At 35.5% G+C, this 72,089-nt stretch overlaps 3 protein-coding genes across 5 annotated transcripts in view; 2 read left to right on the plus strand and 1 right to left on the minus strand.

The window, feature by feature from the left end:
- Positions 1 to 19,267: 19,267 nt before the first annotated feature.
- On the minus strand, positions 19,268 to 45,691 carry socs5a (suppressor of cytokine signaling 5a). Of its 2 annotated transcripts, none has more exons than NM_001113758.2 (2): positions 45,312 to 45,691; positions 19,268 to 25,082 (listed from the first exon to the last, which is right to left on the minus strand). In NM_001113758.2, the coding sequence occupies exon 2, from the start codon at positions 25,061 to 25,063 to the stop codon at positions 23,477 to 23,479; it is 1,587 nt and encodes a 528-aa protein (NP_001107230.1). In that variant the 5' UTR covers positions 25,064 to 25,082; positions 45,312 to 45,691; the 3' UTR covers positions 19,268 to 23,476. The 2 variants fall into 2 exon arrangements, with proteins under 2 accessions (NP_001107230.1, XP_073774004.1); XM_073917903.1 differs by having other exon boundaries at positions 45,534 to 45,672.
- A 6,770-nt stretch (positions 45,692 to 52,461) lies between these two features.
- LOC137496867 (uncharacterized) lies at positions 52,462 to 55,741 on the plus strand. 2 transcript variants are annotated; one of them, XM_068224862.2, is made up of 4 exons: positions 52,462 to 52,803; positions 53,309 to 53,437; positions 53,603 to 53,694; positions 53,839 to 55,741. In XM_068224862.2, the coding sequence occupies exons 1-4, from the start codon at positions 52,638 to 52,640 to the stop codon at positions 54,475 to 54,477; spliced, it is 1,026 nt and encodes a 341-aa protein (XP_068080963.2). In that variant the 5' UTR covers positions 52,462 to 52,637; the 3' UTR covers positions 54,478 to 55,741. The 2 variants fall into 2 exon arrangements, with proteins under 2 accessions (XP_068080963.2, XP_073774590.1); XM_073918489.1 differs by having other exon boundaries at positions 52,485 to 52,803; positions 53,600 to 53,694; positions 53,839 to 55,728.
- A 9,880-nt stretch (positions 55,742 to 65,621) lies between these two features.
- The window catches only part of gch2 (GTP cyclohydrolase 2), a 6,798-nt gene continuing 330 nt past the window's right edge, over positions 65,622 to 72,089 (plus strand). Inside the window, 6 exon segments of the mRNA NM_131667.1 lie at positions 65,622 to 66,061; positions 67,239 to 67,348; positions 68,097 to 68,152; positions 68,699 to 68,730; positions 70,851 to 70,935; positions 71,307 to 72,089. The exon segment at positions 71,307 to 72,089 is cut by the window's right edge and continues 330 nt beyond it. Of these exon segments, the coding sequence (NP_571742.1) occupies positions 65,755 to 66,061; positions 67,239 to 67,348; positions 68,097 to 68,152; positions 68,699 to 68,730; positions 70,851 to 70,935; positions 71,307 to 71,439 (723 nt within the window). The 5' untranslated portion in view covers positions 65,622 to 65,754 and the 3' untranslated portion in view covers positions 71,440 to 72,089.

A 72,089-nucleotide genomic window follows, 5' to 3' on the forward strand; every position in this document is an offset into this window, starting at 1 on the left:
TCACATTTAGTGTTTTATAAGTAGGACCAGACAGAATCTGTGGACATTTTTTGCTACAGCTGCAGTCAGAATTATTAATCCCCTTTTGATTTTTGATTTTTGATTTCCCAAATGATGTTTAACAGAGCAAGGATTTTTTTACAGTGTGTCTGATAATATTTTGTCTTCTGGAGAAAGACTTATTTGTTTTATTTAGGCTAGAATAAAAGTTTTTAATGAAAAAAATAATAAATTTGCCCCTTTAAGCTACTGTATATTTTCGATTGTCTACACAAGAAACCATCGTTATACAAAACCTTGCCTAATTACCCTAACCTGCCTAGATAACCTAATTAACCTAGTTAAGAAGAGATAATCTTGAACATTTTTAATGAAAATCAATAATAATAGTAAGCAAAAATTATTAAAATATGCATAAACTAATTTTAAAAGCAGAGGGTAAAATAATCTAATACCTGCTTCTGTAACAGAACAACTTTCTCTTTCAATCTGAAAAACATCTTCACTTTTGCTATGAAAACACTGATGCACTGTGTGTGTGATCTCCATAGCACTCGTCAGAGCAAGTGAAGCTGCAAATCATCAGTTTTTCACTGTGGTGACGTTTTATGTGCATCATAATCATTGTTCTGTTAGTGTAAGTACACATCTTTTTGCAGTCTTTGCACAGTTTGTGTTTTGTCTGGCACACACTTGACCGTTGTCATTTCACTTGACCACTACCACCTCTTGCTCACCGCTGATGTGCAGGTAAAGCGAGTTTGCGCCAGTTAACACAGCGCCCCCCTGTTCAAAAAATGTAGCGCGATTCATTCAACATTCCTACCAGTTTGAATCGTTACATAATTGAATCGATTTTCAACCAATTCACGGTAAAGCATTACATGAACCAACAACTTATTGTTCATGTTCGCTCACAATATAATATACTAGAGAGAGAGAAATAGATATATATTTTTAACATTTGATTAGAAGTTGACAATACTTGTAGGGATATACTAAAAATCCCCAGATGAAGTTGAATGGATATTCACCCAATAATAAAAATGGACTTCAAATCATTAGGAGTTTCATTATTGTTGAACACAAAAGAAGACATTTTGAAGAAAGCTGAAAATCTGTAACCATTGACATCCATGGTAAGAAATATAAATACTATGGAGGTCAATTTTATTTTCTATTTATATAATTGATCTAACTTGTGACAGTGAAAATCTGACACAATCTGTATGCAGATGATATGGCGCTGGTGACATGTGTAAAAGATACTCAGTTATTGGATAATTATCAAGATTTTGTCAATTTTACCACAAGTTGGACAACAGAGAATTCCTTGAAGATTAACATTAGTAAGACAAAGAAATGTGTTGTGGGACAAACTAAATGTGAACATTTTGTGACCCTTTTCTAAATAATGGGGAGGAAGTCGAACAAATGAGTTATTTTAAATATTTAGGTGTGAATATTGATTTTCAGTTCTCTTTTGATAAACACTCAGAGAATGTTTTTAAAAAGGCTCAGCAGCGGTTGAATTTGTTAAGAAAGCTGTGAAGTTTTGATATTGAGAAGGACATTTTGATTGTCGTATATACTGTATTTATATAATCGCTTATTGAGTCTGTCCTTACTTCTAATATTGTAGCCTGGTTTAACTCCCTCTCTGTTAAAAGCAAAAATAAACTTTTAAGGTTAGTAAACGTAGCGAGTAAAATAATTGGTGAAAGTCAAACACCTCTTCACTATTGTGGAAGTCTCTTCCCATCCTCTACATAGTTCTTTTAGGTTATTTACATCTGGAAGATGGTATAAAGCCCCTTTAGCAAAAAAGGCTGAGTACAAGAAGACATTAGGCCCAATCCCAATTCTACTTTTGTACCCCTACCCCTTCCCTTGGCCCTTGAAACAGAGTGTAAAGGGGAAGAACTTCAAAATTTACCCCTAAGGAATGGGACACCACTACAACACCTGCACACATTATTATATGTCATCGTGAGCTCTTGCTTTATATGAGATCGACGATTGCCTTGTGTTATTTTGGGGTATTTATCTTCAGGAATTCACAGAAGGCATATATTATGTACATAACGATGTAATGTGGCAATAAGATCATAACTGTACAGTTGATTTACACTGTGGCCATATTAATCTATGTAAACACATAAAAACAACATACCAGACACTGTGAAAAGCTCAATCTCAGCCACTATACTTTTGTGACAGGGTATTCGAGTGTCATCGAGTGAAAGAGTGTGGGACTGCTATACAGAAGTTATTATTAGGATAAAAGATAGCAAAATTTTGCGTTTTTTTATATTCATGTTTTTTTTTTTAAAAGCATGACGGTAAAACACAAATGCCATCATGAATATATTAAAACATATGACGACGTTGCTTGTTTGTTGTAAAAATTTGAGATAAAAAATACTAATTTGTGCATCTCCTTACTTCCGTGTGCAGCCATTTTGCCGTTGTAGATTTTGCCCTTGTTTTCGAGTGTGGTCCTGCAAAATCTCAGTTTCAAGGGCCATTTAGCCCTTCCTCTTAGCCCTAGGCCTTCAAGCTAGAGAATTGGAACACCCTTACACCACATGAATGCGTAAAAAAAAACGGTAGGAGTAAGGGAAAGGGCTAGATTTGGGATTTAGCTTTATTCCCACTGCCATTGTTTTTTTTTTAAATAGGACTTTTTTTTAAATAATTGAGTAAGTGTTTTTATGTCTAAAGAATATTTTCTAACCCCTGTGGGATAGACAATAATGTTTATTGTATTGAATAGAATTAAATCAAAGTCAATGGTATTCAGCATTCTTCTAAAAGTGGAACAAAAATGTAAGTCAAACAATTTTGAAAACGGCGAGTTAATGATGACAGAATACAAATGTTTTGGTGAACTATTCATTTAATGCTGCTGAGTGTGATATTTAGATGAATACGTAATATATTCCTGCACACTTTCCTCTCAATAAACAACACACCAGAAAATGACAGCTGTGAAAAGAATCCATCTGATCTTAGTAATGTCCATATATTTGAACAAGCTCAGCAATTCACGGCATGTTGACAAATAGTAACAGATCGGTAGAAAATAGTATCAGCTAAATAAAAGCAATTACACTATTGTGGTAGTTTGATTATAAAGCACATTTCAGTCTAAATGCTATAGACTATGTAGGATATATGACTATTATTATGCTATGGGAGAGGGTAAGTTTGAATGATTACACTTTTTCTGCATTACCTTGAACATTTTAGAGCATTTGTTTATCATACCAGAATGACGGAAGGTCTTTCAAGAGGTTCAACAGGCTTTCATAAGCAAGCTAGAAAGGTCTCATTTTTACATTCTATTACAAGCTGTTTGCACATAGGATATTAAAAATTTACATATACTGTAAGTCTACAAAATATATGCTCTTACAATAATAAACTCTACAGATTTTTGCGACCATCATTCCTTTTTCCCTTTAGCTTAGTCTCTATTTCAGAGGTTGCAACAACAGAATGAACCGTCAACTATTTTGGCATATGTTTTATGCAGCAGATGCCCTTCCAGCTGCAATCCAGTATTGGGAAACCCCCATACACACTCATTCACACACATACATAACGACAATTTAGTTTACCTAATTCACCTATAGTGACTGTGAGGGAAACACGGAGGAAAACCAAACGAGAACACAGGGAGAACATGCAAACTCCACACAGCTGAGACTCGAACCAGCGATCTTCTTGCTGTGAGGTGAGCCACCGTGACATTCAATCTATTATTGTAATATTATTGAATAATATGCAAATGTTTAGATCATAAACGTACAATACAATTTGTAAAGTAATATTGTTTTTATTTTAGTGGATGTATTAAACGAGAGAGCTTCTGTAGGTTTATTCAATGAAGTGGCTCTATTTGGTTCTGCATTGTAAACTGTAAATAGTTGTAGCGATCATCAAATATGTTTTATTTTATTTTATTTTAGAATTCTTTCATATTCTTTCTGCATATCTACATAAAATTTGTAAATTCTGCACAGATAAAGTAAAAATAAAATGATTCTGTCTGGCGCTGCATATAACTCGGTCCATTACTGTTGTAAAATGTGGAAAACTAGTAGTTCTAGTGGTCTGTGACTCAAAAAAGGTTCACGATTTTGTTCTGATAGGGCATTGAATAGCTCAATGCAAATAATAAATCACAGCTACAAATATAACTTAATCAACATTTAAAAGTGTGGGGAAAACACCTTGCTGTGTTACTTTGCAAAAACAAATTCATGTCAGACTAGCCGAATTAGGCAAATGACTGTCTGATCTGCCCTTTTCGGCAAAAAAACATGCGTAGTGTGGAGAAAAACATCTCATGCCACATTTAGTATGAGTTTTGAACTCACTGAAAACACACTTTCTGATTATTTGATTAAAAACTCCTTCCTATTACCAGGCTTGACTCCCACTTGTCTTGAGAAATACCTGAATGTGCTTGTGTGGCATAGATTCCGCAAGATGTTGGAAATATGCCACTGAGATTTTGGTCTATTGACTGATTTGTTAGCGACACATCCATGATGCAAATCCCAAAGGTTGTCTAATAGAAATCTGGTGACTGCTGGGGCCATTTATGTTTGAAAAAACAAAACATTTCAAAATGACTTGAGCTTTGTTAAATAGCATGTTATCCTGCTAGAAATAGCTTTCACAAAATAGGTGATCATAGTGAGATGAACATGGCCAGAAACACTAGGTAGACAGTGATGTTTAAACAATGCTCATTTGGTATTAAAGGGCCAAAAGCATGATAAGAAAACTCCCTGCATACCATTACACTAATAATTACTAGACTGTTCATTTGATAAGGAACCCTCAGACCAGCCCATCTGGTACCAACATCCATGTCAAGTTCAAATACACATACAGAACAGTGTGTGGATTCATATAGAGATTGCAAATAATTGCTTCCCTTCCCCTCTTACTTCATTCCACCATTCCATCTGAGCATCTTAGGATGTGCTGTGTCGTAATTCCTTCTTCACTCGTTTCCTCTTTCTCACTCTTTCTTTCACTGTCTGCGCAGCTAATGGGGCAGCATGGGGGTTGGGAAGCAGCGAGACTGCTTTGCTTACATATTGAGTGGAGGAGGAAAGCAAAAGAGGTTAAAGATAATAAGGACATTAAAGATAATAAAGAGGCACTTTGAACAACAAACCTGCTGAGACAGGAACTAAGTACAGGCACACATAAAGAAGCATCGCACTACCTGTTCCCTGAAGAGCTCTTTCTCTGTCATGGAGCTCTTTAGTGCTCTCTGCTGGTTGAGATCCAAACAGCAGCAGCCCTCATACAGTAGATCTCTACACCTGCCACTGAGAATTTGAGAAATGTCCGACAGCTACACTACCTGACAAAAGTCTTACCTATCCATGTTTTAAGAACAACAAATAATAACTTGAGTTCTAGTTGATCATTTGGTATCAAAGTGGCTTATCTGAAAGGCAAAGGTCTCTAGATTGTGCTTCATTTACCAAAATATGATCATGCCTTGATTTTTAATTATTTAATTAGGACAGTTAGGTCTAACTATGCTTAGACAAAAAGTCTTGTCATTTAACAGAAATAATTTACAGTATAGAATAAAAAGTCATGGTGCAGTGGAAAAAGAATAATGTGTTTAAATCCCATGAGCTTGTATGACTGCATCCATACATCTCTGCAATGACTCAAATAACTTATTAATAAAATCATCTGGAATGGCAAAGAAAGCGTTCTTGCAGCATTCCCAGAGTCCATCAAGGTTCTTTGGATTCATCTTTTATGCCTTCTCCTTCATCTCACCCGAGACGTGCTCAATAATGTTCATTTCTGGTGACTGGGCTGGCCAATCCCGAAGCACCTTGCTTGTATGAGAAGGAGCGCTATCCTGCTGAAGAATTTGCCCTGTCCTGTGGTTTGTAATACTATGGGTAGCACAAATGTCTTGGTACCTTAGGCTGTTGATGTTGCCATCCATTCTGCAGATCTCTTACACGTTCCCATATTGAATGTAATCCCAAATTTTTCTTTCACAAAACTGATTTCTGTGTGATTCTTCAGTCCATGTGGGTTCCAATAGATCTTCTGCAGTATTCGTGATAATTAGGATGCAGTTTAACAAACGATTCATCTGAAAATCTACCTTATGCCACTTTTCCAAATGATCAACTGGAAGTCGTTATTATTTGTTGATCTTACAACTGGGATTGACGACAAGATTTTTGCCAGGTAGTGTATATGACAGGAAACCAACTTTGCTCAGGTAAGAGAATCTCTAATGTACTGTAACAAACAGAAATATTTGACATTTTATTTGGTGGTTAATGTACAATATTATGAAGAATATTGGTAACCAAACAGTTTCATTTTCTATTGACTCTATTGTATTTTTGTCCCTCAAGGTTTAAGATTCTCATTTCTGTAATTAAATGTGATGGGCAACATTGCTGCAGCAAGAAAAACTAAATATGCTTGAGCTTGTGTTATATTATAACATTATAATATAATGTTATATTTTACTACATTGTGCTCTATTCATTTAAAGGTCTTTGGTCCATGTTGCGGTTTCTGTTTAACATGACTAAATTTTGAAAGCGGACTGATGGTTCGTTCAAGTCATGTTGGATAATTTAATGGATAATTGAATGCACATGGACCCCACCACAAAGTTGTTCTTATAATTTCCAAGTATCCCAGAGTTTCTGAGTTGGGGGCCTGTCAATAAAAAGCGTGGAGGAGTCGATGGATGCAATGTTTTTAGTTGATCAAATGAGGGTACACTGCCATGCTATGCAGAAGAAAGTGACTTGATTTTTGTCATAATTATAACTTGTCAACTCACAAAACATCCCAGGAAGATGCATCATGAGACCCGTCTTTCCAAATATCCTTGCTATTAACCCAGTGAAGTGGACTGAGTGTACGTTGTCTTGTCAGATAAATTAAATTTAAGAGTTGAATGCACAGTCGTTAGTATAAGTGGGAAACTCACATTTTTTTTAATCTATGGTGCAAATCCCAAACGTTGTCTATTAGATAGAGATCTGGTGACTGTGGAGGTCATTGTGTTCAAGAAACCAGTTTATAATGGCTCGAGCTTCGTGAAAAAGCATGTTAATCTAGAAACACCCTTTAAAAACGCGTGGTTATAATAGGATGAACATAGAAACAATGTTTATGGTAGACGTTGACTTGACTTTCATCATAATTATGACTTGTCAACTCTCAAGTATGAAAGTCCCAGGGAGACCTTAGACCCCTCTCTTTTTACTTAGCACATTTTTTTAACTTAATGGAAGTGGGTTGATGCTGCAGTGGTTTTTATAAGTGGGGAAACTCATTTTTTTGTAACCAAGATGTAAATCCCAAAGGTGGTCTATTGGATAGAGATCTGGTGACAGTGGAGGTCATTTGTGTTCAAGAAACCAGTGTATAATGACTTGAGCTGCAATACCCTGAAATACCCTGCATAAAATGAGTGGTCATAATAAGATGAACATAGAAACAATACATAAAGAGGGTGACTTGAAAGTGACTTGACTTTTATTGCAATTATGACTTGTCAACTCACAAGTATGTATGTCCCAGGGAAACTTAAGACACCTCTCTTTTTAAAATGAATGGAAGGGGTCTGATGGTGCAGTGGTTTTTATAAGTGGGAAACTCAATATTTTCAGACTTTATGAGTTTCCAAGTTGGGAGTGTGTCAATAAAATCATTGTGAAATCAATAGACGCAACATTTGTTGTAGATCAAAAGAAAGTACACTGCCACCCACTCCCAATGAAAGTGACTTGAATCCCAGAAAGACCACAATGCACCATGAGACCCCACTTGTCACTAAACATTCTTGCTATTAAGCCAATTAAATTCTAGCATCTGTAAATAACATGTGGCAATTAAGTTTAGGTGACAACTTGGTAACATAAATGAGCACCAATGAACAATATGGTATAATTAGTATAATGCAGGCTGTGTAGCTGGACCAGCCAGGTAAGAGATGAATAAGAATACTAATGGATAGTTTTCTGCTCATACATTGCAGTCTTGTCTAACAGGGATTCATTCATTCATTTTCTTTTCAGCTTAGCCCCTTATAAATCAGTGGTTATCACAGCAGAATGTACCACAAACTATTCTGGCATGTTTTACGCAGCGGATGCCCTTCCAGCCACAACCCAGTACTGGGAAACACCCATACACTCTGGCATTCACACTTCTGCCAATTTAGTTTACCCAATTCACTTTTACCGCATATGTCTTTAGACTGTGGGGGAAACCGGAACACCCGGAGGAAACCCACATGAACACAGGGAGAACATGCAAACCCCACACAGAAATGCCAACTAACCCAGCCGGAACTCGAACCAGCAACCTATGAGGTGACAGTGCTGCCTCTAACAGGGATTCTAATCCTGAAACACAAGTAGCTGAAAACAACATTTCATGCAGATGCTTCTTAGGGGATTCGGGAAAAACAAGGTCTTGAAATCAGTAGGTTTATGTGTAAACGTGATTACACATGTCATTTAATTTCATAACAGCTTATTGTCGGCACAATACTTGCTGTGCTCTCCCTATTTCTCCCTTTTTTTTACTTTTTTCCATCAACATGCTATTGTATTAAAATGGACACTAATGCTCAACAGGAACATCAGCTGTGCACAAATGTTCTCTTGACTCCCCTGTGACCTCATAATCACAAGTTGAGCCGTTTTATTATCTGCCGTTCACCTATTTTAATTTGCATTGCTCACATGTAATGCGAATGTGTTCCTCTAAAGCTTGGCCCACAATGTTGCGCTAATGTAATCCAACTCGGCTGCACTCACTGACCCCCATTATGAAACTAAAAATGTGTGAAGAGCAGCGCTTCTTTCAAAGGAGGCCAATCTCGTCCCGTGTTTGTCTGCTCTAAGCTTCTTGTCCATCCGGCTTTTTCTCAATCTCCTTCCACCGTTTCCTTCTCCCCATTACCAGCTGTGCACACAATCCCCAGCTCTGTAGGCCCACTCGAAGGGGTCATAATCTTCCATCTTCTTAATCACACCCATCCACCGCAACCTCCTGCAGGGAGAGAGATGGATATACATTTTACTGTCACTGCTGTTCACACCGAAATGAGCAGCCTTGGCTCTCTTGCCCTTCCTCGAGGTAGAAAGAGCTGAGCGTTTTCAAAGTTCACGACAAAGTGACACGTCCAAGGCCACCTTTTCTCCCTCAACACTCCCTCACACATACATACACACCTCTCTCTGGTTTTAGCTCTAATTATACTGAGAAGTAGGCTGATGTTCTAGTTCAGAGCACCCAAGTGGGTGGCCTGATTCACCATCACTGGGCGTGGAGAGGACGGGAGGGGATGAAATAGAGGAAGGGAGAACTCAAGGCATAATGTGACAAAGTGATGATAAGCATAGTCCTGCATGATGCCCACAGAGCAGTGGGACATGCTGGAAATGGTCCTGTCTACTGCAGTGGTCTTCTGAGAGATGGGAAACTAGCAGAAACTCATCTTAAGACAAATTCACAAAATGCGGCACAGAGTATTGATTTGAGTTTAGTTTAGTACAACATTCTGGCTATGACTTCGCATCACAGTAGCAACAAAGACTATAGAATACACAAGACCAGTCACTTGTATAGTCTTGAGTAACGGTAAATATGGCGAATGAAGCTGCGCCTACTAGCACAGGAACCAATCATTGATTGGCTGACGTTTCTCCAAGGGGAAGCTCGGATCAGACTTGTGCCTTTACGACAGTTTGGTGGTCAACAAACACACTGGAATCTCAGCGAATACTTGCTTCACGGACATAAGAAATATATCCACATAAAGCTTGAAATCTGTACTTTTAAATGAATCAAGTGTTCTCAAAAACAAGTTTTCTGGTTTTGTAATCTGTATAAAATGAAAGCGAGGTACAGTCAGCCATGTCAAACGCACATTATATGACAGCTACTACTCAAAAACCCACAAACTTGTAAACAAAGTATGTCATTTTGGGAGGAGATTCACCATCAAGACCAAGTGGATTACTTCAGAAGAGCAGCGCGATCAGACAATCATTATCCAGAGGATGATAATATGTAGAACGGCCATGAATGAGGTTGGTGTCATGATCTCATTCCTTTTGAGTGGGCATTAGCTTGGACTACCTGAAAATATGCCCATTTTGTTGGATTCAGACATTTAGAAGTGAAACTTATGAGACAGCTGTTTAATTTAAAGGTGATTCCATATATGTAATGTAATCACAAGCTTGGCAAACAGTTTTGGAGAATTTGATGTTTCCCCATTCAGACAGAATCCCTGAGCATACTGCCGGAGAGGCATTTCAAAGACAGATGCTGAGTGAAATTACTTGCCTTAATAAGACTTTGGTAGCAATCATCACAACCCTAACAATTTATCTAGTCTACTATTAAACTGCCTCGAGGGACTTTCACACCAGAAAATTATACAAACTCATTAATAGGAACAAGCCATCAGGTTGGTCCTCACAGAAGAGGGACATTTCTCATAAAGAGTGGAGGTGTAACCCCAATGTCCTGGCCAGATTCCATCCATTGACTCTTACCTATCATGACCTCCCAAATATCCCAATCCACTTAATTGGCTCTATTACTTGGGGTCTCTCCACACCACCACCAGTGTGCAGCATCCACTTGGATGATGTAACAGGACAATAGCGCCAGTCAGCTCATCAAACATAGCTATTAGTGAAATGAAGAGACCCCTGCCCTCCACGTGATTGGGAAGCACTTTGGGTGTTTGGCCATACGCGATAAATGCGCTACTAAATACACATTACTTACTTGCTTGCTTGATGTGCACCAAAATTGAGACAACAGGATTCACACTTAACCAAATAAATATACAGTATATACATATACATTTTAACCGTTTGTTTTAATCAGACCAAACCAGCCAACTGAATACAACCTATTTAAAAGAAAAGACGCAAATGAAGATAGCTTACAGTTCAGAGAGAAAGTTCTGAGTGGTTGCAAGGCATTGCTAGGGTATAAGGGTGATGCTAGGCGGTTGCTAGGGTGTTGCTAGGATGCCCTAGGTAGTTGCTAAGGTGTTGTTAGGGGGTTACTAGGGTGTTCTAGGAGGTTACTAAGGTCTTGCTAGGCAGTTGCCAAGATGTTGCTAGACCATTTGGTTGATATGGTGCTCTAAATCATTGCTAAGGCATTGCTAGACCATTGCTAAGGTGTTCTAGGTGGTTACCAAGGTGTTGCTAGGCAGTTGCTAAGGTGTTCTGAGTGGTTGCTAGGCAGTTTCTAACATAAATTAGCATGTTTCTAGCATAAATCAGCATGTTAGCATTGTTTCAGTATGAATTACCACGTCACTAGTGTGTTTCTAGTATAAACTAGCATGCCATTAGCATGAATTTAGTATAAATCAGCATGTTCGCTAGTATAATTAGGATGTCGTTAGTAAGTTTCTAGATTGGTTTGTTGTTATAGTATGTTAGTCAATGAGTTTTTTTTTACAGTGGAAGTCCATGGGACAGTTCCTAGGGTGCCGTAAGCGGTTGCTAGGGTGTGGCTAGTAAGTTAAAAGGTCATCAGTGATTGGCAGATTGGTATTCTGAGTTGAATGAGCATAACTTTAAGTCTGTATGACAGTCTGGCAGATAGTTATGATTTTCTCATGCGATGGCGCATGTAGTGCTGTAGCCTCACAACAAGAAGTTTGAGCCTCGGCTGGGTCAGTTGGTGTTTCTGTGTGGAGTTTGCATGTTCTTCCTGCTTTCGCGTGGGTTTCCTCCGAGTGCTCCGGTTCCCCCCACAGTCCAAAGACTTATGTTATAGGTGAATTGGGTAGGCTAAATTGTCCGTAGTGTATGAGTGTGTATAGACGTTTCCCAGACATGGGTTGCAGCTGGAGTGGCATATGCATTTTTTCTACTACTACTATATTGTGTGTACTGTTTTTTTTATCATATATGTTGCTTTTAATGTAAACTCTAAATGCTTTGGCAATACATTTGTAACATTTGTCATGCCAATACAGCAACTTTTTTTTGTTTTTGAATTGAATAGAGAGAGAAAGAGAGAGAGAGAGATACACAAACACACACACACACACACACACACACACACACACACACACACACACACACACAGATGATTATAAATGAATCATTGTAAATATACTGATTATTATTGTTTTTATTACTGTTTTATCCTAAAATGTTGCTTGTTAAATGTAGTTTATTCTGATCTATTTTTGTTTAGATTTGTATGAATAATATGATATGTTGAATAATAATTTAAAATATAATATATTGAATATTAATGTGATATAGCCTATTGAATAATTTGATGTATTGTTAAAATTTTATTTAATTATTGTATATAAATATCACCTCTTTTTTAACTATTATTTACTGTATGTATTGTTTATGTATATATGGCAATACATTTGTAACGTTTGTCATGCCAATAAAGCAATTATTGAATTTTATTGAATTGAATTGAGAGATTGAGAGAGAGAGAGAGAGAGAGAGAAAGAGAGAGAGAGAGAGAGAGAGAGAGAGAGAGAGAGAGAGAGAGAGAGAGAGAGAGAGAGAGAGAGACTTTCATAACCATGAGCAGCTTCTGGTGAAGCGCTGGTTGCTAAGCAACAGCATCCGTGCTGCAACTGCATTGCGACATAGAGTTGAGAACACAAAGTCTATAGTTGACCGCTCTCTCCCCGTTTGACATACTTTCTACAAAGCCATGTTTTAGAACTGATCTCATGTCTTAGAGACGTCATTAAATAATGTATTACTACCATAATTATGAAAACCTATGCTCAGGCACGCGCATAGCCTACAGTACGTGTGCAGATAATGTGAGCTGTTGTGCTGAGTCACAGTGTGCCAATGACTAAAGAGTTAAACTAATCATGTATGGAGGAGTGTAGGAGAGAGGGAGAAAGGATAAGTAGAAGACAAGGAGGAAATTATATAATTAGGGCAGGAAAGAGAAGTGAGAGATCTTAGTCATTTTTACTGTCTGAAATGTTCATCCATAGAAATTCCAGCACACAAATGCTCCAAACGGGTTGGTTCATATTAACCTACATATAGAATGACAGAAGGCAGCCTAAGTAACATAGGTCAACGAGTTTACTATAAGTAAAATATTACAACAGGGCAGTCACTTAAATTAATGTTATCTTCAAAATCCGAAGGATGTCTGTCTTTTCCTATTAAACTGTACCGACATCTGCTGGACACTAAAGGAAACGCATGAACAGCCTATAAAGCCACTTTAACATAGGCCTACACATTTTAATGAGCATTTCATAATTACAAACCATAGCTTTACTGGAAACTGCGGTCTTCAAACAGAATGGACTAAATTAATGTAAAATAAGACTGGGAGACGTGGTGGCGCAGGGGTTCACCTCACAGCAAGAAGCTTGCTCGAGCAAGCTTCGGCTGGGTCAGTTGGCGTTTCTGTGTGGAGTTTACATGTTCTCCCCATGTTCATGTGGGTTTCCTCCTGGTGCTCTGGTAACCCCCACAAAGTCCAAAGACGTGGTATAGAGGAATTGGGTATTTGGGTAAGCTAAATAGTCCGTAGTGTAGGTGTAGTCCGTAATGAGTGTGTATGCTTACCAGTGTTGGGTTGCAGGTGGAAGGGCATCCGCTGCGTAAAAAATTGGCGGTTCATTCCGCTGTGGCGACCCCTGATTAATAAAGGGACTAAGCCTATAAGAAAATGTATGAATAACTTTTTGTAGTATAAGCAGCATTTTGCGTTGAACTTGAAACCCAAAAAGGAACCAGCGTTAATTTTGACATTTTAATATAGTTTTTTTTTTTTGACTAAATTTAAATGGTCTGGGTTTAGTGTAGGCTACTTTTAGTCAACTAAATCTACTGTAGATTTTTGTTGACTTTGTCCAACAGGTTAAAGGGGTAGTTCACACAAATATGAAAATTTTGTCATTTAGGCCTACTCATGCTTTACAAGATTCAAACTTTGAGTTGATTTATTCTGTTTAACACAAAAGAAGATATTTTGGAAAATATTTAAAAGCTAACTTCTAACATCAGTAGTATTTGATTTTTATACTATGGAAGTCAATGATTGCAGGTCTTTCTTTAAAATAACATATTTGTGTTGAGCAGAAGAAAGGGTGAGTCGTGAGTACATTTTCTTTTTGGTGAACTATTCCTTTAAATTGTAATTTTTCAAAAATAAAGACTGTACATTTGTAGAAACCACCATGAACCTATAGTAATAATCATGATTCAATCGCCCGCAAGTCAACCATTGTTTAACCATGTTATTTGTAATAAAACTGGTTTTGAAATTTGTAATCAAAATGCCCCCCAAAAAAGATGGTTACTAGGCCTACGCTTTTACTACATTTAAAGGTGCAGTAGGTGATCTGCCTAAATGCTTACCAGTTAGCATAATGTGAGACCAGCAATCCTTACATAAATCGTGCACATTGTGACAAGTTTTGCTTGCTACACAACTGAAAATGTGCTAGATATAATATTATAAAGATTTCTAACTGGCGAATGACATGATCTATAGTGGGTCTCTGTCATTTTTAATGTGCGCATTCACATGATTTCAGAAGGCGTGGCTTTAGACGGCAAGAGAGGGATTGTATTTGAATGATATTTTACTGCCTTTACTCGTGTCCACTTGTCCACATGCCCGCGGCGTGTGTGCATGAACATTAGCAGATATGTATAAACAGAGGTGCACAGTTTTACAAATCAACTGTTGACACAGTTTGGGCTACTAATCAGAATTATTGGCATGAAAAATTTTATTGGATGAACATTTTTTAGTATTATGCCTTAGCCATAATATTATATATTATATATTATAATATTAGCCAAATACATATAAATACGTTAAGATCATTGACTTTAATCATTACTATTGGAATGTGAAGAGACTTTCAATCAGCACAACCAAATATGTTTCTGAAGACAATCACCTACTGCACCTTTAAGCAGTGGTCAACATTTGTAAGGTTTTTTTTTCTTCTTTCAGTTTAAAAAAATCTCAGTTATAACCTAGTTCTTCCCAACTTTGTAATGGCAGCGAATAATTAAAGCACAATTGTAATCCTTATGGTCCCAGTAGGCTAGTGAATGCCTTCTGAGGCAAATATAAGTGTTGTTTTTTTTTTTAGGGATTATATTTTTTTATATTTTCCTTTAAATATCCCTATCAATTCTAACATATCACTGGCTTCTAGCAACAGCTGTATGTGCATTTAGGTGCACATGATGTAGGTTAGCAATAGCTAAGCTGAATCTTGAAGCTGATCTCTTTGGAATGAGTTGTCAACAGAACAAGATTGTTTTGGTTGTGCTATTAAAATTAGGATCAAGCCTAAAATGCTGCGTTCGTGTTTTTATCTGGGATTAAAGCTTCATATTTAGCTTAGAACATTCTTCATTCATGTGGGGCACTACCATGACTCTTTTATGTTGCTTTTTTATCTCTTTTTTTTTTTAGCTCAAACCCTTCAGCCCCCAACCATTGAACCACTAGGTTCTTTATATAATTTATATTTCTGACATTTTTAACTAGGCAATTATTATTGCTGTCCACATCAGAACTCTCCATGACCTGCAGAAGAGGTCCTCCATGTCCCTCCGTGTGTGTGTATGTGTGTGTGTGTGTGTGTATATCTTAGTGTTGGCAGGAGTGAATTCTCAGAACTCTTAATCAATAGTAAACCATAGACTTCTTGGAAGTTACTGTGTTGAGTTTAATCTAGCAAAGATCCACAGCATTTTGCTTTCAGCAGATTTCCGTGATTTTCCAGATGACAACTATGATGTTAGAGATGAATAGGTTTACGTGTTGTTATCCAGTGGTCCCACAGCATGGGTGTCTCACAAATGCCAGACAGACTTAGCGGACAGAGAGAGAAGAATGCAATCCGACCCTTGCCCTCCCATTTCTGTGAAAGAGACAGACAGCCTGAATGATGAACTGACAACATGTTATAGTATCATACCCAGAGAGAGGATCTCAGGTCTAGACATAAGACGTAGGGTTGTCTCTACCAGGGAAAATATTGTTGATTATTCTAAGGGCCCATAACACCCTATATTTCTCAAGGGGGAGCACCCAACCTATAGAAACATGATTTCAACTATGGTCCTTATCTACAACATGCATAGGGCTTTGCATTGCCTTATTATTGGCATGATAAGCTACAAGTTTTCTAGGACTTCATGAACTTGTAGCCACATGAACTGAGCATTACGGATGTCCTGCAGGTAACAGAAGTCATATGCAGAGAGCAAAAGATTAGATGCATTTTTATTATTTGATTCTTATTTTCTTATGCTTGGCTTTTTTAATTCTTGTTTATCTTAAGCACTTTGAATGGCCACTATATGTATGAAATATGCTATATAAATAAACTAGCCTAGCCTTAAAACACAAGAGTCATTTGCAGAGGGATAAAGAGAAATCTTTAAATATCTCTGTTTTTGGATCACTTAAAAACTAAGTTTTCTTTTTTCTTACCTAGTTTGTGCCGGATGAAAAGACCAGATGTACAAACACCGTTATTCCATTGTGGCTAACACAACACCATGGGGATCTTACTGTGAATGTCTAACTGGTGGCTAACCCCAGATGTCTGGGTTTATTTATAGAGCAGTATGTGTCTTCAAGTCAGACTCAAACATACTGAACTCCTGCAGGTCCTTAAACATCTACTCGCTGACCTGACGTGGCTCCGGAACAAGTGATTGAGAATACACGCAACATGGGTTTATGCAGAATCGGTAACAACTGCATTACATAAGGCTGGTTTGAAGTGCCTTGTGCATTACATCACTTTTTTCTCACACCTACTTTCCATCTTAAATCCATTCCACAATCAAAGCAGCCATTCAGATATTCAAAAGACTGAACCACTTACTATTTTTGCCCGAGCACCGAGAGGCATGACTGACAATTTTTTCTTAGCTAATCTTAAGTGCTTTTGCAACTTGTCAGCAAAGTGCTAAGCTATCTATTAAAAACAAATCAATAAATTAAAAATGGTTTTATGGATTATTTTCAGTTTCTATAATCTGATGCATAGGCTTCTTAACAGGACATTATCAACATCATCAGGATTAAGATGTCATTTTAAAATCTGCATATAACTTGAATTCACCAAAGGTCCCATGAGATTAACAAGTTTTTTAAATGTTAGTATCAGTATTGTTCATTTTTAGGATATCTATAAGCTAGTGTACACAAAAACAGACAAAATTCAGGTTTAGAAGATATAAAACATATATAAACCTGTAAAGCTTGAAGTTGATCACTTCTGCATAAATGGATTAACACCCCTTCAGACCCGAATTATGTTCCAAGTTTCTGAAAAACGTAAAAGTAAGTTTTCACACGTTTTGAGGCTCCTATACTGTAAATGAGACCAGATAATAATAATAATAATAATAATAATTCAACACCCTTTAGAAATAGTTATTTTTTGTCTATTTCAGTGGACATCAGGTCAGAACAGTTGTACCAACATGAAAAACCCATACATGATAGCTGGTATAATCTTGACATTTATTCTCAAAATCACAAACATTAACATTGTAAAAGTTTTACTTTAATTTTGAGGTTGTTTTGTATAAATTGCACTTTGTTTCTTCATAGATTGTACTTCCTTATCGATTAATGCCTAAATCTGAGATCTGCTATATGCTCAAGAACTTCAAGATCTGTATAGTTGCATATGAAATTGATTCAGCAATGATTTAGTACATCGATATAATTTTTAAATATATAATAAATATATATATATATATATATATATATATATATATATATATATATATATATATATATATATATATATATATATATATATATATATATATATATATATAACAAGTTCAATCCACACTACTGGAGATTTATATTCAGAAACAGATTTTGAAAACTTTGTACATCTTAATGGAAAGATATAGTTGAAAAGTTTCCTTTGCTATTTGGGCTCATTGTAACCTAATCAGAATAAAAAAAAGTATCTTTTTTTATATATATGATGTACTTTTAGAGAAAAATGATGTCCATATATGTGGACTCGTGGTCCGAATTTACATAAAACACTTTTTCTTGACCGTTTTTTAATGCATATATAACATAGAATTTTTTTTGAACATGTTTTGACTACCAGAAAGTAAAAACAAATTTTTTTTTGCCCATTTTGGACAGTTAAAAATAATGTTTGGGACCTTTCATATGCTGCAAAACAGTTGCAGGATGACGCTGTATGTAACAAAATATGAAATATTCAAAGCATTTTAAATAGCCACTTAGAGCTATAATGTGCTGTCTACATATGTGGCCACTAAGCCCTAGGAGGTTAATGCTAGTTCTCCTCACCCAACGTTCCCCCGAAGTGTGTGCCTTAATCTCCGGCTGTGTCAGATAAACAGCACAGTGACAGACATGAAGGAAGCAGATCTCACGTAACATTTGTGAGAAAAACTACAGTAAGAACTTTCCCAATGATTATTTGATGTATTTCTTGTGGAGTTAATTCAAGCCTTTATGCAATGATGAGTCACACACATGCATACATACAGTGCTCGAATTTAACTTTGCACTGTTTATTGTATGGTTAATGTGACGGGATATACGTTAATATCCACTGCTGTAGATATCCTTTAAGCTAATGTCCAAAATAAATCTGATTTAACATACTCAAACTGAATCGTCTTCCTTTATATTTGTACTGACATGCTGCTGTATAAAGACGGTAAAATCACTGCAATTCAATACAAACATACACCGTTTGTACAACTTGTAAAACTCATATTTGATCATATTTGATGATGATTGATGATCAAAGAGAGCTGAACAGATCTTGTAATCCCAGTTGCTTTGAGCACGTCCTGTCTTATTAATGATTATACACTTTACTATAGAGACATGTTAATACATAGATGTCATTCAATTTAGCGGGTGGGGAAACCGCACTCCTACATCAAAACAGGAGAGATTTGGATCCTATTTTAACATCAGAAATTTAAAAAAAGAGACTTATTGCCTTTATATCACTCCAGTATGACTGTGGACATATTATACCAACACACAGTTTTGTTCAGACAGCTTCCAAAAGATTTTATCATAGGTGCTCTTTAAGCATTTTAAGTGATTTTGCAAAATACACATTTAAATAGGTGGAAGGAAACTGCTATAGTGTGCTAAATAAAAAGAAAGACAGGAAACCAAGTTACACATACAACACTTTTATTTTTGAAATTTAAGACAATGAAGCATAAGCCAAGAGCACCAAGAGTGACAGCTACTGGTGAAAGGGGGGCATGCTTCTGCTCCCCTGCAAGAACAGCAAACTGTAACCCAAAGTCAAACAAAAGATTACTATAGAGCAACTTAGTAACAGCCTGGGAGTAGGGACCAATAACTGTACATGAGAGAAAGAAGGAACGATGAAGAGAGAGGACACCGAGTGTGAGTAATTACAATGTACAGTACGAACCTCGGGCTGTGTATAAAAAATAAAATAATTAAACATATAAGAAGGTTTGAGAGACAGTGATATCCACGTCACTCCACAGTCCCTATTTCAGGAAGTGTATTGAGGGTTTACTACCAAGGGTCAAATCAGAAATTCAGAGGGAGGTCATGGGTGACTCAAGAGTCATCTCATGTATGATCGTTGTCAAGTGCTGTAACCATGACACTCGGTTCCACCATCAGCCCCTTCCTCGAAAACAAATATACGTGCATCATTTTAAATGGGTGATGCTTGTGATGTATTGGATCTGAAAAAGATTCAACCAGAATTAAACAAGTCAGTCTTTGTTCCTGTCTAAAAATTGCTGTACCTCCGTCTAGTTTGTGTACAGAAATGGTTTGAAGAACACTGAACAGAAAATGTTTCCTGTTGGTATACTGTGCAAGGCTCTGCACACAAAATGGCTTGCAACATTCTCTCTAACATTTTAACACAGTCTTGTTATTTTCTAAGAAGTCTCAGCTTCCCAAGTTAGGCTACTGACATCAACACACCGCCAATCCAAACCTTAGCATATCATCTGAAAATCATGACCTTTCATTCTGCTTTGAGATCTGTGATAGTCTCCATCCATACACATTATTCATGTGCTGTCCAATCACTTAAGTTAGTAATGTCTGATCTTGGTCCGGGATGGCCGGTATCCAGGAGAGTTAGGCTCCAACCCTAATCAAACACACCTTAACCAGCTAATCAAGCTCTCACTAGATATACTAGAAACTTAATCAAGTTGGAGCTAAATTCAGCAGGACACTGGCCCTCCAGGGCCGAGTCTGGACATTCCTGACTTAAGTCAATCTGAATAGACCTGGTGGTCTAGAAAAATGTCATAAATTACATTTAACTATATTGATCTGGTTAACAAACACAGAGCAAGTACATACCTTAATAATAACTTTGTTACTAAAATATGGGGGACTGAAAGCTTTGAGTATTTCAATTTCCTCGCAGAACACACTACACGCTTGTATAAAAACTCTAAATGAACGCTTATGTTTTTAATAGCATTTTCTACAATAAGGAATTATGCTTTCATTTGCCGCAAGATGAAATTGAACTAAACTGGGGGCTACTTAAGGTTGGGTTACCTTAGAAAAGGGTGCGGAATTTAAGAAAAGGCACTTCTGAAAGTAAGAAGCAAATTCACATAATGAGCCAATTAGCACCTAGGATTAGAGCCAATTTGCAGTTACTTTGTTAGGATGGTTTCTGATCTCTCTGACAATTTTTCACCTACCTTAAACCTTTGGTCACATTAATCTATAGTTTCTCTCACACACCTTTTAATGGCATTGCACTATATCCATTGCTGTCATGATGTGAACAGGATGATTTTTACCTGAAGGTGATTTCGAAGGAAACCCACTTCTCAAACAATTCACATTGGTTTACATATGGGTCACCATTATAGCTAAGCCCAAAAACATTATTGCATTTTTTTTTTACAGTTACTAATATTAAAAATATTTCATTTTAAAATCTGTATCAATATATATGTAGATAGATATCTATTTTAATCCATTATGTCTTAAGTAAAACTAGGGAAGCTAAGGTGGAGAGAAGAGGCAGCATGATCCACTTCTCTACCCCCATCCGACTGAGCAAATATTCCAGCCCTGATGAAAATTGGTACAGGTATAGGTAGGTACAAGTCAAGTTTCATGAGTTAGTGCAGTAAGGAGTGTCTGGAGCAAAGCCAAGCATGACACTTTTACAGATGAGCAGGACAGCTGGCCCCTTCAGATGCCATGTCAACCTGAAACCTGCTTCACAACCATAATCCAAGCTAAAGCTCTGTCTAAATTGCACTAATTTCACCCACACCTCAAAAAAAGGGGTGAGGGAGATCAAATCATACCACTGAGAGTTCCCCGAAGATCCTTCCTCATGTCTTAATATTTATTCCTAGTTTGACCCTGGCACTTTTCTCTTGTGCAAGAAAAAAATGACTCAACGGGAAAATGTGCAGGAAGACTTTAAATGCATCAGGATAGGCTGTGATTACTGTGAAAGATTAGTGTTGTATGGGAGGAGCAGATAACACAAAAGGTTTCATGCCAGCTGAAGTCTTGACAGGGAGGTCAGGGGCAGTGCAACATACACACATACACAAAGCTGGTTGCTGGTTATAGTCACACTGCTGTTTCGAGCCTGAGCTTTGCATTTGGCAGTTCTACCTGATCTCATCAACTGAAATAAAATATGCAAGTTGAGGGAGTCAATAGTCATATCCCTAGCTCAACTCAAAAACACATCATACATCAGCACCAGGTCCATGAAGATGATGTTTCATGGAGCCATTTCATGACACTCAGTGCAGGAACAGTCATTGGAAAAATTCTCTTCCAATTGGACCACTGTTTGTAACTCATAAATTTTAGATGTATGAAGGCACACTGCTTAAATGATCTATCTTGTTTTGAGAATGGGCAAATATTTGTGCCATTCAAATGAGATATGGAGCTAGAAATTGCTCATTTTTGTCAAAGTAACTGTAGCGATGTTCTGATTGATTCTAAAGTGATCAAGGCGCTGGTCTTGGCCAGGGGAATCAATGCGAACATACTCAATTTGAGCTCTGAACATCCCCTGGACGCTTTCAGAAACAATCTGAAACACTTAAATGTACAACTCGGTAAGTATTAAAAAACATCCTATAATTAAAATCAAATTAAACAGGCCTCACAAAACAAGCCAGCTTGACCCAAAGCATTGGCACTGATGGGAAACCTCAAACCCTAGTCTGTCCTCTCTAGAGCAATGTGGGTTAGACAAAGTGAGATTATAGTGTTTATTCCTATAAAGGACGATGTTTACGCCTGACAACAATGGTCCCAGTGTAGCAGGTTTATGTATTGCCTCTGCTGCACCCACTAACATAAGCACAGTTAAGTTAAAGTGCTTTCAATCAGCGCCCAACTTCCAGGACACCGATAGACCATTCACAACAATACAAAAAAGACGATACAGAATTAGTCACCCCCTGTGCAATTAGTGGTAGGAATTAATGATTACAAAACATACATACAGCAAAAGAACGCAGAGTGTGAGTAACTATGTTTTTTGAAAACCAAGCGCTCTCACATCACACCACGTCACATTGTGCACCATTTGTCCTTACAGCTTCCCAGAAGCGCAAGGAAGCAAAACGTCACAGAGCCCTTCTCTCCACTGCAATGCATTCCAAAAAGCTATCTGGACACTTTAACTATCTTTCATGGATCTCTTCTGCCTTTCTTTTAGCAGGGGGAAAGTCTTTCTAAAGTCTTTCCTGCTCCTGAATGCCTCCTCCTCTAACCGCGGAATGAGCACAGAACATTACCATGGGAACCACTGACAGAGCACCAAGAAATCTAAGGATGATGAAAGAAGCTGGAAAAAGCAATATTTGGACATCACCAAACTTCTCCTCTGCCCTCAGAATTTGTCCACAATGTTACTTTAAATAAACACTAACAATGCAATTTCGATGCAAGGGAATTATGGGGAGGCAGGGAGGTGAACGGTACAACAGAAAAAAAAGTGAAATGGCTATAAACCAGTCAAACATTTAAAGGGTGGAGAGGCATAAAAATAGCTGAATCTGTAAATCCCCCTTAGAAAACGGCCATGGGAACTGAGAAAGAAAGAAAATGAGACCAAGACCTCGGCTGCTTCATCCTAGTCCAGAAGCTGTAGTGAAATGTGCACACTGGAGAGCTTGTATATGTAACTTATTTGTTTGTTAGAGTGATAACAAAAAAAAATAATGATAGAAACTTAGTGTTCAGTTTCAGGTCCCTCCTTTCTTCCAACCCCAAACATCTGACCCCTTCCCAAAAAGTGTGTAATTCTTTCACCTCTGCAAAGTGGTGAATGAATTACTCTTGATGCAGAGATGAGAAGTACAGTATCTGGCCTTCCTCACTTGGCCTTGACCGGCTCCCGCTCAAGCCAGCGTACACGCACCCTCTGCTTATAGTGATACTCCCTGAGGTAGTCCTGCAAAGCAGGGGGCAGTGGTAGTGCCCCGATGCCATCGTAGGTGATCCCATGGCAAATTGCGGCTCGAGCCAGGCTTTGCAGACCAAATGGGAAGGTCCGGTGCAGAGGCACAGTGAGCAATGGCTCAAAGAACATGCAAGCGCTAGGGTCCTTGTAGTGCTCCAAGAGTGCGGTGACAGTGGCTGCATGGAACACGCAGGGGTCGTGTGCATCAAAGCTGAAGTTGTGATTCCACTGCTCAATGCGTGCATGCAGTGAACGACCATATCGACGGAAGCTAACAGAAAATAGGTAGTCTTCCTGAGCAGAGTCACGCAGCAAAAAAGTTCCCTCTGGTCGACCATCTAGCAGTGCTTCAGCCTCGTAACGGTCCATCACACCCCAGTAACAGGGAAGGGCTGTGATCTGCAGCAGATCTGGAACCAAGCAATGGATATAGTCGATCTGGGTGTGCACTTTCCAAGGACCCGGTTGCTTGCTGCTTGGATGGCCCTCTCCTGAAGCTTGCCACTGCTTGGGCTTGCGAGCTTGCAAGCAAAGTGTGGTGGTTTCATCGTCCTCAGAGTCACAGTTAGCTGCTGCTGCACCTCGGCTATCGCCTACGGCCTCACCCATTCCAGGGGCAAGCTTCGGTCCTAGCTTATAAAGAGAAGCTAAAGGGGCTGTGATGGCCTCCACTGTGTGGATCTGAGCATCTGGAGGTGGGTCCACACCCTCCTCAATGCTAAGTCGCCTCCTTTCTCGCAAACGCTCCTCTTCATCTTCCGGGGATGCACAGGTAGCACCACATGCATCCGGGGATGAATCCAATGGAATCACGTTGATAGGTGCAGTGTGTTGTTTAATAAGGTGCCATTTTCTGGCAAGGTCTGATCCTGGTGCAAATGGACATGTCTCCAGCATCAGCTCCGTAATTTGTATCTTGCGTTTGGGTGGTGGTAGGTGAGTATTTCGAGAAGATGAGCGTAGTGGGAGGCATAGTCCCACCGTATCATGGATTTGCTGGCGAATTGAACGTGTTGTCCCTGACTCCAACTCCTCAGGGCTGTTACTAGTCCCATGTCTGCGTCGAGACCGGCCTGATCGTCGATCGGTGGTTTCTAGAGAACTCTGAGCCTTAGTAGAACACGAGTGTCTCTTTTTTCCGCTCCAAGGTGCATGACGTGAATAAGAGTCTCTGCGGGCTCCCAGTGGAGCACGAGCATCATCAGCATCCTGCTCGACAGTGATCTCCAGTATCTGGGGTACATCTGCTACACAGTTATGGCCTCGCCGTGTCACACTCCCACTGGTCCTCCATGCCACTAGAGGAAGTGCTGCTACACTGCTAGAGGGACTGTTGGCATCTAGGGTGATGTCGCCCTGGGCTCCGTCCACACTGTGGCATACCGTGTCTGTTTGTGGTTGATGCTGTGGTGATGTTTCAACACGAGAACCCCCATCTGTGTGAAGCAGAGACTGACACCCTCTCTTCAGGTTGCTCCACACCTTGCCAACCTTCTCCATGAGGCGGGGGCACCTGGAACTAGAAAAAAGAAAACAGAATTTAGTTATTACCTCGTAAAAAAAAAACTAAATATCTAGTTATAAGCAAGCACAAACAAGGCTCAGACACAAGAGTGTGCATGTGTGTCAGGAACTGTGGGAGAGCAAAGTGACTAAGGCCCCATTTACGCATACATCTTGGGAAATCATAGCACAAGTTTGTAACAGCAAACATGTTCATTTTTAAAATAGACTGATGTTTGAAACAAGGTCAAAAACAAAAGCGTCAACTTTGCTTTTCTTCATAGATATAATAAAAACTATAATGTTTTAATTGACCACCGCACTCTACCACAAGCTTTTGTTATTAGGGGACTTTTCCCCCCAATTTAATTAAGGTTTCCTAATTTTAATCAATGGTTTGTTCTTTTTACATCAATTATACACATTTATTTTCACAATTTATGCTAAAATTACTAATTATTTATTGACCATTATACATATAAAAAAACTGCTTAACTGTGATAGTTTAGTTAAGAAATCCATTTAAAAATCTGAAAAAGCCTAGAAATGTCAAGAATAGCTATTTAGAGAACACGTAAAACATGCATAATTGAATATTACATGTTATGCTAAAACACTAATATACTCAACACTAATACAACTCAAATTAGGATTGCACTGTTTATATGATAACAGTCAGTGACAGATCTTAATAAGAGATAAAACGTCAGGTAGCCTAGGAGACTCATGTTAATTCCAGGTGTATAAGCCAATCTTTCTTGGCTGACCACTTGGGATCAGATCGCCCAAGAAGGATGTTAATACCAGGTGTAAACAGGGCCTAAGTGATTAAAGTGTTGCCAGGCAGACTCGCTGAGACTCAAGGCCAGCGCTAAAAATGAACCCATGGATCTGCTCCCAGTCAACATGCTGCCGTGGGCTGAGTTACAATGCCGGTCTAGGCCTGTCTTTTTCTGACCTGCCACAGTGGAGTGCATTACAGCTAATGAACTGAGAGGTTTTGCATGAGCTCTGTAAATCCTATCTGCTGTAATCATTGTGTAACCACCAAAAAAAACTTTGAACTTAGTTTAAACAATAAAATAAACAAAATATTAAATGTAAAAGTGAATTGGCTTGGACTTATTCATTGACTGTTCACCCCATGGATGTTATTCACATGTAATTGTAAAAGCAACACTATGTTAGAAAAAACTAAAATGTCAGAACAAGCTAAATGTGAGTCAGCAAAGCAGTGAGTAGTAATGATGTCCTCCAGGTGAAGCGTGAGCTCAAGGACAGCTTGTGCTCAGAAAAACTAGCTTCTTTATTGAGCATATGTACTCTGGCTAAACACTCTTCTCAAAAGACAAACGTGCTGCCACTGAAAACAAATGAAACCCCAGGAACAGATCCTTCTACAGACAGCCAAAGCCGAAAGTGATTTCAACACCAAAACTGTATAGCATAATACATATGGTGCCCAAATATTACCATTAAAGCATGTCAACGCATTAGTTTGCACAGAAAACAAGACTTTAAATTATTTAATGTGAAATATGTCACAATGTGAAGCCTGAACGAGAGAGAAAAACGGCCATACATAATTAATGTAAGTTCATCAAGTCTCCTGATAAAAAGGAACAACAGAATGTAGGTCATGTGAGAGAACGAGCAGAGCGTTATTCACCTTCTCTCAGATGGTAGAGAGGAAGAGTGTCAAGTTTTTTTTTTTTTTTCATTTAGGTTGCTTGGTGAAGTTGGTGCCATGTGTAAATGTAATAAACATTTGAGATGGACTAACTTGTGAGGCTGACACCATTTGCTGATTTTCAGTTTTAAAGGATCAGGGGTTGGAAGATCAGACAAAACAAGCTTTTCACATTTGAAATATGTAACCCTGGGTCGTTTTTAACCCTGCATAAATGAATCCTGGGTTATCTTGATTTTTAATTATTTCACACTATGCATAACAATGAATCAAAAGCATTTAAATGCTGCTGTTTCAACACTGTGAATCCTAAACCCTGGGTTAATGTCCTTATTGGCATATTGCAGTGTCACACATTAGATGAACGCAGCCTGTTTGCTTTAAAACAGACTGACAATATTAAATGTAGTCTTTCAATTTACATGATTTTGGCCCATTTCCACTGAGTGGTATGGTTTGTACAGTACGGTACACATTTATGTCCATTTCCACTGTCAAAATGACCAAAATAGTAAATCATACCACACCACATTATTCTCAGTGGAAACAAGGCATTAAATATTTTCACCTCAAACGACTGGTTATAAACAAAACGCACTGTTTTACCCAAGCATGTGAATATGAGGCAAGTTCTTGGCTGTTATTACGCATAGTCCTAACCCGCCTAACACCTAAAAGAATGGTGACCCTGTTTTGAATGAGGGTTTCATAACAAAACAAAAAAAGGGTACAAAAAAAAGAAGAAAAAAAAGTAAGTGCTAACCCATTCTAACTTGTGAAGTGTCTAAATTGTCAAGTATAAAGCATTGCTGCAGTGTATCCAGCTTTAAACAGGGTTTAAAACAATACTTCTTATATTTTTTTTTATATGAGATAGCAAATGAAAGCAAATAGTAAGTAACAGGCATGGGACGATAACCGTTTTCAAACTGTGGTTTGGAAAAGTAAACCGCCCAAATTTTCGGCTATACAGTTCCTAAGGTATGTGTAATGTGTAATATAATATATATATATATATATATATATATTTTTTTTTAAGGATAACAGTATCTCCAGCAGAAAAGATATCCAAAAATGCCATTTTAAATTGTAAAGAAATCTGTGCTTTAGAAACTAACGAAGACAGCAGAAGTCACTGATTCATTTGAATTATTTAGCCTGACATGTTTATTGCTCCAAGATATTTTAAATGTTTCTCAAAATAAAATATATTGTGTTAAAAGGGGAAAAAAGTTTTAGTTTTCTACCCAGACATTTAAGAAGATATTTTAGAGCAGTGAGCACAATACTGTGAAACTGTGATAGTTTTATCCAAGGTTATCATATCAACGTCTTGACAGGCCCATGCTTAGTAATTTGTATTTATATAGTGCATTTATTGTGTATTGTCATACACCCAGAGCTCTTCACAAATATGAGGGGGGCAGGGGTCTCTGAACACCATCATCAGTGTGCAGCATCCACTTGGATGACAGCCACAGGACAATGGTGCCAATGAGCTACCCACACTCCAGCTATTGGTGGAGTGGATAGACAGTGATAGAGCCAATTCGGTGGATGAGGGTTGACTGGAGGGCCATGATGGGTTAGGGCCGATGGAGAGAATTTGGCCAGGACACTTGGGTTACATCACTGCTTTTTTTAACAAGAAGTGGCATGGAATTTTTTATGATCAGAGAATTAGGCCAGGCGGTCACAGACAGTATAGCATCCCCTTCACTAAACTGGGGCATTAGGACTCACACAAACCGGAGGTTGAGCGCCCCTGTTGACATTACTAACACCACTTTCAACAGCAACCTAGTTTTAAAATTTTAATAAATATTTTACATTGTTTTGTGAATTAATGGCTAATTTATAAGACTATTTTTACATTTTTGTGTAACCTACTCACACCTCAGTGACGGTACATTTTAGGGAGAGGTTAGGGGCAAATTGATGTGGTTGATTTAAACAGCCATGACTTTTAAACACTACAATCTGGTGAATCTTCATTTGGTAATATCAAATTCCAACTTGTGCGTGTGCGTGTGTGTGTGTACATATATATATATATATATATATATATATATATATATATATATATATATATATATATATATATATATATTAGTGCTGTCAATCAATTAAAAATAATTAACGAATTAATCACACCTTTTTAAAAAAATTAAAACACAGGCATGTTAATGACATTTAAATTTCAAAACAATCAATGCCAATAAAGAAAACATTGATTTCCATGTTGGATTCTAAGTGGACTGCAAAAAAATGCCAAAATACAGGAATTGCAGATATGGAAAATAAAAAATGATAATAATAAACTATAGAATAGAAAAAGTTGCACTCATTGTAAAGTTTTATTGCTGAGAGTTGAGAACATTAATTATAGAGTAGAAACAATTTTGCTTAATCCTCCTTTACATTCATCCAGTTGCTAAGACTAGGAGTATCCCACAAGTGCACAGAGACTACCAAATGCCCGCAAATGAATGATAATTTCTTGCAAACCGGTCGTTAAATACATTGCACACCCCTCTCGCCCCTACTCAGATACGTCGCTCACTCCACCCCTGACACCCCTCAACGGGCCTGACACAGACACACACACAGACAGACACACACACACAACACGCTGCAGATGTTTTGGCCCCAATGGCCTTTCATACTGGAGCAACTCCCCTCAGATTCAACACGCATGATCACGTTCATCAAATTTGCTAAGCGTCCTAAACTAAGCGTCCTAAAGTATTACCGTATTTCACAAAGATTCTGACACAACAACGCGAAGCATACGCTTTCGTTGCGTTTAATGAGGAAACACGCTAAACTTGGAGGGCTCATGCTGAAAGGCAGAGTAATGCCCTGTCTTTGACAGCTCGCGACTTCACCAGACGTTCTGAGTACATTTACATAAGACACCAATACTACGATTTTAATATGGTTAAGATAATACTCTTATTAAAATTCTACCGTGTAGCCTTAAAAGGAACCTTACCTTAAAGGCACACCGAGTCACGAAATGCGGAGGATTTTCTTTCTGTTCGCCATGCGGTATCAACTTACAACAGATGTTGAAAGTTAAAAATGAAACACCCGAAATTGCATGAAACTTTGGAAAACTAGTGATGCAACTAATTGTTTTATACTGGAACTTGCCTTCAAAAAGTGCTTCCTTGGTTTTATCCACATTTATTGCATGTTGAACACACGTCCACCACAACAGGAAGTAAAAAAAACCTGAACTGCGTTAATTTTTTTTAACACGTTAATTATTTAAAATTAATCGCATGTGTTAACGCGTTAATTTTGACAGCGCCAATATATATATATAATTAGAATTTTGCACAACCCTGACATTATTGTAGCCTTTTTGCTTTAATTTTATGCCAAATATTACTTAGATTTAATGTTTTTCTATGACTGGATGAAAGAGGAAGAAACTGATGATTATGTTAATATTATTTTAAAAAAAGATATTTTGCTATTATATCACATATAATACTATACTACTATTTACTGTGTTTACAAAGTTTATATATATATTTAATGGTTCAAGATGTTCTTCTGGAACCTGTCCAACTGCTTATTGAATTGTAATACACAATGTATTGAGGACCTCCACAGTCTGTGTGCCTGATTGTGACTGACTTTTTTTGAAACGTGCACTGTGAATTGAATAAATTTAATTCACTCTGGTGTGCCTGCCTTGTTTGCCAAAGCAAGGTTATGTAATATCAATTTTCAGTTTTAGTCATTTCAATAGTGCGAATGTTGGTCATGCAACAATGATATATATATATATATATATATATATATATATATATATATATATATATATATATATATTATTTTTATGTAAATTTAATTAATGCTTCGGCAATACTTTTGTATGATTTGTCATGCCAGTAAAGCAAATATTGAATAGAAACTGATGATTCCTTAGTCTGGCATTTTATACCCTCACCCTCATTCATGTTTCCAAATATTACACAGTGACATTTTGGCTCAAACAGCATCTGCAAAAACCTGCTTGCTTATGTCATTACGGAAAAATATGTGCAAAGGACACCAAAAGTTTTAGCATCTTCATTTTCTGCCCACTCCTGCTCCCCATTGTTCTTCCCATTTAAAGCCAGTCTGCAAGCATAAAGAATGATCATAAATCAAAGTTCAGATCTTGCAGTGGCAGCTATGGCGACAATGTGCATAGAGGCCAACAAGCCTGACCTTTCCCCCAACTCAGGAACCTTGCTCCACTTCTAGACTGAATTTGCACTACATAACATTTGTAAAATTGTGGAGCCAGGCGGTCAGAAGAGCTCGTGAAAAGGGTCATAGAATTCATTAGGATGTATTCTGTGAAACTGAGTTAAATACGAAGTCAAGGGTCATTTTTTTATGCCTCGACTCTCATAGTGAAACAAGACTATTGCATAAAAAGTGTTGCATGACCAACATTCGCACTATTGAAATGACTAGAACTGAAAATTGATATTACATAACCTTGCTTTGGCAAACAAGGCAGGCACACCAGAGTGAATTAAATTTATTCAATTCACAGTGCACATGTTCCAAAAAAAGTCAGTCACAATCAGGCACACAGACTGTGGAGGTCCTCAATACATTGTGTATTACAATTCAATAAGCAGTTGGACAGGTTCCAGAAGAAAATCTTGAACCATTAAATGTGCATGATAAGCAATGTTTTTCCTCAGTGTTTAAGAAATTATTGATATTGGCAAAATCTGACACTGCAATATTTAGTTTTTCTGCAATATACACTGCAATATAAATACAATTTAACCAAATGATTTAAATAGCTATTTGGAGAGTATTCATTCATTTATATGTGAATAGGGCTGCACAATATATCATCAGCATATATAGCAGCATCGATATCACAGCGTGCAATGTTGCTTCTGAATTATAGTTGACCAGGAGCTACAGAACACATGTTAATTGTAAAGTCACAGCTAAATTTCACAGTAATAAAGACAGTTTATCATTTCCATGTTTTTAAGTCTTGTAACTGAGCATTTCTGACCTACTTTCAGCGCTGAATCTAAATTTCTGGTTTTAAATTTTAGAATATTGAATCTGATGTTCTCATATCGATGTTTTGAAAACTCAAAACTGTATTTCTGCAATCTGGATATCTGCTATGAATATGAATGGGCTACATGCACCTCCAGTGTTTTTCAGTCAATGATGATCTCATAAGGTTCCTTTTTACAGTATCGATGTTGTAATGCAATTAAAATATAATCAGCTAAATAGACTTAAGCATCTATTTGGTTGTTCAAGCATTAAAAGAGACAAAACAACACCTCAAAGCAGTCGCTGTCATTAGCTGCAGGCTGGCGCAGAAACTTTATTGAAAATACTGGGGTAAAATTAATTTCCATATTTTAGACATGACGAGGAATAATGGAATTTAACGCAGTGCTTCTTGTTTGGTCTGACACCCCACTTTATATCGTATCTCAGCCAGGCAGTGCAGATTGCTGTTTTATTTTTTTTAAAGAAATCAGATCTTAAATGTGGCAATATTGTATAAGATTACAATTAACCAGAAGCCCTGGGGCTGGCTAACAGAATTTAAAAGTCTGTGTTCATATATTCATTAAGAGCAAAAAAATCATTTTAAAAAGTGTCTACAAAATGTGTCTGACCTAATTCAGTTGTCTTAAATTTCAAATGTTTAATATTCAAGTTAAGACATTCAAATCTATTTTTAAAGGTATAAAATATTCAGTTTTATTAAATTACAATAATTAATTGTTAATAATTAAAAATTAACAAGGTTCAAATTCAGATTGTTTTGGCATATTTAAGCTCCATACATTTGCAGATAATTTAGCCTGTCTATAGGAAAAACTCTTAATTTTGACTAATTTTCTCTGAAGGTGAAAACAAAACTATTTTACTAACAATAATTTGAGATATTGCTACTAAACACAAGACAAAGAATAGTACCTGAATACTGTTAGAATCCACAGAAAACAATCAAACAGAGCTATACAAAAGTATAAAACTGCATTCATAGCGCAATATCTATTGTTGAAAAAATTAAATATCGTGCAGCCCTAGAAGTGAATCATGAATAAAACATAATAAATTACAATCAAAGATAAATACTTTGAAGCAAAGATATAAATATAATAAACAGAGCTTTGTGGTTTTCAAGGTAGTCTAACAATATTCACATACAGCAATTGAATAATCAAACTACACTGCATTTTTCATTGTATAATTTGTAAAAATTAATCTTTATATAATTTACAAAAACAAAGATACAATTTTCTGTGCCTGAATGCTTTAAATTGTCTTGAAATGCTCAAGCAAGTCACCGCCCTTAAAAACACAAGCAGAAAATAAAGTTAAACTCTGCAGCGTCTTCACAAATCTCGTGTTATGCACATTGTGATATCAATGCAGAAACAATATATTGTGCAGCAACAAAACAACGGAATATATATATATATATATATATATATATATATATATATATATATATATATATATATATATATGTGTGTGTGTGTGTGTGTGTGAGTGTGTGTGTGTGTGTGTGTGTGCGTGTGCTATGCAATGGTAATCTTTGCTATAACCTGTATGTATGAATCCAGCTGCTTTGTTTAGTATTTCCATCCATAATGTTTTCTTTCACGCTGCATGTGACAGGGGAAGCTCGTGTTTGGCTGTGGGGCTCCCTTGTGTGGCTAAGAGACAGAACCGCACCCCAAGAGCAAACAAACACGACTATTTTAAAAAATATCTGGCACAAAAACTGGTTGACATGGCATACTAGTAAAGACAGTGCCCCTACCTCAAGCCCAACAGCTGGGTTCATCTTGGTGCATTTTCAGATCTTTAAAGACTACAAATTACTCAAGAATTTGAAACTCAAGGCAGAACGAGATGCTGATGTACTGCAGAATAATTGTAACCACATGATGTAATAATAATTGATGAAATATTACACAACTTTAAGATTGTGAAACAATTGCAAAAACAATTGCAGCAGGGAGCAGGAGTTTAGACAAGGCTCCATAGAATGTGTTGTAAAGTTAGAATACATCATAAATCCTTCAAATGTTTACTTATTTTTTATATATCATTGGTTATCAAATTAATTTCTAACAATAAGATAATGAGAGCAGAACTGCATGAACTCCACAAGTGTCTCAAACATGATAATTCAATTTCCACAGCAAGGATTGGGTGTATCATGTGCTTCAGTGGAAGAACATATGACCATCTGTACAAAGGAGTTCACACTTTCAATACGGTAAATTGGATTAGTACCCTATAGCGAGGCAAGGGATTACGCTTGATCTGTATGTTTCAGAATAATGGCAGATTATTAATCATAATCTATATCGTCATAAAAGTAGCAACTTAGACATTTATGCTCAAATATTCCTCATTCACAAAACAATTTTCTTTAAAGGTAAGAAATCCCTCAAGGTAAACTCCAAGTACTTAGTGTGATTTGTCCTTAGTGCAATTCCAAAAAAGATACATGTTATTATATTAACTGTCTTTGACATTTTCTAATTGATTGTTCTTCACAACTCTTAAAAACTCTTCATAACTATTTTTTAAAAATTCCTACATCTATAAGTACAAAAAATTAAGATGCAATAATTTTGAATTGTTAATTATTATTAAAGATGTAACAAATCACAAATTTTACAGTTCTGATCACATAATGTTTTTTTTTTTGTCATAGATCGGACCATTTTTCGGATCAGCCAAAAAGTTGAGAAGACAAATGTAATTTGCTTTCTATTTATTACGAAAACAGTACTGCAAAACACTTTTGGATTTAACAAACAGAACTTTGAAGCTCCAATTTAATTAAAAACTAAATGAAGAAATAATCATCTAAATAAAAATAAATGGTAAAATATTCAGTACTGTGAAAAATTCACTCTTACTACTGTTGCTGATAGCGCTAAATGTTTAAATCTAACATTTTAATGTGTGCAACTCATATTCATTTTTAGCTTCATTTTCAATAAAGGATTCAGTTATTCACTAATAAAACTTAATGTTTCATTGCAAGATGTGTCATTTCTGAAGAATTATTCAGTAGCCTATTTTTGATGGCTGGTTGCCACCTATTGGTTTAATAATGTAATTGCTGCCTACAACTTTTATTTTTGAGTGTTGTTAAATGCATATGCCAGTGATTTAAATCTTTACCACAAACACCAGTGGTTTTATCTAAACTATAAACTGTTATCCCAGTACTTGGAGACCACATGGGAATGCCAGGTTGCTGACGGAAGGGGTGTTAGTGAGGCCAGCGGGGGGCGCTCAATCTGCAGTCTATGTGGGTCCTAACACCCCAGTGTAGTGAAGGTGACTCTATACTGCTCAGTGAGCGGCATCTTTCAGATGAGACGTTAAACCAAGGTCTTGACTTTCTGTGGTCGTTAAAAATACCCTTCAAAAAGAACAGGCCTTTAACCCCGGCGTCCTGGCCAAATTTGCCCACTGGCCTCTGTCCATCATGGTCTCCTAACCATTTCCATATCATAGTTGGCTTCATCACTCTGTCTCCTCTCCACCAATCAGCTGGTGTGTGGTGTGCAATCTGGTGCAATATGGCTGCCGTCAAGTCATCCAGGTGGATGCTGCACACTGGTAGTGGATGCGATCCCCATTGTGTAAAGCGTTTCGAGTGTCTAGAAAAGCGCTATATAAATGTAAGGAATTATTATTATTATTACTTCTTTATGGTGCACAGCACAATTCACATTTACAAAATCTAATTTGTAAATTTGTAAACACAATTTATGAATTCACAAGAAAAAATAATTTCAATTTGAACCAGATAAACAGGATTTGCATATTTATGAATGGTGTTTTGAATACACAAATTGAATTTGTGTATTTTCAAATCTTGTTTTGAATTTATGAATTGCATTTGTGTATTTAGGAATGGTGTTTCGAATTTACGAATTGTACTTGTGTATTTTTTGAATCGAGTAATACATTTAAAAATTGGATTTTTGTATTTTCAAATACTGTTTTGAATTTATGAATTGGGTCTGTGTTTTTGAAGCGTTTTAAATTTATGAATAGGATTTGTGTATTTTTTAATCATGTTTTAAATGTACAAATTAGATTATGTGAATGTGAATTTTGTTGTGGATCTATGAATTGCATTTTGAAAAAAATTTGTTAGACTGATCTACAGTAGCTCCATACTGAAGTTATGTAACTTCATAACTAACTTAAAAGATTAAAGACTGAATCTTGATATTTGTGTGTTTTTCAAACACAGATTTGAATGCAGCGATTGAAGGATTAATAAACATAGGCAAATCATCATCGTTTATAATTTATTTTGCGTGGATGTTGAGACGCCAAGCTTTTAATGCTAAACGTTTTTAAATTTAACTCAATTCAATTTAATGATTTGAATGAAGCGAGAGGCCATCTCTACAAATTTAGGATTAATCAACCAGTAAAGTAAAAAAAAAAAAAAAAAAGGATTGATCCACAGGCCACGTGTGTTTCGAACTGTAGGTTGTGATCGATCGTACAAATCCATTACACTCCTATGAATCAAATAGTGTGCATCCAATTTAAGTGCTCTTTCAAATCTTACATTTAGATCCTCAATTCTACAAATATCCCCTAAGAAATATACAGTTCTATCTGAAATGTATGTCTAAGATTGACTTTTAATCATATTTAAGTTGATGTTTTAATAACAATAATAATAAATATTATTATTATTATTATTATTATTATAAGAATTGATCCGCATTTAATTTTTGCTATATGGAATGTAAAAATGTAAAAGCTTTCAAAACCACTCAGAATGCAGAGAGAAATCATTCCAAAACAGCAAAACGCAGTCTGGAAAATCTAGCCATTTATAAGCACAAAGTACGCTTCTCCACATATACACACATTCATTAATTAACAGCAATTCTTGGTACCTCTGTACTCATCCGTTGTAACCCTCATTACTCTGCAGCTTACAAGATACTCCACAATCTTAACCAGTTAGAGCATATTAGTGGATTAGTGGATCTCCTCTGTTCCACCACTGACCAGACTCATCAGGACGGTCTGCGGATGAATCCTGGCACCAGATCACAAAACACTAGCCCATTAAATACTATGCTATTCTCTGCTCGGCTAGGGTTTCTGCTACCAAGAACGCTAACAAGCCTTGCCCAGAGCTACTGCTTCCTGGTAACGTGGGCCCAGCCCCCTCTGTTCCCCATGGTCTCACCCCCTCTTCACCTGATACCGTGGCCAAATTCTACACCAGACGTATCTAACACCCAAGCGCCAGAAGGGGAAGTAGTCCAGAGACGTCCACCTCGTTCTCACGAGGGACAGACACTCAAATATCTACACAATCTCAGGAAACAAAGATCCACACCAACATTTTGTTTGTGTTAACAGACCTGCATCTCAAAACAAAACCGACACTGCTTTATTTTGGTTTTCTACAATTATATAATATTGCAATATAAAAACTATTTAACCAGATGATCTGAATAGCTTTATATGGAAAGTGGGGCTAGGCGATTTTGCAAAAAAATTAACACAATATTATGTTTTATATCATTCTATATCAATAATTATTCAATATTCTTAACAATACATTTAGGAATAACAGGCCTTTTTTTTCCACCTTATTTTACATTCCTAAACAAAAATATTTAAACAAAATATCTATTTATATTACAATAAACATAAGTGTTAAAGTGAGTCAAACTCGATGAAAAAAAATTTATACAAAGTGTGCGCAATGGTAAAAGTAAATCAACATCTGTGAGGTGTCAATAATAATGATACAATAAACCTTAAACTCTGTAAACAAAACTAATTCTGAAAATCAAATCTGAGCTTTTAAGTAAAGGAACCAATCTTCATTATTCAAATCCGCACTGCAACATTACAATTTATGAAGTTGAATGACTACATTACCCCTTTGCTAAAAAATCTTTCAGATGGGGTGATAGCGGATGGGATGCGCAAGAAAAGAAACCAAAAAGCCACTCTGGTGACATCTTCGCGTGTGTTGTAATTCTAACCTTAAATGACAAGCGCATGCTTTGTGTTTGTCTGAGGTTATTAGTCTGCTGTTATTACTGAAATGTGTATATTCCATACAAAGCGTGAAGCAGATTGGTTAGTTCCAGTGCTCAGGGCATTCAGAAAAGTTCAGATGTTTTTCAACTAGGTGTGCCTAAATGCTGACACCCTAATCTTATGGGCATTGATTCCAAGGCGTGAACTCAGCAGCTACATTTTAATAAAATTATAGCGCTTCATACCAAAACTATATACCAAACTTGTTTATTATCAATGTTGAAAATGGTGTTTCGGACAAAATAAATACTGATACTGATTTTATCCCCCAGCCCTAATAAAAAGAAATCATTGTTATATAATAACTGGGTTGATTTTATACACACAAAAAATATTTATGCAGCTTGTTTTGCAGCAAAGTAGTTATTTAAAATGAGCTTCAAATGTTCATTTATGTTTTTATATTCTATCAACTTCAATTTGTTATGTTAACTTAATGTGTTGAGACAACAGGAATTAATTGTGTGGAACCCAGCATTTTGTACGAAGTATGGTAGTGAAACATAATAAACAAATAATAAGCATGTATTAATAGATCAGAGCAAAGATACCAATTAAATAAACATTGTTTTAGAGATTTTGAGTGAGTCCAACTGTATATTCAGGTACTGAAACTAAATTATAGCACTACAGTATTTTTCATAGTATAGATTCAATAGACAATCTTTGTTAAAGCTACAAAAATAAATTATTGTGCCTGAATGCTTTAAAAATCGGTCACAGAACCTAAAATCTGGACATGCCAAAAATGTCAGAGAAATAGCAAAGAAAACTTTCTGCATTGCAGACTTGCTTCAGCTGCTTCTGGCCTAAAAAAGCTGCATATGAAAAAGAGCGCACTTAATAGATGACATACGATTAAAATGAGAACCTACGAATGCATCTTTCCATATATGCGGTTGGCAGCAGACTAAACTATCATAACAGAAAGAATAACTGGAACTAGTGCTGCACACATATCAAGAGCTGCAAAATACAGCTTTTCAGCATGGATCACAATGTGATCATTCACAAAAGTCTTTATCAACTTTTCATTTGCATGTTTTTGATGCCCGAGAAAGTATAAGGATTTTAAACACTCTCAGGCATGAAAACTGTACCATTTGTGACATTAAAAACGATTCGTTATCAAATTATTTTTATTTTAATCAAATAACAGTACCTGAATACTGTTAGACTCAAAAAAACTATAAAACATTTAAATTGTCTCTTTTTCTTGATTTTATTTAGAGATTGTAATTAGATTTTATGCAGATGCACTCCCACTGGAGAATCATGCTAATTAATCAAACATTATAGATTCTTTCCAAATAGAGATATTAAGTCATCTGGTGAATAAAGATAATCTGATAATGCATATTGTTTGCAAGTATTTTAAAAATGCAACAAAAAGACAGCTTCGTTTTCCGCCTTTGACCTTGCGATGTTTGCTTAGTTTTGTTACTTCGTTTTTTTTTTTGTTTTTTTCCCTAAATTCTGATTCATAGAACAGCCAATCGGGGCACTCTATGGCTGCTCCAATGGCTGATGGCGATTCTATGTGATTCTGGGAAATAAGCCTGACAAGTGGCTTTGTATGAAACACACCAAACACACTAGCCTTTACAAATGCTCACCTGACGGCCCAACACAGCAAAAGGCCACCCGTTGATTGGTGTCTTTAAAAACACATGCAACTGATAAACTTTCACTGTATTATGGTGTGAAGAAGCATTGCTTGCATATGGTTAATGCATTTGGTTGCTTTTTTTCCTGATGTACTGTTTTCATAGTGTTAATATAATGCATTGTTGGCATGCTCTAAAGTTGACAAATAGCTACAAGCTATGAAAAAAGATTCTTGTTAAAAAAAACTTGTGAGCACTTTAAATTTACTTTATTACTTTTTTTTTGGTTTATTATTAATGTTAATAAGTTTAATTGTTATTTGGTTACATTTAAAATATTGAAATTAAGTGTTATTTTAAGTTACAGAACCCAATTTCTGGGTCTAAGAGTAATATATATATATATATATATATATATATATATATATATATATATATATATATATATATATATATATATATATATATATATATATATATAAAATAAAGACTTTTATCTGTGGTACAGCAAATCAACACAAAAGAATGCCATAAATATTGCCGCAAATTTTAAGAAAAGCAGCAGGCAATTTCATTTTAGGCTACAAAAAATCTGAAAAAAGTCCCACAAAATCCTGAAGGGATTGCTCAAGTCTGCAGTGACTTCTCAAATCTCATGCGCTCTAAACTGCCATGCGCCTATTGTAGATGCACGCATTACCATGACGATGGTGAAAAGATATACAGTATTGCACAGCCTTACTGTTAACATGCCTGAGCTCTTTTGATAAAAGTCTAAATGCCACAAGAGATTGAGAAGAAGCTCTTATCTACACCATACACCTTCAGTCACTGAAGACAGCACAGCACTAGATGTGAAGTATGCCCTCTGACAATGAGAGAAACAGCATTACATAAAACATCCATATTATGGAAAGTGAAATATGGGTCCTACTGAGAGCTGATGATAACATCCATGGGTTTGGATGGCAGACAGACTGGGTGGGTTGTACTTCCTTGCACACAGATAAGATTCATGAAGATTCATGAAGAAACTGGCTCCTTGGTTTCACTCAGAACAGTCTTTTTAATCACTATGGTTAAAATAGCCATTATCGAATTGGGAAATGTTGCATTTGTTTCATTATCAAACTCGATTAAAGGATAACACTAATGATTTAAAGCTGAGGCATGTAATTTTTTTTCCAAGTTAGATCGTTTGTTTTTATTATAAACAATAGAGCGATTATACATTAAATTAATCAGAAGTGACCGTAAAAGTATTTCAATAGGTTGCAGAAATTATATTTCAAATAAATTATCTTCTTTTAAACTTTCTATTCAATGAACAATCCTGAAAATGGTCTGCACCAAAAAACTAAATTCAGCTTTGCCATCAAAGAAAAACATTTTGTCTTAAAAGTATATTAAACATTTTGTAAGTTGTAATGATTTCTCACAATGTTACTGTTTAAGGTAATGTACATTTGAATATAAGTTTTTACAACACATTTTCACTAACCCCAAGATTTTGTAGAGTAATGTAAAATGTGTTTATATTAATTTAAAAATAAATATCAGCAATAAAAAGCAAGAAAATATTCCCATGAGGTTTCGTTTGTTAATATTAGTTTAAGGTGTTCTTGTTGGCGTACAATTATGCATTTAAGTACTGATTAAAATTAATTATAAGCACATACTATAAAGTTTGGGTTAGGGATAGGCTTGGATTAGGGTTAATTGCATGTAGTTACACTTAATTTACCATTGCTTATATAGCAAGTAAGACTGTAAAGGTCACTAAAAAGCAAAGCATGACCCAACTTAGCTGCACCATTTCACCATGTTAATTTCAACATGCAGTGCTTAGTATACAGAAGTAGGGCCCTCACAAATCAATCTTTTAAAATAATATTTTAATAGGAAGCTGTACAATATTGTATTTGTGCATCTACATTAGTCAGTAGTCAGTGCTGAAGCCAAATATGGAGCTTATCTAACAAAATAACTCACGATAATAGTCCAAAAACTAGTACAACCAAATTTATGTTACAGAAAAATATTAAATACAAAAAAATTATGTTTATTAAATCGTTTTTTTAATTCACCAAAATACATTGCCTAAATTCATTGAGAAAAGGATAAAAAGTCATTTTAAAATGAGGTGTACTCAAGTATGCGAGCACTGTACACCATGTTAATTTCAACATTTATCAAAAAATCTTATATAACAAATATAATTTTCAAAACTGTATTTTTTTCCACGGCTCTTAGTATGTTGGTCAAATCGCATTTGCTAATCATTTTATGGGTCGATTTTGAATGGTAGAAAGTCTGAATTGACCTCCGTCATGTGCTAAAACTGTATATTATCAATTTACAGTAACAATTCATCATTGCAATAAATTATAAATCAATTTGCCAAATATAAATTATTTGACATATCATCATTTTAAATTAACCACTGAATTAAACGTTAACAAATGAGTTATGACTGTGCCTCTGGTGCTCTTAATGCAGTGAAGCAGCTTTCTAGGAAGCATCTGTTGCAATGTCTAAGCCCTACTCAAGACAACTAAAATATCAGGGCAGACCTTCACCTCTGTTCATGGAAATATGTCAGCATGAGTTCATGAAGTCTCTCTCACTTTACTAAATTGTCTTGCGGGTCAAGAGAATCACTCTGATACCCCAAACTCGCAGATAATATTTCATCCATGTTCTGAATAAGCCTGAAATGTTTTGCAGTATGGCAGGAGGTGTGCAGAAATAAAAATATTAGCAGGCATGCACAATCTCCACAAAGCACACATTTTGAGAAACATACTTCTGAAAACTAGACCTCCATAAAGACAGAGGTTTTATGGGCCTACCGAGGTTACGCCACTGTATAGCTTATGCAACAAAGGCCCATAACTCCCAACATATAGATAGGCATATTAAATCTGTATTGAGTAATATTTGCAACTGGATTACATTCTGATCAGTGCTTTTTTTTCTTGCATGCTGAAAAGAAACCAGGAAAACTCTGAAAGTTACATTTCATAGTTTCTATTAATAGATTGAGTCAGAGTAGTTCCTCCACAGGCATAGTGACCTGCAACTGTCACATTCATCTCAGGCATATTCTAGTGTTCACTGTCTTATTTTAACTTGGGGATCATTTAGTCATTACTTGATTTACAACAATTATAGTTCATTTTCATTCATTCATTTTCTTTCCACTATGGACTTTTCACACATACACTACAGCCAATTTAGCTTATTCAATTCACCTATACCGCATGTCTTTGGACTGTGAGGGAACCCACGCAAACATGGGGAGAACATGCAAACTCCACACAGAAATGCCAACTGACCCAGCCGGGGCTCGAACCAGAGATATTCTTGCACCTGTGAGGCTACAATTCAACAGTCAAGAATGAAATGAAAATAAATTGCACCATAAATATCTGCCAAAAAGAAAATCTGCCATTAAACAAAGGTTATTTCTTGATACAACGAATAAAAGCAAGCTCTCTGCTCAAAATTCAGTTTCATCTATTCTGGTGAATTGATTGCAATGTATGGTGATGAAGCATTATTTCACACAGTTTAATATTTTGTTCTCACAAGTAACTTGTAACAATAGACACTTGCATTAAAAATGCTTATTATGTATATAAATCACAATTGTACATGTAATTAGATGCAGTCATCAAAATGGCACACTTTATTTTTCACTAGGATAAGTATATGTATATTTTTTAAATGACCTAGAACACACAACTGATTAAAAATGATCTACACAAAAGAGCTGAATTTCAAAAATACTCCACGGTCAACCATTTCTATCATTTCTCACGTCAGTTCACAGCATGTTATGGACTTGCATGTTAGTAACAACATACAAATTAACTCTTATTGTAAATTTTAAGCAAATAATAAAAGATTATAGAATTAAATAGTGAAAAGCATGAAACTTTCATAATAATTAGTGTATGCCTATGCAATAACAGTGCAGCTACAGCCTAAGTGGAATCCTCCTCAATGCAGGCATGGTATTCTTATAAACACCTTAATGATTCCTTCTACACTACTAGATATAACAACTACTGCCCTACATGTGGATTAGTTGTGCTGAATAGCAAAAAAAATTGAGTCTAAATGCAAAAAGACTAAGAGCAGCCCAAAATACTAATGAACTAATATTCATTATTATTGAATACTAATTAAAATAATTTTTTACTTTAGATTTTTCCAACATTTTTCAAAACACTAAGTTTTGCCTATTAGTCACCAAAATACTTTTACAAAATATAATATTTATTTTTATATTTATTATTTAAAATAGAATAATTTTTATGCCCACTTATTCTTTTATATTTTTAATTACGTGAGAGGTGAGAATAAGTGTGTAGTTTCACTTTTACCTGTATATATAGATTGCAATGAATGGTGATGAATCATTATTTTACAAATATTTTGACATTGTTCTCACAAGTAATTTGAGAGAATAATAACGATAACAACAATACAGTAGACGCTTTACCTGCATTCAAAATGCTTATTAAATCACCATTGTAAATGTAATTAGATGCAGACACAAAAATGGGACACTTCATTTTTGCCTATAGGATAAGTATTTGTATATTTTTTTAAATGCCCTAGAGCACACAACTTATTAAAAATAATCTACACAAAAGAGCTGAATTTAAAATATACTCCACGGTCAACCATTTCTATTGTTTCACATGTCAGTTCATGCAGTGCCACAGACTTGCACCTTAAAAAAATCTGGACATACTGAATATGTATAAAAACTTAGCTCAAAAAAAAAGAATCTGCGCGCACTTTACAATAATGTTTGATTAATGCATACTAGCATGAACAACACTTGCACAACATTTATTAATCATAGTTCAGCATTTAGTAATGCTTTATTAAAATCCAAAGATGTCTTTGTTAACAGACCCGTAGTCAGCCTGGTGAAAGGAGTGGTTCTTTATACCTCAAAAAGTGGACCTTTTTGCATTTATTTTACATATTTTCTAATAATTATGAGATTTAAAAACTGCACTGTTGTGACATTTTAAGCACATTTTTTTTGCTAGATTAGTTTATGGTAAACCAAAACATTTAAAGAATTACGATAAAGAAATATGAAAAAAGGCTACTTATTTTTAGGCTACTTTATGATATATCACTAGAGGGAAAACATATCAATCTGCTTTACATTTAAAACTGTGGCCTATTGTCATTTATTAGGCAAATAACACACTGGCCAGCACATTCAACTTTCCTCAGTCTCAGAATCCGGCCATTTGAATAATAAAAAATAAACATAATAAAAATGTAAAGTTTCACAATTTATGATATACTTCACGGCCAAGCCATTTCTATTGTTCCCAATTCAGTTCACAGCCTGTCATGGAATTGCATGTTAGTAGCTACATACAAATAAACTCTTATTGTAAAGTTTGAGCAAATAATAAAAGGGCATTTAGTGAAAAGCATGAGACTTTCGTCATAATTAGTGTAGGCCTTTGCAAAAACAGTGCAGCTACAGCCTAAGTGCAATCCTCCTCAACACAGGCATGGAAAAATTACTGTATTTTTATGGACACCTTAATGATTGCTTCTACACTTAACCTCATATAACAACTACTGAACTACATGTGGATCAGTTGTGCTGAATAAAAAACAGAGGCTCTATGCATTTCTACTTGCTTTCAACCGGCTTCAGGCATTTAGAAAAGGGGCCGACTGGAAAAAAAGAAACAGTTAAAAGGCCATCGAACATGCGCGATAACATAAAATAATCGATGCGCATTCACAACACACGGAGAGATAAACTCACCGATCCTTCTGTCGTGCTCTTTTATTGTTTTTTCGGGTGTCTTCTTTTGTTTGCGAAAAAAAGGCTATCAAGAATAGTCGGGTACATTTTCCCGAGGCTAGACACGGCGCTAGATAAAACAGACGGACGGGAGACGACCGGGAACATAACTGCGATAATCGAAAAGCAAACTGCGCATCGGTTTGTCGATGAAGGCGTAAACATTTGATACTTTGTATTTACATGGCCTACGATCCCCTCATCCCGTTGGCATTTCTTTCCCTGACGGCCGATATGGTCGCCAAGTGCAGCAGCAGCGGAGTCGAGAATCAGGAGAGGTGGTGGCAAAGCTGCTGTTGACTGACATCGGGAAACTCCAATTGCACGAAGCTCTGTGTTCCGGCGGATGCGGATGGGGAATGACTTTGGAAGCGAGCGTCACTTCCTTGCTCAAATTCCAGCTCATGGTGGGACGTTCGAATCAATTTAGTGAGTCGGTTCTTTTAAACAGTCGCTTTAAAAGAATCGGTTCCAAATTTTACATGATGAAACATGTGGGCTCGTTTTCAATTATGATTTAAATAATAACATAATATTATTATTATTAATAATAATAAAATAATAATAATAATAATAATAATAATACGCTTTTAACTGCTTGCTCTACTAAATGGTTGGCCATATGTTGATATTGATGTTTTAAATAATGGGTAACACACAATTGTTGATTTACAAAAATATTATGCTTAATACTATTAAGCAATACTATGCTTCATTTTGGTTTTATTGTTAAAAAATAAATGTTTTATGGCATACTTTTGGCAAAAAATAAAAGATGATTTAGTGTTCAAAAATGTTTTATTTTGATTGTGTTTTTTTTTTAAATAAATTATTCTTACACTTATATTTTCAGATTTTTCATAGTATATATATTAATTCTGGTTCTTCTACCATAAACCTACTTATCAACCATTTAATAGAGGCTGATATTTTAGAAATTATGGGATGTGTGGAAAAAAATGCATGGGATGTGTTAACATTAGAAGTTAAAAAATGCAACCCATTTTTTATTAGTGGGGTAGTAAAAGGGAAATAATATAATAATAATAATAATAATAATAATAATAATAATAATAATAACATATGTATAGCCCATTCAGCTATCTGGTCAAATTAAATGTAAACGTAATTGAGTTTCAAGTGAACAGGTATAGAACATTAACAGCCAAGTTTGCTAATAAAGTATATAAGTTAATCATAACTTGCTTGTATATGAGGAGCATATTATAACATTAACATATTTATGTTGAAGAAAAAGCAATAAATATTGTCAAACACTTAATTTCAGCATATTTTGTTTTAACACTTCGTCATTTTTATCTTTTAGATCTTACCTTTTGCTCTATAAACGTCTCTGTTCACTTTGAATGTGTTCTTATGATTTGCTCATTTTAAGCTTTTAGTGCGAACTGGGCATGCCCGGACACTTTTTTGTGACATGCCTTAGCAATTCATGCCGACAAACGAATCGCTGATGCAGGCTTTGTGAACCAGCTGAGCAGATCTTTAAAAAAGATTCGATTCAAAAGAAAGACTCGTTTAGAATTCGGACTTCAGTAAATCCATCCCAGACAATAGCAGCCTATGACAGCCTCAGGATGGAGATGGTGGTTGACTTGAGTGGAAAGATATAAATATTGTAAATGAACATAATTGACCCAAACTTTTTCATATGATGGACCAAAAACCAAATTTGATTGAGGGTGGTGGGCTGAAGGTAAATATGCCAAACTTTATTAAAGTTGCCACTGGTGATTTCCTAATTTATTTAATATTTAAAAATAACTAGAAAGCATTGTTTTATATTAACTAATGCAGTATGTTTTTACATTTTATAATGAACTTTTTACAATAAAAAAACTCCAATTTATAACAGCATTGTACTCTATGTGTTGAGTGACAGCATTTATATTTTTTAAAATCTGATTCATTTACAGCAGGGGTGCCCAGACTTTTTTATACGAAGGGCCAAAAAACCAAATTTGATTGAGTTTTGTGAGTCGAAGGTAAACATAGTTGCCATGGCTAATGTGCTAATTTATTTAATAATGTTCAAAAATGATTAGAAAACATTGCTTTATATAAACTAATACAGTAGTTTTTAAAATTTATGATGAACTTATTACAGTAAAAACAAAACAATCTCCTTTATAACGGAATTACACTAGTATTAGCCCTGATTTGCTTGCCAATGTCTCCTGCATAGTCCTTTATACTGTAAATGAGTCAACAGCGTTAACATTTAAATCAATTTGAATTATTTACAACATTTAATTGAAACATTTAATTTGAGTTTGCTTTTTTGTAGCTCAGCAATAAAATTATAATAAAAAAAGGACTATGTCAAATTAGAAACAACTATCTCTGTGTTAAAGGCATTTGCCAACATCTCCATCATTCTCCTCTCAGATGGGATGGTGGGCCAAATCAAAGGTTGCTATGGGCCAACTTTGGTCCGTGGGCTCTACTTTGGGCATTTCTGATTTACAGCATTAAAAAAAAAATTATTTTCTGTCTGTTTCAGTTCTGTATCAGAAATAAAACAAATAAAAAAGTTCTGTTAAATAAGAAATGACCATCTCTTTTAAAGGTGATCGCCCCAACCCTCAACATCATTCTCACTTTCTTCTCTTGTGGGATGGGGACTAAATCAAAGATTATCATGGGCCAACTTTGGTGTGCGGGCGCTAGTTTGGACTTCTTTGCTCAAACATGAAGAACCAGTACTGCTTAATTTCACTTAATTACAGCATGTATTGTATTATAACATATTTATTCTTTCATTCATTCATTTTCTTTTCAGCTTAGTCCCTTTATTAACTCAGGGTTGACACAGCGAAATGAACCGCCAACTAATCCAGCACATGTTTTAGGCAGCAGATGCCCTTCTAGCCGCAACCCAACTATGGGAAAGACCCATACACACTCATTGACACAAATATGGACAATTTAGCTTACCGAATTTACCTATATCACACGTCTTTGGACTTGTAGGAGAAACTAGAGCACCCGGAGGAAACCCACACGAACGCAGGGAGAACATGCAAACTCCACACAGAAACGCCACCTGACCCAGCTGTGGCTCGAATCAGCGACCTTCTTGCTGTGAGGCGAACATGCTACCCACTGCGCCACCGTGTCGCCCAATAATATATTCATTTATTCATTCATTCATTTTCTTGTCGGGTTAGTCCCTTTATTAATCCGGGGTCACCACAGCGGAATGAACCGCCAACTTATCCAGCATGTTTTTACGCAGCAGATACCCTTCCAGCTGCAACCGATCCCTGGGAAACATCCACAAACACTCATTCACACACACTCATACACTATGAACAATTTAGCCTAACCAATTTACCTGTACCGCATGTCTTTGGACTGTGGGGGAAACCGGAGCACCCGGAGGAAACCCAAGCGAATGCAGAGAGAACATGCAAACTCCACACAAAACGCCAACTGAGCCGAGGTTCGAACCAGCGACCTTCTTGCTGTGAGGCGACAGCACTACCTACTGCCCCACTGCTTCGCCCCTAATAAATTCACATTTATTTTATTATAAGTTTCATCAGAGATATTTGATAAAGGCAACATTTGTGAACTGCAAAGCCAATTTGATGTCTCTAACCTGGATCATTGCATTATGTTGTTTTCCCTTGAGCTAATTTGTTGTTTGTTGCAAAATATTTTATTCATTTTTTTTTTTTTTTTTTTAGGCTATGACGACTCCTATAATGGAACAAGCGTCTCTTATTTTTATTTTATTATTTTATAGGTTACATTTACAATTCTTAAATACAATTTAAAGCTGTATTTTTATTTTATTTTATTTGTTCACCTTTTTTTAAGCACATTTGTTTCTGGACACTTGGACTTTTAAAGAATTTTCACTCATTGTCTGTAAGCTTTCAGCACATTTTACACCCCTTAATATCTATGAAGTCATAAATAAATCATAATATATCAAAGTAGTTTTTAAATCCCAAAATAACAATTATATTTGTCATCCCGTTGCCCAATAACGTACTAATTTTGGATGATCACAAAAATACAGGTTTAATAATCTACAAAATCTACTTTAAAGCTTACTCTTAAAATAAGTTGAAAAGCACTTGCTTTGTTAGATTTAGCATCTGATGTGGCAAATGGGTTTATTATGTAATCTGCTTTACATGGTAGACTCCATCATCTTAAACAAAAAGGGACTGACTGCATTTCTTAAATCTACGAAATTGAAATTAGTTGAAGATATTAGCTGGTTTCAGTGAACTAAATGCTGTGATTATCATGTGAGTGAGTCTCACTCCATGCAAATCAGTCATGTGACATTTAACATGCTGTGTGATAAAGGCAAGCTGTTCTTTAAAATCCCACTATAAGCTAGGTTGGCCGTCAGTTTCTTTAATAGTATACAGTGAAGCTCATGTGTGCTTGCAGTCTGGTTTACTTTCCTTTACAGTATTCAGACACTCTGCATATGTGGTTCTGATATCACTCTCTTGTGGATTACAGAAGCATGCGACTTTAGAAAGTCCAAGTCAGCAATATTCACATGAGCAAGATTAGGCGGGGGAAAATGCTCCCTGTAGTATGGATACTGCAGTGTATGCTCTTGTAACTAGATATTTTATGTGTAGAAACATTCATGATTTTAACCTAGTGCATTTTCCCCATGCAAATCAGTTTTTAAATGATCCATATTGAGTAATTAAACGTGAAATAACAACCTCTTCTGATTTTATTGTATTAAAACATTAAAAATGCCCTATTTTACATAATATTAATGTTATAAATGTTTGTGTATTACATAGGTTATCATGGTACTTTATGGCTGATCTAAAGATTTAGTTTAATCAAAACGAATTGCATTTTAAATAGCCGTAATCGGGTATATTGCTAGTAACAATCTCTTAAAGTAATAGTAATCTAGGTCAATAATAGTTCTTAAATTAAAACTCAGATCTTACGCTAATGGACACACAGATATTTAAGAATGTTGAGGATGTTGTAAATAAGGTAAAACTATTTTTTTGTATTTAAAAATGAAAAAAGTACTGAAAATTGTGTAAAACATTACCTTAAAAGCCACAAAAGATATTGTGTTTGTCTACTTTCTGAATGACTCCATGTTTTAAACAGTCTAGTCCAGGCAGCGCTTTACTTCTTTGTTGAATGATTCAGTTGTTTGAACCAATCATCTCACTCATTAGACATTACTACCACCTACTGGAAGTTTTAGAATCTTATTTTGAGGAATATTTTTTATTTAAAAATGATATTTTAATATTACAATGCAATAAAAGTACAATTAACTTCAATCTTTAAAATAAAGGGATAATTCACACACACACAATAATTTTGTCATCCTTTACACACTTTTGTATGATTTTTTTTTGCGTTGTAAATTGTTTTTGTAAAAGTTTACTTGCTTCTTTTCACATTTGAAACAATAATGAACTGAAATCTTTTTTTAGTGGTCATTTCTGTGTCAAATGTAATATTTTCAATAATTTAAATGTCAATAATAATTTAATGTCATTCATGTGTTTAGTAAAAGTAGATCTTCCCATTTTAAGACATTAAAATGTGTTTTTAAAAAAATTAAATATGTTTTAATTAAAGTAAATAATAAACATTTTGCCAAAAAATATTTCATTCTTAATATCTGCTGGATTTATTTATTTTGTATGTCTCTTTCTTTCTTTCTTTCTTTCTTTCTTTCTTTCTTTCTTTCTTTCTTTCTTTCTTTCTTTCTTTCTTTCTTTCTTTCGTTCTTTCCTTCTCTCTCTCTCTCTCTCTCTCTCTCTCTCTAACTCTCTCTCTCTCTCTCTCCTCTCTCTCTCTCCGTGCCTGTGTGATATATTCCAGAGAAGAGCTAACAGCTTGCATTGGTCAATCTGTAACTCCCCACATAAGCAATTTGATTTTGAAGTTTCCGGTCATTCAGCTGACATCTTCTGTCTGGAGCATCAGGCCAATCTTCTGCTGTCCAGAATCAGGTGGTTTGTCTTGGTCGGGCATCTCAGCTGAGACCTGTCCACTATGGGTGACCCTACCGGTAGCTGTGAATGGCGTAGCGCTCAGCATCACTGATGCACACAAGCCCTAACAGTACATCAAGCTGCAAACCATTTGAGGGACCCTAACCTACCCTAATTCAACAGCCAACAACCCTAACGCACAATTATTTATTTATATATTTATTTATACAGGAATTAGTGGATTATTATATACATTCATTTAATGGCATTTTTTTTTTTGTATTTTATTTATGCAGGAATTATTGCGTTTATTTACTCATCATTTTTTATATATTTGCGTATTTATTTAATGTTTTTGCCGGTTTCGTCTTCCATGCAATAAATGTATCATTTATTGTTTGTTAATGTTAGTAAATACATTAAGTAATAATAAATAAATAAATCTATTTCCCAAAATAGTACCATTTATTCATACATTGTCTTTTCGGCTTAGCCTTAGCCATTTTTAATCTGGGATCGCCACAGCGGAACGAACCGCCAACTCATCCAGCATATGTTTTACGCAGCAGATGCCATTCCAGCTGCAACCCATTACTGGGAAACATCCATACACACTTATTTACACATATACACTGTGGTCAATTTTAGCCTACCCAATTCACATACCACGTCTTTGGACTTGTGGGGGAAACAGAAGCACCCAGAGGAAACGTGTATATAATTCTAATAAATTTAAAATAAAAATTCCATTTAAAACAGCTTATGTCATATATCATTATTTAGATTTATTGAGCTAATAATAATTGTTTTTATGTGATATGCATTTATGCAATTCGATTCAATTCAATAATTGCTTTATTGGCATGACAATGTTACAAATGTTTTGCCAAAGCAGTTATAAAGTGTATATAAAAAATAAAGAACATACATATACAATAAAAACACAGTAAACAATAGTAGTGGTAAAAATAGAGAGATACATATAATAATGACATAAAATTATAAATAATATATCATATTATTATTCTATATACCACATTTTAATTCAATAGCCTATATCACATTTTAATAATTCAATATATCATATTTATCAATATATGCATTTGCTTAGTCACTTCGTTTGATTTAAAAGTAAACACACGCGAAGGAATCTTTTGAACATGTAGAATCTCGTGACGCGTAGAACGTTTAGAATCTCTCCACATAAACGTCACCGGTGACCCTGCAGCACAAACGCAATTAACTTTGTTGGTTTGCAGTTGGTTTGCAAAAACGATCTCTGATTTTGTTAAAGTGAACACATTGTTGAATGATGGCGGATGGATTCAGTATCAACGATTTGACTGTGATGGAGAAGCCAAAGCAAAAACGGCGCTTTAAACTTCCCTCTTTCCTAAAGGCTGCCAGGAAAATCAAAATCTTCCGGTGCCAGAAACAGACGCAGTTCAAGCAAGCGCCTGAAAGAGGCAGTGATTGTAAGTCATATTTATGAAGTGATATGAGTCTTCGTATTCAGGAGTTTCACTGATTATAGGTTATTGAGTGCCTTTTCCGTCAAGGTTCGGCAGGCAGACTCCTAATTAACAGACCTTAAACCGGCCTTAAATGAGGCTGAAGCTCCTGAAATCAGGCCCAAAACATTTTTAAGCTGTCCCAATGAAATCACAAGAATTGTGTTGTTTCAGCTTACTTTAATTAGTTTGAACAAGTAAAAAGTGTATAGAATATTACAAACATATTCATTTGAAACATTTAAAACGTTTTAGATATGTAATATGAACATCATTTTAAAGTTTTTGGTGCATTGATCAATTGTGTGAGCAGATTTTGAATTTGTGGTAACAAAAGCTTAGCTACGGTAATCATTTGCGTTTTTCTTTTAGTTTAATTTGTTGTGAAACTTTGGTAATGTGAATGTTCTACAAATTGTATTTTAATTTAATTTTAAAATGTGTTATCTGCATTCATTTCTCTTAATAGATGAGGAGGAGGAAGTGAAAACTAAAAAGAGTAAGGTAGCAAAGTTCTTCAAAGCTACCACAAAACTCTTTGGGATGTCCTGCTTTCGTCAGGCTGAGGAGCAGCTCTCTGACTCTGAAGGCTCTGATGGTAAATCATCATATTTATTTGTTGCTATATAAGTTTATAATGTTATAAATAAATTGTATATATAATAATTTGTATGTTTAAATAATTTGTATTAATTTCCCTTTACCCAAAGTTTAACATCGCCTTGAGTGTAAAATTGACTAACTGCAGACATTTCTCTAGCAGATGACTTTCTGTGCCAATCCCAGTCTGATCAGAGTCTGGAGGTTGCTCCGGACATCGTTCATGAAGTGAGCTGTGTGATGGACGACCTAAAGGTGAGTATATAAAGATGAGCAACTGTTTTAATCCATGTTCTGCTGATGCTTTCACTAATATGTCAAGAATCTGTTTCAGGATTTTGAGAGGAAATTTATGACATCATAACATGTGAATTGACTTAGTTTGGTTTTGTTTATTAGGTGGACGAGACAAATGACTTGACACTCAACGTAGAGTACGTCAAAAAAGAGGAGGAGGAGGAGATGAGAATGAATGATGAGAAGAACACAGAGGAGGACAAGATCAAAAAGAGAAAGAGGAGGAGGAGGAATAGGATGAAAGAGGAGAATGAGATGAAGATGAAAGAGGAGAGGTTGACAGAAAATGAAGAGAAGGAGAAGAATGAGGAGATGGTGAAGATGAACAAGGAAAGAATGAAAGAAAATGAAGAGAAAGAGGAGAAGAATGAGGAGATGGTGAAGATGAACAAGGAAAGAATGAAAGAAAATGAAGAGAAGGAGAAGAAGAATGAGGAGATGGTGAAGATGAACAAGGACAGAATGAAAGAAAATGAAGAGAAAGAGGAGAAGAATGAGGAGATGGTGAAGATGAACAAGGACAGAATGAAAGAAAATGAAGAGAAGGAGGAGAAGAATAAGGAGATGGTGATAAAAGAGGAGATGATAACAGACAATGATGAGGTGGAGGAGGAGAATGAGGAAGAGAGGGAAAAGACAAAGGAGAAAGAGAAGAGAAAGGGAACAAAGAAAAGAAACAGCAAGATAATCAGACGAATGATGAGGAGGAGAAGCAAGAGAAGGAGAATGAGGAGAGTTTGAATCAAAATAATAATTGAAAATAAAAAAATAAAAAAACTGGATGGACAATTCTTAATTTATGGTCTAAAATATTAATATGCAAAAAAATTGCATGTCAAAAGAGTGCATGAACTGCTCTATCTTTCTGGCCTATAGTTAATGTGCACAAATAGTTGTACACAAAAGGGCAAGCACAACACAAGCTCTACTGAAAAAAGAAAACACTAAGGGCACATTAACTTGATCAAAACAGTAATAAAAGTGAATTAATCAATGAGGACATGAAGAGCACACTGTTAACAATTTCCTGTAGAATCTACAATAACTCACTGGCAGCAGTTCAACAGTAATTTACTGCAAATCAGCAAGAATACTGATATTTATCTGCAATACGTGTATCTATAGTATTGTATTTCTTTACTGTAAAATCTACAGTCATTTTCACAATGCTTTAAATCAATAAATAAAATTAAAATGCAGGAACATACTGCATAACTGTCCTAAAATACAGTTCATATTACAGTAAATACTGTGTAATTTACAAAAATTATTAACAGTGCATTTATGAATGTCATGTGAAAATTCAGCTTTGCATCACTGAAAGAAAGTACATATAAATACATATTCAAACAGAACACATTTACTTTGAACTGAAAATAAAAGGGCAGAATTTTACTGTATTGTTACAATAAATGACTTTTGCCTCAGAAGATGAAGATGAAATGCATTGAATGCTAGGTGGGTTTTGGAGGTAAGACCACTCTTTGAGGGTGCAATCGACAGTTCTGGGAAGTAATAATTTTTTAGATTAGAATCAACATTGTTGTCATTACACATGTACAGGTACAAGGCAACACAATGCAGTTATATATAGACTGCCCAAATTTAGCTGTTTTAGCCAAGACTGCTTTGTTTAGATGTCTATTAGACATCATCTTTTAAAAAACAAAAAATGCTTGTTGGGAAGCTAAAATGTGAGGCTGTGATTGTGCATTAATTAATTTGATTTTTGATTTTTTTGACATTCTCACATTGCTTTTGGCACAAAGTGATGAGAAGTGATCCTGCTTTGCTTGGAAAGACTGAGCAGCTTATTTGACAAACAAATGCAATCCCTCATGTATCACCAATTCACTGGCTTATTAGGCCTATGAGATTCTTTAAAAGTGTTTTATTTGAATATTTTATGACCTTTACACTTTTATTTTGCTTCTGTCTAAACATTAGAATCCTTTACTTTGTACTTTTGTCAGTTAAATAAACTTAAAGTTGATCAGCAAATCCCATATTCCTGATTTTATTGCATTTTTGTAAACTTGGAATTCGAGTTGTAAGAATTTTGACAAGGTTTGACAAGATTTGACAAGGATATTACAAATTAATATCTGTTAGCAGTCTGAGAATTCATATGAATGAACTGAGAAATCACAAGATCTTTGGCAAAATTCCACTGAATTAAGGCGTGCTACTATGAAAGGCAGTATTAAAGTAGAGAAAAACAGTAATGGCACTTTAAAATAATATTTTCATTTAAAAAAATATGCATCTTGCCAAAAGTAAACATTTTACACCTTTGTTGCCATGATGAAACTAGATTTATCATCTTATCACACTCTCAGAAATAAAAGTACGCGAGTTGTCACTGGGGGAGGGGGGGGGGGTACCTTTTTAAAAGGTACACATTTGTACTTGAAATGACCATTTTGCTTCCTTAAAAGTACATATTAGTACCTACAAATTTTAAGAAGAACACTTTTGTACTTTTTTAGGTACTAATATGTACCCTTAATGTATTAAAATGGACCTTTTAGGTATAAATTTGTACCTTTTGAAAAAGTACCACCCCCAATGACAGATCACGTACCTTTATTTCTGAGACTACGATATTTCTACAAAGAATAATATTATTATACTGTTTTGTCATTTATAAACTAACAGAACCCTTTTACATTAGACTGTAAAAAAACAAAAAGAATAATTAACAGGTTCTGTGCTTTGTGATTGATATGTTTTCAGTTTATTTGCATTATGAATTGTATTATGGGATGTTGATCTCTACTCTGTCGATTTTTGATGATGAAATTAATTGAACTCTTCCATTTGACAGTGACCTTTATTGACATATTAATAGTATATAATAGTCTGTAAAACAACACAATACAGATAATAAAAAGTCACTTTTCAACATCAAATGTTAAAGAGGGGCAGCATGGTGGCACAGTGGTTAGCTATGTCGCCTCACAGCAAGAAGGTTACTGATTCAAGTCCCAGCTGGGTTAGTTCTGATTTCTGTGTGTAGTTTGCATGTTCTCCCCGTGTTGGCATGGGTTTCCACTGGGTGTTCCAGTTTCCCCACAGTCTAAAGACATATAGGTGAATTGAATAAACTAAATTGGCTGTAGTGTATGAGTGTGTGTGTGGATGAATGTATGTACAGTATGGATGTTCCCCAGTACTATGCTGAGGCTGGAAGGGCATCTGCTGCGTAAAACACATGCTGGAATAGTTGGCGGTTCATTCAGCTGTGGCGAACCCTGATTAAAAAAAGGGTAGGAAAATTAATTAATGAATGTTAAGGAGAGGATAAAAAATAGTAACAAAGAAAAAATTATCACAAAACTGCAAATTTTCAAATATTTTCCAGTATTTTTTAATGGTGAAATCTTTTCTCACCAATGCTGTATTTATTTTAAATTAAACAAGAAAGAAAGAAAAACGAAAAAAAGAAAGAAAGAAAGAAAGACACTCATAAAGGTTTAAAATGAGTTTTCATATTCATTTCCTATAAAATCTCCAGATTTTAATTCCTGATATTGCCACATGCTGAACATGTTCTTGTGAAGTGAGGCTTCTGTTTGAGAACACATGGTCTCTCATATGTCCTCTATCTCAAGCGTGATCAACTCAGCTTTCGTTCCTCTCGTCATCAGCAAAGAAAAAAAATGCCCGGTGCATTAAAAAATTCTCCACACTGATTTACACAGATAACTTTTCCCAATCTCCTGCATGACTTTACCCTCCACGCTTCTACAAATTGCACCTAATGTATTGCTTTTTATGTCAAATCACATTATACAACAGAGATTTCAAAGCAGGTTTCAAATAAATTACTATATCAGAATCATTAGTGCAGTGTGAAAATCAACATGAATACAACTAAAATAATCATTTTTTAGCTAAAACCAACTCAGTCTTCATTTCTGCTTACCTCAAGATATCACTGAAACATAAACAATTCAAAGTGAAATATATCTGTCAGTACATGCTTAAATTTCCACAAGATTGCATTGAATAATATTCATTCATTCATTTTCTTTTTACAGATTAGTTTTTTAACTCAAATGGATTGTAGCAATCGGTTACCTCAAACAGTTTGAGTTGCCTTCACTTATTGGGTTTTGCAGTACTCAGTTAGTTTGAGTTCTCTTGGTTTAATAGGTTTTACTGAGCTCAAATTGCTTCATTTACTCAGTTTTTAAATTTAAATGGTTTGTTGCAATCGGTTTCCTCAAATGGTTTGAGTTCTAGTAACTTTTTGGGTTTTACAGTGTAGTTAATCAGTTATACTAATAGAGAAGACTCCAGATCTGTTTCTTACCAGGTCTAGAAAATATGACCATATCACCCCAATTGTATCCCCCATACACTGGCTGCCTGTTCAGTTCCGTAATGATTAAAAAAATATTACGTCTTACCTATTGACCTTATATTGACCTTATACTAAAATGCGGAAGTGCGCCTGTTTTTACGATTGTTTTAGAACTTACGATTCAGTTGCCTATGGGAGAAATGACTAACAATTATAAACGGCAGAAAACTGTCAAACTTCTTGCTCTACAAACAAATGCTTGTATAACTATACAGACCAAGTAGAATAATATAGTAAGAAAAGTAAGTTTTTAATGTCTAAAAATGAATGGCTGCGCTCACTTGTCCGCGAGGAATAAGGTGAATAAAGCTTTAAATAATCTAACTCCTGTTTATCTAACCAACCTTCAGTCTTGCTACAATCCAACCCGCTTTTTAAGATCTCAAAGCTCAGGGCTTCTGTTAGTACCTAGAATAGCAAAGTTTACTGAAGGAGGTCAAGCCTTTTCATTTATGGCTCCTAATCTCTGGAATAGCTTTCCTGATAATGTCAAAGGATCAGACGTACTCTTTCAGTTCAAAACTAGATGAAAGAGCTATCTTTTTAGCAAAGCATACACACAGTGCATCGCATAATGGTATGATGCATGAGAGACCTGTGAAAAAATGATGCCAAGGTATCCATAATCCTGGACCTGGCCATATCCTGAGCTGATGCTGTGGTGTCATGGAGGAGCGGAAAGCGTGAGACTGATTCCTGAAAGAGTAGAACTTCTATGTTAAGCTGCTTTAACACAGTCTACATTGTAAAATCGCTATATAAATAAACATGAATTGAATTGAATTGTATTTACATTACTGTGATGGTTGGATTTAGGGTTGATGTAGGGGTAGACATTAATAAAATCCTAATGGGAATTTTAATAAATAATACAAATAATTCTCTGTAACTTGCGGCCGCAGCCGTATGTGATCTATAGCTGATTAACCATGTGGATGGATGATAACAGCCTACTGAGCCTAGTAGTAGGCGCAGTAGGCCCCTACTGGGCCATAACTATCAGCTGATATCCACTGATAACGCTGTTCAATTGAGTGATAACATTCGAATCGACTGCCTAACAAACCATATCAATGATATATAATATTTGTTCAGATTTCAGATGGTGTATAAATCTCACTTTTGTGGTCCTGAGTCACATATATTAAATATGATTTTTATAGAGAAATATGATAATTAAATGCATAAAGAACTTTTTGCACCTATTAAAAAATCAATTTAGCAAAAGCATTTTTTTCATCAGGATTGGTGCCAACCTAACAAACATGTGCTTGCTCTTTCCGAGATCTTCTTGTTGAACATTTAGTCAGAAAATCTTCCTTTGTTCATGCACACAGGTCACGGACAGCATACAAAGCCCGAGGGGCAAGCATTCTGTCCGCCTGGTCTCCACAGTAACATGGCTTATTTGATCTACTTGCACAGATGCTGTGATTCATGCCATGCTCTGATATCCTGATCTTGTCATACACTGATGACGTCAGACCTGGTAAAAGCAGAACAGCATAACCTGCGTACAATGTCAAAGCAGATCTACGTTAAACACAGCACTTTTTAAAGACCCCTCTTTTTTTCAGCACAAGATGAATTACATTTTTTGCTCTGAATCTTGTGTTGCTTGGTGTGTGTATTTATGTATAGTATTACAGTTACAATATTCAATTCAGTTATACTACTATAACATTTCATTTTCAGAATACTCTAATTTAAATTTTTTTTTTTCATTTTGCATTACTCTCTTAAAATAAAGGTACACATTTGTACTTAAATGGTCCATATTGGTACATCAAAAGTACATATTAGTACCTAAAAATTTTAAGAGGAACACTTCTGTACTTTTTAGGTACTAATATGTACCGTTGAGGTATTAATATGGACCCTTGAAGTACAAATTTGTACCTTTTGAAAAGGTACTACCCCAGTGACCGCTCACATACCTTTATTTTTGAGTGTACAAATGTATTATCATTTTAAATATTAATTTCCCACAATTCTAAGGTTAGTTCTGTCATACTCAATGCTTGATTTTATTTCTCGCAATTCTAAGTTAACTCTTGTACTATACATTATTACATATTTGGGGCTTTACTGACCTGAAACTAAATGCTGCAAAAACATAAAACTCTCCTGTTACTTTAATTTGGAAAATGAAATGCTCCAACTGAGCAGCTTATTTTATTATAATAAAGTGCACTTCAACAGTACATTCAGCATCAAGCATGGTTTTAAAATGAGAAGATTTGCATAATCTCAAAAATCTATATTTTGATCACAGGCAACTTAAATGATTGCTCTATATTTTCACATAGTCTATGTCGTTGTGAGCATTTATACTTTTGAGTTTTGTCTGTGCTGCTCTGGCAGTAATACTTTATCAACACTAGTAGGTAGTGGGGCTTCTAAATACCTCTGTATTGAGTTTCTTTGCTGATTTTTTGGATTCGTGCTGGAAATGCATGCAATGCTACTGTTGAAGTACAGTGCTCAGCATATATAAGTACACCCCTCACAAGTCTATTTTTTTAATTCTTATTTTTAATAGGAAGCTATACAGGCTATACAAGAGATTATTCAGTACTGAAGCCAACTCTGGAGTTTATCTAACAAAGTAACCATACAATAACAGTCCAAAAACTAGTACAGGCAAATTTATATGTTATAAAAAAAATATTAAATACAAATTTTTTAAAAAAGAAGAAAAATCAAAAGAAATTTTGTGAAAAATTGTGAATTGTGAAAAAATTGTGAATTGTGAATTTTTTGGTTTATAAAACAACACACACACACACACACACACACACACACACACACACACACACACACACACACACACACACACACACACACACACACACACATATATATATATATATATATATATATATATATATATATATATATATATATATAGCTTGAATTTAGTTGTATTATCTTTCAATTTCTAAATATGTTTGGTAACTAAAATATTATTTTTATAAGTACTGAACATCTGTTTAATAAATCTGTTTTGTTTAAATGCACATAAATACAATGCCTATATTCACTAAGAAATTGATGAAAAATATTCTAAATAGGTAGTACTCAATTATGCTGAGCATTGCAGCTCAAACTCACACTCATTTAGGGAAGGAAGAGGCAGGAACCGGTGCTACTTTAGCCAACCAATCACAGATCTTGTGCTCTGCGTCATTGTGATGTGTAGTTACAGTTTTTAAGAGGTGCGCATTAAGGTGTGTGTCAGGGTTTACGTCAAGCCTGCATTGACTGATTGGTGTACCACATGGCACATACCTTGTGCGTAGCTGATGTAGTTGTGTGCATTTGTACTTCTGTATTCCATCTGTGCTGCTCTGTAAATAACCCTTCCAAAACAAAAGTGGGCAATGGAGTTTCTATGCCTCACTTTGTCAAGTTTTCTGTGGGTTTTGTGTTTTCATCTGAAATGGGTGCATTGCTGTAGCTTAAACTCACATTCATTCAAGCAAGAAAGGCTGGAAACCCTGAATGTTCAGCTATTTTAATCATAAAGTAAACACAAAACAAAGTATGCATCTGGAGCTCCTCTTCAGGACTTGACACTTGTACTCACGCCACCAGCCTCATACCACCCCATAGTTCTCGGCTCTTCCCACACTCATCACCTCTACCAAGCTGACCAATCACAGATCTTGCACTCCATGTCATCACAACATGTGGTAAAATTTTTTGAGAGCTGCGCATCAGGGTGCACTTCAAGGTAGGTTGAAGGGTATGCGACTGTTCGATGGCTATGCCAGACTTACCTCAACACACTTGATCTTCAGGGTAGGGCAAAGAGTATGTGACTATGCAAAGGCTACGTCACACCTACCTCGACAACGCATTCGAAGCGGAAGTAAAAGTTTACATTTACTGTTAATTTAACCACCTTCAGGCCCTTGAAGATGTAGGTGACTTATTTTCTTTAGAAGAACTTTAAAATAGATTTTGTGTAAATATGTGGTCCCTGGTCATAATATCAACGTAAGGTCAATGGTCCCCTATTTTTGAAATGAGTTCTTTTGAAGCAAAACAATATGTCTGTGCAAAGAAATTAGTTAACAATATTTATCACAATATTATTTGCTGCAAACCGTTTTTGGCACACAGACAAATGCAGTAAGCGTCAGCCTCCCATCACTTAAGGACATATGCACAAGTGTGTACTCAGGTGTTAGGTAACAAGAGAGTGAGGATGTAGATTTTTGACAAAATGGTTCTTACCTGTGATTGTCCAGATGCGACAACTGCTATAAATTACACTTGCAGGCATGACTTGCAGCAACCAGAAGCTCACACTCATTGACTGCCATTATAGAATCTCCAAGGACCATGCATTCAGCTACATCTTGAATGACCTGAGAGTAAGTAAAATAACAGGAGATTTTCATTTTTGGCTGAACTATCCCAGTCAAATCATCATTATGTATCAGACATTGCCACCATTGCTGATTGCACCTCAGAAAATGTAATACAGACCACCTTGAGAGATGTAAACAAAATCAATGATCGCAACATATTTCCTGTTTTACATTTTTCATTTCTTCTGAGAATCCAAAAAGAGCCACATTGATAAATAATGTTATTATAGCTGTATTAACATAAGTTATGATTGAATTTCCTCTTGTTACAGTTATAAAATAGCTTGATAACAAGCAGGAAATGTTCATGGGGCCAATGACATGACATTGAAATGGTCTATTTGGACACTAATGACCCTATTGTCTGTTAAAAAAAACCCTCCAAAACATTCATAAGAAAACAAATACTCTTTTAAATTATTAAATTAGCAATAATTTTGAAACAGGCTGAGAAACTGAGTAGTTTTACGTCAAACTTTGAAAAATAAATGAAGGAAAGGACATCTCAGTTTGCTAAATTTCTTTATTAGACTCTGAATTGCAGGTTTATCAGCTCTTACAACTTTCCGTTTATATTCCAGAATTCATTTTGGTTTCAGAATTTTAACTTTTTTCTCACAACTCTGAGATTATTTATTTATGTATGGATGTATGTATATGTATGTATGTATGTATGCATGTATGCATGTATGTATGTATGTATGTATGTATGTATGTATGTATTTGTGTAATTCTAAACTGTCCTTAGAATCCTGAGCTAATTTCTTACAACTCTGAGTTTATATCTTGCAATTTTGAGTTTGTATGTCACAAATTTGAATGTACAGTATTCCTTTAAACTTGAAATTTTATTTCTCTCATTTCTGAGTTTATATGGTTTGTAAGTTGCAATTATGACTTGGATCTCAAAATGCAATTCTTATATCTAACAATTTTAAGAAAAAGGTCTGAATTAGGGTATTTTAATATTGGAATTAGGGAAATTTAATGTGCAATTACGAGTTTATAAAGAATACTCACCGTTTATAAACAACTTTACTCCTCAGCATCAGTAATTTGGTTTGTAAAATTAGAATGAGCAAGTATTTAGGTCAGTCAACCATCTTTTCACTTCACTGCTCAATAAACAAACTACCAGAACCTTTTAACATCATCACAAGAAAAAAAAAAAAAGCATTCAGGTGACGCAATTTAGTGATGCAATGGAACTGCTGGGTTATTTTTGTACATTGCATAAAGAACTAATCTCCTTTTGGTTTTGATCTTGGACTCTGTGTTCTTTTGTAGTTTCAGGGTAAATACATTTTAATCTACAGGATCATTTAAAGTAACAATTACATAATTCCAAAACATTCAATAAACGTACAAATATACAATAATATATTCATTCATTACATTTGTCTGAAGCAAAAAAGTCAGCTGCAGGAATGCTTAGGGGTTATTACATAACTCACTGTAAAATATACAAAGATCGTTTCAAAGTCACCTCATTAGTCCACGCCTGACGTTCACATGATTGAATTTCAGGCAAAAATCCCAAGAAAACTGACCTTTTTTTCCCTGAAAATGAGCTTTGTCACAGAGATCAGTTGTGGATATGCTGCTATGTGGAATGACCCTATTTTTAATATTTTCAGTCATATGATTTTTAAAAAATGAACTGAAATAAAAAAAGCAATCTTCACCATTTGATCTCTTGACTTTTGCCTATTTTTATGTCTCAAGATAACAGAAATTGTGAGGGATACATAACTTCAACATGATAATGAATGAATTATAAATTTAACAGAAACACATTTTAACTTAATGGATATAAGATAGACTATGACCAATCTGTGCATTTACTTTTATGATTCTGGACTACTTCTAAATAATATAATTATTATTTAAAACTGTTAAAGAATTTGACATGTCTAATACAGATTATGGGGGGTTAGCTTAGGTATAAGCACGTGAGATCATATGCTCAGAAGTCTGACGTTCACTTCTGCCTTTACATTCAGACCAGCAAATCACGAATCACTTTCCGCATCAGACAATTATACTGCGTAAAAATGGACCGTCACTGCATCTGTGCGTCAGGTTTGATTCCGCGTCTGGTGCGTACGTGGTTAACGGTGTGTGCGCGTTCATGCCGTCATTATACTTTTAATTTTAGTGGAGGTTGGCAAATCAAATTAAAAGCACTCAAAAATCATTAGGTAGTCAAAATTATTCATATTCCTATTGACAAATATGTTTACTTACAGGTTAACATTTTCTATTGGACCCTTTTTTGATACAATTGATTCAAATTTGAATTGTTATAAGTGCATATGTGTTCTCCATTCATTCATTTTTTTGTCCACTTAGTCCCTTTATTAATCCGGGGTCGCCACAGCGGAATGAACCGCCAACTTATCCAGCAAGTTTTTTACGCAGCGGATGCCCTTCCACCCGCAACACAACATACACTACGGACAATTTAGCCTACCCAATTCACCTGTACCGCATGTCTTTGGACTGTGGGGGAAACCGGAGCACCCGGAGGAAACCCACGCGAAGACGGGGAGAACATGCAAACTCCACACAAAAACGCCAACTGAGCCGAGGTTCGAACCAGCGACCCATCGACCTTCTTGCTGTGAGGCGACAGCACTACCTACTGCACCCTTGCCTCGCCCATATGTGTTATCAGACAGTATAAATAGATATATCTTTTATTGTAGCCTATATTAACACATTTTTTTTTTTGATGAGGAAATTTTTAAAAGACAAATTCAAACTGCTATCATCATATTATCATTCTAGATTTTTCATTCTTCAATAAGTATGCCAAAGTCATAAACAATAACTCTATTCAGTAATTAAAACAAAGGTTAAAATAAATGGAGGGTCATGTGAACACAGGAACAGCCAACCGCAAACGTGTCTTATTTTGTTACACGGTGTGTTTCGGGTTTTGTTCAGACACGGAGTTAAATTAACAGATGATGCGCAAGAAACTTGAAGCGCGGATGGCGTGACCGCAATAGGGAACTGGGTGTAACGTGCAGAGCATAACCGAGCGCGTGCTCACGCTGAAAGCCGAGGTGCTCAATTGGACACAGTGATAGTGGAAGGCTCCTATAAAAGCCACCGAGTGGGAGACAGAATCTGAGTCAGCTCCACGACGATCAACAGGCTACCCAAGCACCGGCTGCAGTTCTGAAGCAACATCTGCTCGACTTCCAATATAAATAACAGGCTTGAAATTATTATTATCTTCTAAATAGTCAATCATTAGTCAGTATGGAATACCAAAAGGCAGCAGAACTGAACAGTTTGTGCAATGGCAAAATCGTCACAGAGTATCTCTGCCGCAATGGCTTTAGCGACCTGACGGTCGACACGAAAAAAGTCGCTGTCCAGCACAAAAACGAGACATCCCGGAAAGAGGAGGAGGATGAGTCGCGGTTACCTGCTCTGGAGGCGGCATACACCACTATACTGCGTGGACTGGGGGAAAACACCGACCGACAGGGTCTCCTCAAAACCCCTCTCCGTGCTGCCAAAGCCATGCAGTTTCTGACTAAGGGATACCACGAGACCATCTACGGTAAGCGCTGTAATCAGTATTATTCAGTAATCTATTACATCAACTACTAGGTCTACGACTAGTCTTTTATGGCATATATTGCTTTCAAACAACGTTTTAACACCTATTAATAAAATACAGGTAAAACCAAAAAGTTGTTTATAGGGTGATGCCAAAGATTAACATTTGTGACATTATTGTGAAAAGTTAGTATAATAAAAAGATTCAATGGATGTTAATGGTTCTTCATGGACCAATTGTTGGCATTACAGAACTTTTATTTTTCTAAAAATAGGGGAAGTGATTGCTACTGTATGTTGTTTGAGGCTGTTAACAGGATATAGCCTTTTTAAATTTTAGATTAACTTTTGCCCTAACAAACAAAATATGAAATAATACAGTAGCTAACTGTGCAGGCGCATAGCATTTCTGCTGTTCTAGTCACAAAATGACTGACAGGAGACATTTATGCATCCTAAAGTATCTGGCTCCCAAAAATCAACTATTTTGTCTACTAATCAAATACCATTAAACCATCGTAACCACAAATTAACCATGGCTTTGCTACACTAACCACAGTTAAAAGGAATAGTTCACTCAAAAACATTTTCCTCACCATTTACTCACACTAAAGTGGTTCTAAACTTTTATGAGTTTCTTTCTCCTGTTGAACACAAAACAAGTCATATCAAAAAATGTTGGGAAAAAAGCAGCTATAAACATCAATAGAAACAAACAAACAAACTCTTGACCAAATTATGGGTTACGTTTATTTATATGATAGCAAAAGTAGCATAATGTCATATAAAATTTATTTAAAAAGAAGTGGTTTTCAGGCTTTTAGTATGCAATGCTTGTCACTCTACTTTAATAAGAAGTTGGATAATTTACTTATACGTCATTCTGGAATTGCTCAATTCGTCACATGCTGCAATGTCAAGCTCCTGATTGGCTACTTGAACTAATCACACTGACTTTCCTAAGTATTGGCCTGATTTGACCTGATTCATTATAGAGATTTTAACAGAGACTTGAATTCATCTACTTATTGTTTCTGGTGATTTAAAGTGCTTCTATTGTCCTAATTTGTAAACAACTATGGAAAAAGTATCTGCAAAATGAATAATTGCCCTCAACAATAAACATTACATGTGACACCATAAAAAGCAACTAACTTTCATCAATGTTTTTTCCTCAGATATCCTTAACGATGCCATATTTGATGAAGACCATGAAGAGCTAGTCATTGTGAAAGACATTGACATGTTTTCACTTTGTGAACATCATCTAGTACCATTCTTTGGCAAGGTATGTATCAAACAATCAATGATTTTAGCCACTTGTTTCATCACTTGATGCTATGCTTTAGGGCTACACAATATATCATTTCAGCATTGATATTGCAGTGTTATCATTCACAATAGTCACATCGCAAGTATACATATATTTGAATCTGGATTATAATTGAAAAGTTTCCAAGTGTTTTTTGAGGTCTGTGACTGTGTGAGCTTTAAAAGCATTCAGGCTCAAGAAAATGTGCCGTTTGTAACTTTGAAAAATTATTATCAATTCAGTTTTTGGAATTGTTTATATAACAAAGACTATGCAGTATTATTTGACATTTGATTATTCAATCATTGTATACCTGAATGCATTTTGACTCTATGGAAAACAGTAAAATGCTGTTTATTTTATTAGCATATTGAATTTATCTATGCTTGTAGATTGTTTGTTATATTTTATGCACTCCCCTACAGAATCTTCCCAATCAAACTAAAATGATAGATTCTTTACAAACATTTATTCAACTCATCTAGTGAAATTGTACTAATATCGCAATATATATTGCAGAATAAAAAAACAATCACAATGTGTAATTTTTCCAATATCATGCAGCCCTACTATGCTTGTTGCTACTCTACTAGCCAATTCTGGAATCATTGACGCATACATTCGTCTAGGCCTGGGAGAGAGTTTAGGGCTGGGAGGTCAATGGGTTCTTTTCAGTAAGCTGATAAATAAACTAAATAAATATTGTCTCCTAATTCACTTGTAGGTTCACATAGGATATCTGCCAAGCAAAAAGGTTGTTGGCCTCAGTAAGCTTGCAAGGTGAGTATACAGAATGCAAACACACATGCACACACACACATGCACAGATACATGATTGTGCCAGTCTCAGACGGATGGTAATGGGCCTTGTTCTCACATCAGAGAGGGACTGAAAAAGAGAACCTATTAGTTACAAGTGGCTGAGTTCTTCTGTTATCACAGCCCTTTCACTTGAGGCTTAAATCCAAAGCCTGGCACTGTATCCTGTTCCATCTGAAAAAGGCCAGACTCGCTGACTTCTGGCGCTGAGGAAATCCCCCTCGACTCCCACCTCCACTGCGGGGGGCTTGTGGGAAACATTAACATCGCTATCCTCACATATTATCCTCACATAATTTGATGTGCACCCTGAAGCTGTCTTTGCATGCATAAAATGCACCCAGACTTCATAAGACTGTATCGATGTCCTTTAATAATCATATCACAAATGTATGTAGAATATTTACTTATTGCAGCTATTTAGGAGAGCAATATTATGCTCAAATGTTCTTGATAGGACATATCAACATCTGTAACTCACACACTGTGCATTTTGTTCCTCTGTAGGATTGTTGAAATCTACAGTCGCAGACTTCAAGGTAACTATCTTATATTTTTATTACGTACATATCATGATTTACATTTTAAATGAATGCTGTTTATGCTAATTTGAGCACCAAAATTTTAAATCAATTCTAAAAAATTTAGCCTGAACTCATAAGAAAACGTAACTATTTTATGTTTCAACAGTTTAGTTGCTAATTCATACAAATTCATATGAGTTCAGTTGTAAGAAAATGTAGGATTTTAAAAAGGAGGCGTGGCACCCAATCCCGCCCCTAAACCAAACCGTCATTAATGGATAAGCAAATCATAATAAATTGTATGAATGAGACTACCAATTCATACGTATTAGCCACTAAAACAAAAGTTACGAATGGACCCTTTTCACATGTCCGGGTTTCTTGGTAGCGGAAGGCATCATAGTTTGGTAAACTTATAGCGCAGTGAATGGGAAAGTATAAAAAAATTATTATTTTTACAATCCAATTTGCTAAAATAATAAAAGAAAAACTCTGCAATGGTGTTATCAAGACTTTCAGAAAAAGGAAAAAAAATAGTGTGAGACTGATAACTGCAGGCAGAAGAGAGAATAACATTAAATTCACTGTCCTGCCACATAGACGCTGCATTAGAAACGCCTACCATAAGCAGTAATTAGTTTTTTTCGTAATCTGATGCAAAGATGATACAATACATCCATAAAAACATATAAATGTTCATTTGTTTAAAAAAAAATCTAAATATCAAAAACTTTTAAGGATTTAAGATTGTGACTGTTAAACACGTCATTACAGGCTTGTGAAAAGGGTCCATTGCCTTGAGATAGTGTTGATGTGACTGATTTAGAAGTCTGTAAGAAGTCTCTTATGCTCCCAGGGATTAGATATGCAGAACAGTAAAATCTGTCTTAAATCATAATTGTAAAATATTCCTGCAATATAAATAAAAGGTTTTTTGTTTCGATATATACATTTTTTTTCAATGGATTTACTAAAAGTTTTAAGGTAAGTGGTTGCAAACAATTTATACAAGCTGAATTTAAACAAAGCAAATTAAATTGAACATTACTAGATTTTATGTTTAAATTCAGCCCAAATAAATTGTTTGCAACCACTTACCTTAAAAAAAGTAGTAAATCTACCCAATATATATATATATATATATATATATATATATATATATATATATATATATATATATATATATATATATATATATATATATATATATATATATTCTATGTATCATAATAGAAAACCTTAATTTTATATTGCAGTTAGGGCTGCATGATTCTGGCTAAAATGAGAATCATGATTTTTTTTTTTTTTTTTGCTGAAAATCAAAATCACAAATTTGAATGTGAATACATATTCATAATTCTGAAGTTGATTTATTATGTTTAAGACATGTGCAATCTGTCATTGATAACATTATTAGATCATTTTTTTACAGGTAAAATGAGACATTGTCATTATCAGATTGCCTCTTGCATTATATTCAACGATATATAGGCTAGATGTCCACGTTGCTGAGCAAAGTATATAAAACAATGTGAACACTTGTGCCTTTATGCTTCTCTCCTAGATATGAAAAATAATTGAATCATACAGATGCTGGATTAAGATAGTGTGGGGGGTTGAATCGAGATCCCGATCTTTTTTCGATTAATCATGCAGCCCTAGTTGCAGCAATATTTTACGATTATAATTAAATAGTTCAGATGCAAAAAACTCTTAAGTGCCATCTGCATTTTTTTCTAATAAGAAAATTTTTCTCAGCCTCCAATATTTTTGTGCAGTTATTTCACTTTAAAGACAATGCTAAGAACCAATTATTTGCCATAAAAGTGGATTTACTGAACATACACACAGGATGCCTATATTATAAATGCCTATTTTAGAAGAAAACTTCAGATTGCATTTAGAGGTTTTTGCATCTGAACTCAAATGATGACAGATTTTACTGTCCTATATATTTGATCCTTGTGAATATAAGAGTCTTTTTACTCACCAATAACTTGTGCATAATAAAGAAATGAGCATTAAAAATGCTGAGCATAGTCAAGTTTAACATCTCAAAACTTAGTGTTGAATCAGTACAGCACCACACTTCATTGCATACTCAGTGTTTTACTCTCACTTTTGCTTTTTTGCAGTTCAAGAGCGTCTAACAAAGCAAATAGCGATGGCAATCTCTGAAGCCCTGCAGCCTGTTGGTGTGGCAGTTGTCATTGAAGCAGCGTAAGTCTAAAAGCTATTCAATCACATTACACAAACTAAGCAAACTGTGGCTGAAAAGTAACTAGTAACTCATATTATCCACATAGTAAATATGAAATCTCATTTACTTTTTTCCTCCTGATCAAGTTATACAGCTAATAAACATTGACTAGTTACTACACATCCTATAGCCACCTTTGGTAAATCTGTTTCCTTAACACAAATCAGCATGACTACATACAAAGTAACTTCAAAGCTCAGAATACAGTAGAGGCATTCAAGCTTTTGCTTACAGTAGCTGTCTTGTCTAGTAATTTCGTCATGCAGCGAAGAGTGTGAAAATGTCTATATCAAATGGGATCTGCGAGCTGAATGGCTGTTTGTTTTTGTAGTCACATGTGCATGGTCATGCGTGGAGTGCAGAAGATGAACAGCCGTACCGTGACCAGTGCGATGCTGGGTGTGTTCAGAGAGGATCCAAAGGCCCGAGAGGAGTTCCTGGCCCTGGCCAAAAGCGCGCAGTGATCACACTTCCATCCCTTAAGTCCATCAGTGTGTTTACAGCCAAACAGGTCAACGATTGTTCCTGAAAAGCTCCATGGTGCTATTAGTGAATCTCACTGAGCCAGAGCTGTAGATCGTTTTTTTTCCACCAGCAACAGCTCAGGGGTCTTCACTGTTTGCGTATATTTAAATATTCAATGTGAATATATGAAGGATCAGTGTTACTATTTTGAAGCCATTATTGAATGTCCAAACATTCACAGAGCTGCCTTAAAATTGAATTTATGTGTCATTTCTACTGTTAACAATTACTAAATTCATATTTTTTCCTTATATACACTTGTCTAACCTTATGAGTTTTTACAAAAATGAAAACAATTAATTATTTTGTATACAACTTTCATATTTTATAATAAGGTCTGATTAATTAGCACCAGTTAATGCATTTACTAACAATGAACAGTACATTTGTTGCAGTATTTATTCATCTTTGTTAACGTTGGTTATTTTAAATATAGTAATTAATAAGTCGTTCTTGGTTAGTTTGTTTTATTATCTCAGGTTTAGTAAATATTAACATATACCACTTTTGATTTTAATTCAAATCTTTTGTTTGATATTGATATTTAGAAGTGCTTCAGAAAAGAGTATTTTTCATTGTTAGTTCATGT

This window comes from Danio rerio, chromosome 12, assembly GCF_049306965.1.
Source record: "Danio rerio strain Tuebingen ecotype United States chromosome 12, GRCz12tu, whole genome shotgun sequence".
NCBI lineage: Eukaryota > Metazoa > Chordata > Actinopteri > Cypriniformes > Danionidae > Danio > Danio rerio.

What these genes read in the sequence shown, in the direction of transcription:
- socs5a (NM_001113758.2), bottom strand. Translation starts at nt 25,063, where the DNA reads ATGGAGAAGGTTGGCAAGGTGTGGAGCAACCTGAAGAGAGGGTGTCAG.
- LOC137496867 (XM_073918489.1), top strand. Translation starts at nt 52,638, where the DNA reads ATGATGGCGGATGGATTCAGTATCAACGATTTGACTGTGATGGAGAAG. An exon ending in GCCTGAAAGAGGCAGTGATT is followed by an intron (nt 52,804 to 53,308) that starts GTAAGTCATATT and finishes TTCTCTTAATAG; the next exon opens with ATGAGGAGGAGGAAGTGAAA. An exon ending in GTGTGATGGACGACCTAAAG is followed by an intron (nt 53,695 to 53,838) that starts GTGAGTATATAA and finishes TTTGTTTATTAG; the next exon opens with GTGGACGAGACAAATGACTT.